At 46.4% G+C, this 71,893-nt stretch overlaps 1 protein-coding gene and 1 non-coding gene across 3 annotated transcripts; both read left to right on the top strand.

Moving 5' to 3' along the window:
- The first annotated feature begins 29,582 nt into the window (after nucleotides 1-29,582).
- On the top strand, nucleotides 29,583-29,719 carry LOC114813514. Its single transcript, XR_003761231.1, has one exon. It is a non-coding gene; the product is annotated as a small nucleolar RNA SNORA7 (small nucleolar RNA).
- Nucleotides 29,720-43,689: 13,970 nt separating this feature from the next.
- On the top strand, nucleotides 43,690-67,956 carry ICOS (inducible T cell costimulator). Of its 2 annotated transcripts, none has more exons than XM_029069424.1 (6): nucleotides 43,690-43,776; nucleotides 56,155-56,193; nucleotides 59,292-59,633; nucleotides 63,374-63,480; nucleotides 66,064-66,154; nucleotides 67,735-67,956. In XM_029069424.1, exons 1-6 carry the CDS (start codon nucleotides 43,722-43,724, stop codon nucleotides 67,746-67,748), a joined length of 648 nt encoding a protein of 215 aa, XP_028925257.1. In that variant the 5' UTR covers nucleotides 43,690-43,721; the 3' UTR covers nucleotides 67,749-67,956. The 2 variants fall into 2 exon arrangements, with proteins under 2 accessions (XP_028925257.1, XP_028925256.1); XM_029069423.1 differs by having other exon boundaries at nucleotides 59,289-59,633.
- Nucleotides 67,957-71,893: the final 3,937 nt, after the last annotated feature.

Below are 71,893 nucleotides of genomic sequence, written 5' to 3'. Positions count from 1 at the left end.
AACAGGGACTGCGCCCAACCCTCTAGACTGTAAGCTCGTGGTGGGCAGGGAATGTGTCTGTTTATCGTCATGTTGTACTCTCCCAAGTGCTTAGTACAGTCCTCTGCGCGCAGTGAGCTCCCGACAAATCCCAGTGAATGAGCCTAATTAGCTTGTACCTTCCCCAGGGCTTAGAAAAGAGTTTGACACATATAGCAGATATCATAAAAAAAAATCCATCTCCTCACTCATCAGCCCCGGGTTCTGGAGCGGCAGCCAGAGCGGGGAAAGCAAGAAAGCACCTGTGATGCCTAGCTAGACTCCAGACTTCCTAGCCTTGGCCCCGGGGTAGACGGAGGAGATGACGCGAGAAAGCTCGGGTTTGTTTTGCCTGGACCGGGGAGCGCTGTGACCACTGCCTGACTTCTCTCACTACTGAGAATCAGCATGGCATAGTAGACCACGGGCCTGGGAGGCAGAAGGTCATGGGTTCTAATCCCGCCCTGCCCCAAGACTGCTGCGTGACCTCAGGCAAGTCACTTGACTCCCCTGCGTCTTATTTACCTCATCTGTAAAATGGAGATTGAGACCGTGAGCCTCATTTGGGACGGGGACGGTGTCCAGCCTGATTTGCTTGTATCCACCTCAACACTTAGTACGGTGTCTGGCACATAGCGAGCGCTTAACAAATACCACGATTATTAATCATTATTATTACTGCCGCACAGATGAATGCACAGAGCAGATGCCAGGTGGGCATCAGATAATATCATGTAGAAGAAGCGGTTTCATGTTGGAGCGAAGTTGAACCCCTTCTATTAAGGATTGGTAGGTTTTAAGGATGTCCAGAAAATCTGTAATCCAACCAAATGATAATAATGTTGGTATTTGTTAAGCGCTTACTATGTGCAGAGCGCTATTCTAAGCGCTGGGGGAGATACAGGGGAATCAGGTTGTCCCACGTGGGGCTGACAGTCTTCATCCCCATTTTCCAGATGAGGGAACTGAGGCCCAGAGAAGCCAACTGACTCGCCCACAGTCACACAGCTGACAAGTGGCCGAGTTGGGATTCGAACTCGCGACCTCTGACTCCCAAGCCCGGGCTCTTTCCACTGAGCCACGCTGCTTCTCTAACGCCTGCTTCCCAAATGCCTCCTGTGCAAACTGGACACCCATCACAGACCCTTTTCTCTTACCTCTGTCGTACATTTTCCATTGCCTAGTTCGGTTCTTAGCTCTCGGTGAGAGCTCAATAAATACCACTAATTGAGCGTCGGAAAGGGAGCGCTCATATCACCCCACGTGAGCGAGAAAGTGATTAAATCACAAGAGGAAATAGTAAAGATAAAGTTTCTTTTAAGAATAGATTGTTTTTCTCTCATATGACTTACCCCACAAAGTCAAAGGAGCATATCTCTGTCCTAGGATTTGTGCTGCCGAAGCTAAAATGGCAGTCACGTCGAAGAATATACGATTCCCTTAATAGTAACGGGAGAAGCAGCGTGGCTCAGGGGAAAGAGCCGGGGCTTGGGAGTCCGAGGCCATGAGTTCGAATCCCAACTAGGCCACTTGTCAGCTGTGTGACTGTGGGCGAGTCACTTCACTTCTCTGTGCCTCATTTACCTCCTCTGTAAAATGGGGATTAAGTGGGAGCCTCTCGTGGGACAACCCCATGATGCCGTATCTCCCCCAGCGCTTAGAACAGTGCTCTGCACATAGTAAGCGCTTAACAGATACCGGCGTTAGTGGCAATTGTGTTAAGCCCTTAGTATGTGCCAGGAACCGTACTAAGTGTTTAGGATATTTACTCATTCAATCGTACTTATTGAGCGCTTACTATGTGCAGAGCACTATACTAAGCGCTCGCAACGTACAGATCGGCGACAGATAATAGATACGAGCTAATCAGGTTGGACACAGTCCCCGTCCCACATGGGGCTCATAGTCTTAATTCCCATTTTACAGGTGAGGTGATTTAACAGAGAAGTCGATCCGTTCGATCGTATCTATTGAGCGCTCGCCGTGTGCAGAGCACCGAACGTGGCAGAGCCGGGATTAAAACCCAGATCCCGAGGAGCCGAGAAGCGGCGTGGCTCGGCGGAAGGGGCCCGCGCTTGGGAGTCCGAGGTCACGGGTTCGAATCCCGACTCTGCCCCTGTGTGACCGTGGGCAAGTCACTTCACCTCTCTGTGCCTCAGTTCCCTCATCTGTAAAATGGGGATGAAGACTGGGAGCCTCACGCGGGACAACCCCACTCCTCTGCATCTCCCCCAGCGCTTAGAACAGTGCTCTGCACGTAGTAAGCGCTTAACAAATACCAACATTATTATCCTCTGCCTCTCAGGCCCGTGCTCTGCCACTAGTCCACGCTGCTTCTCCTAATATTTACTGAGCGCCCACTGAACTAAGAGACGCATTGCATAAAAGCGCTTTGGAAGTACAAAGCAACAGAGCGGCAGGTTTTCCGCTCCTTCGGAGTTTACCCTCTATGGGGAGATAGACATAGAAGTATTTACAAATCGAGCGCGCGCGTGCGGTAAATATCCGGCAAAAGCGGGAGGGAGGTTTGATAAGAATAATCCTAATAATGTTGGTATTTGTTAAGCGCTTACTATGTGCCAAGAGCCGTTCTAAACGCTGGGTAGAAACAAGGTAAACGGGTTGTCCCACGTGGGGCTCACAGTTTTAATCCGCGTTTTCCAGATGAGGTACCTGAGGCACGGAGAAGCGAAGTGACTTGCCCCAAGTCGCACAGCTGATAGGTGGCGGAGCCGGGATTAGAACCCACCACCCCTGACTCCCAAGCCTGGGATCTTTCCACTGAGCCACACACCGCTTCTGTGTTTACAGTCCTCCATGGCGGTGAGCGTGGAGCAGAGAGACGGAGGGAAGGAGTGCCGAGGAGGGAAGGTGGGTTATTTTAGGAGCAGTGATTGTTTAACACTGAACGTTGTCCAACGGCAGTCCACCGTCTTCAGCGTGGCCTAATGGAGAGAGCACGGGCCTGGGAGTCATGGGTTCTAATCCCGACTCTGCCACTAGTCTGCTGCGTGACCTTGGGCAAGTCACTTCACTTCTCCGTGCCTCAGTGAGCTCCACGTGGAACAAGCAGCGTGGCTCAGTGGAAGGAGCCCGGGCGTGGGAGTCAGGGGTCAGGGGTTCGAATCCCGCCTCTGCCACTCGTCAGCTGTGTGACTGCGGGCGAGTCGCTTCACTTCTCTGTGCCTCAGTCACCTCATCTGCGGGGATTGAGCCTGTGAGCCTCATGTGGGACAACCTGATGACCCTGTAGCTACCCCAGCGCTTAGAACAGTGCTCTGCACCTAGTAAGCGCTTAACAAACACCCACATTATTATTATTAACAAGGGACTGTGTCTAATCTGATTTTCTTTGATTAATAAATGTCTCCAATCCCCTTTCCTTCACGGTAGTACCTCCACACCTTGACTGCTGCTCTCAGTAGAACTGACGTGGGGGACTAAGTGGTTGGTCTGGGGGAAGCATGTCAGCCCACGGCAAATTCACCTTTTTTTTGAAAAAAAATGGTGTCTGTTACCACATGCCTGACACTATTCTAAGCACCGGGGTCTTGTCTTATGCTGTCGAGTCATCTCCGAACCAGAGCGACGCCGATGGACGCATCTCTCCCAGAACGCCCCGCCTACACCTGCAATCGTTCCGGTAGTGGATCCATACAGGCTGAGTAGGATGGACACAGTCCCTGTCCTACTTGGGGCTCGCGTTCTGAATCCCCATTTTGCAGATGAGGTGACTGAGGCACAGAGAAGTTAAGCGGCTTGCCCAAAGTCTCCCGGCAGACAAGTGGCCGAGCCGGGATAAAACCCAGGTCCCGAGGCCCGTGCTCTATCCACTAGACCCTACTGAGAAGACCCTACCGGAGAAGCAGCGTGGCTCAGTGGAAAGGGCACGGATTTAGGAGTCGGAGGTCAAGGGTTCTAATCCCGGCTCCACCACCTGTCAGCTCTGTGACTTTGGGCAAGTCTCGGTGCCTCAGTTACCTCATCTGAAAAATGGGGTTTAAGACTGTGAGCCTCACGTGGGACAACCTGATTATCCTGTATCTCCCCCGGCGCTTAGAAGAGTGCTCGGCACATAGTAAGCGCTTAACAAATGCCGACGTTATTATTTATTCGGTTAATGAGGTGTACATCCCCTTGATTCTATTTATTGTGATTAAGTCGCCTCGTTCTCGTCCGTCCGTCTCCCCCGATTAGACTGTGAGCCCGTCAGTGGGCAGGGACTGTCTCTGTCTGTGGCCGAATCGTCCATTCCAAGCGCTTAGTACAGTGCTCTGCACAAAGTAAGCGCTCAATAAATACTATTGAACGACTGAATGAATGATTATCACTGCATCACTGAAGTCCCCAGCCTAGAAGGGCCCATTATAATAATGGCAGTGTACCTGGAATATTAGTACGGTCATATTTAACACCCGGGACCGGGAGTACGGGGGGTGCCGTTGCTCTCGAGTCTATTTATTTGCCCTCGATTCTATTTATTTGTTCTCGATTCTATTCGTTTGCTATTGTTTCAATGAGATGTTCATCCCCTCGATTCTATTTATTGCCACGGTTCTTGCCTGTCCGTCTCCCCCGATTAGACCGTGCGCCCATCAGAGGGCAGGGGCTGTCTCTGTTACCGACTTGTCCATTCCAAGCGCTTAGTCCAGTGCTCTGCACATAGTAAGCGCTCAATAAATACTATTGAATGAATGATGGGGAGTTATTTCATCATAAATTAATTGGTCTGGGAACACTCGCCTGGAATTCCTTCGGCTTCCTAACGTGTCATTAGTAGCTGGAAATAATAATAACCACTCAGGCCCTCACTGCCTCCTGCTGGACATCCGATGAATTGCCACCAGCCTTGTCCACTTTGGCCAGGACGCGCAGAAGGCCCGAGAGGAGCAGAAGCAATAAAAAAGGCAGAAATAATAATAATAATAATAATAATAATTATGTTGGTATTTGTTAAGCGCCTACTATGTGCAGAGCACTGTTCTAAGCGCTGGGGTAGACACAGGGGAATCAGGTTGTCCCACGTGGGGGGTCACGGTCTTTATCCCCATTTTACGGATGAGGTAACTGAGGCCCAGAGAAGTGAAGTGACGCGCCCACAGTCACACAGCTGACAAGTGGCAGAGCTGGGATTCGAATTCATGACCCCTGACTCCAAAGCCCGGGCTCTTTCCACTGAGCCACACAAATGAGAAGCCCATCTGGGCCACCAGTTGCTCTTTGACCCCTAACTGGTTTCCTCCCCACATTCAAAACCCTTCAGAGAGCTTTCTAAAATCATACCTCCTCTAAGAGACTCTCTCCGATTAATCTCTCACCTCCCACGCTATTTCCCTTCTTAATGATAATAATGATGGCATTTATTAAGCACTAACTATGGGCCAAGTACTGTTCTAAGCACATGTCTGCTGTGAGATCTTGGGCAAGCCCTTCCCTTCCCTGTGTCTCAGTCACCTCATCTGTTCAATGGGGATCAGAAACGTGAGCCCCAAGTGGACTCTGTCCACTCTGATTAACTCGCATCTAAGTTGTAAGACAAGCAGCGTGGCTCAGTGGAAAGAGCCCGGGCTTGGGAGGCAGAGGTCACGGGTTCGAGTGCCGGCTCCGCCACTCGTCAGCTGTGTGACTGTGGGCGAGTCACTTCGCTTCTCTGGGCCTCAGTGACCTCATCTGGAAAATGGGGATGAAGACTGTGAGCCTCACGTGGGACGACCTGATGACCCTGTATCTACCCCAGCGCTTAGCACAGTGCTCTGCACATAGTAAGCGCTTAACAAATACCAACATTATTATTATCTACCCCAGTGCTTAGAACAATACTTGGGACATAATAAGTGCTCAACAGGTATCATTATTATTATTATTATTATTATTATTATGACTTTTTCCCATCTTCCCTAAGGGATGTGGACAGCCTGATGAGCTTCTCCTGGACACTCGGGAGCTGGTGGATGAATTTGTCCCTCTCAGAGTTACAACCGGTGCTCTCATCCTTGTCTGGCAGATGGGAATTGGCCAGGTTGGACGTGGATCAGAATCCCAGAAAGCTCACTGCCTAGGGCGTGGAGACTTGTCCTCATCATCAGTGGTATTTACTGAGTGCTTACCGGTGTTGGGAGCACTATTCCAGGCACTCGGGAGAGTCCAACACAACAGAGTTGGTAGACACGTTCCCCGCCCACGGTGAGCCTACAGTCTCGCGATCCTTGAGGTCATCCTTGTCCTCTGTCACTCTTGAGTGGTGGCAGACCCACTGTGGGGAAAAAGAATGTGCCAAATTTTTGTAAATCAGAAGTGCTTTCTCAAGGATTCTCCCCTGCAGAACTGCTCATGGTTTTTCTCGGGACGGAAACTGCCTTTCCTTTCAAACCTGCCCTACCACAGCTGTTTTTCAGTCCTTCTGGACCCGAACTCCTCCGGGATCCCTTCCCAGATTAATTTCCACCATCCCTGCTCCTATCATTCCCAACACCACCCTTGTCTTATCATCATTATGCCGTCAAGTCGCCTTTGACCCATAGCGGCACCATGGACACATCTCTCCCACAGCGCCCCGCCTCCGTCTGCAATCGTTCCGGAATTGGATCCGTAGAGTTTTCTCGGTGCAAATATGGAAGTCATTTACCGTTGCCGCCTTCCGCGCAGTAAATTTGAGTCTTCCCCCTTGATTCTCTCTCAAGCTGCTGCTGCCCGGTACAGGGGAGTTTCGACTTGTAGCCGACTGCCTCCCACCCGCTACCCACCGGCCAAGCTAGCAATGGAATGGGTCTGCCTGACTCTCTCTCCTGCGGTCGAGAGTGGTAGAGTAATAAGAAGAATAATGTCGGTATTTGTTAAGCGGTTACTACGTACAGAGCGCTGTTCTAAGCGCTGGGGGAGATACAGGGTAATGAGGTTGTCCCACGTGAGGCTCACAGTCTTAATCCCCCTTTTACAGATGAGGGAATCGAGGCCCAGAGAAGTGAAGTGACTTGGCCACGGTCACACAGCTGCCAAGTGGCAGAGCCGGGATTCGAGCCCATGGCCTCCGACCCCCAAGCCCGGGCTCTTTCCACTTGGCCACATTAGAGTACTGGGAATTCTCCAGGTGTGACCCCGAGAGGAACACCACCCTTAGCATTCACGTGTGTGGTGATTTCAGCACTCCACCGGTTTCTTCCTTTCTCTTTCTCTCGCTGTTACCGACTGCATTTTGGTTACCATTATCTTACGATGCCGGTCGTCTCTCTGTAGCAGGAATGCCACCGTCATCCTCATCTTCAAGAAAAAAGATACAAGACGAGGTAGCGGAAATTATCTAGCCATCTCCTTCTCCACTAGACTGTAAGGTCCCCGAGGGCAGGGATCAAGTTGAGAAGCAGCGTGGCTCAGCGGAAAGCACCCGGGCTTGGGAGTCAGAGGTCGTGAGTTCTAATCCCGGCTCCGCCACTTGTCTGCTGTGCGACCCTGGGCAAGTCACTTCACTTCTCTACGCCTCAGTTCCCTCATCTGGAAAATGGGGATGAAGGCTGGGAGCCCCACGTGGGACAACCTGATCACCCTGTATCTCCCCCAGCGCTTAGAACAGTGCTCGGCACATAGTAGGCGCTTAACAAACACCGGCGTTCTCATTAAGTCTACCAACTCTATCGTACTATTCTTGCCCAAGCGCTTAGTACAGAGCTCTGCACAGAGTAAGCCGCTGACTTACTTACGAGATCACAGCGCGACAGGCTGGACCTCCTCTTAAAGAGTAAGTCAGATGCAGAAATGGTGCAGGGATCAGAGCCAAAACCTTTAGGGGCTTCTGTTGACTCTGGGAAAGGATTTGACACCACTGGTAGATCTGGACAACAGTAAATCTGGCTGAAAAGTTCAAAACCATCACGTCATCACTAAAATCCACCGTTTCTTCTCCGTCTAAAGGGCTACCCCCTTAAGCCAAGCAGTTATCCTATGCTGCCTTGATTACCGCCCCAGCCTCCTTGCTGACCAAAAGTGGTTTCTCAGGGATTCTCCCCTGCAGAATCGCTCATGGTTATTCTCATGGAGACATGGCCCCCGTCTCTCCCAACGCCAGTCCAAACAACAGCTTCACACTGCTGCCCAGACCATGTTTCTATAAAAACGTTCAGTTCATGTTTGCCCACTCCTCAAGAACCTCCATCGGTTCATTCATTCATTCAACAGTATCTATTGAGCGCTTACTATGGGCAGAGCACCGTACTAAGCGCTTGGAATGGAGAAATCGGTAACAGATAGAGACGGTCCCTGCCCTTTGACCGGCTTACAGTCTAATCATCCACTTCCAGTTCAGATAGAAACTCTTTACCGTCTGCTCGAAAGGCTTCTACCTTCCCTCCCTGATTTCCTTCTCCAAACCAGCCCGCCCACTTGGCTCCTCTAATCCCGGCCCGATCACCGCCGACCTCTTGCCCACGTCCTTCCTCACTCCTGGAACAACCTCCCTTTTAATATTCATTCAATAGTATTTATTGAGCGCTTACTATGTGCAGAGCACTGTACTAAGCGCTTGGGATGAACAAGTCGGCAACAGATAGAGACAGTCCCTGCCGTTTGACGGGCTTACAGTCTAATCGGGGGAGACGGACAGACAAGAACGATGGCACTAAACAGCGTCAAGAGGAAGAACATCTCGTAAAAACAATGGCGACTAAATAGAATCGAGGCGATGTACAATTCATTAACAAAATAAATAGGGTAACGAAAATATATACAGTTGAGCGGACGAGTACGGTGCTGTGGGGATGGGAAGGGAGAGGTGGAGGAGCAGAGGGAAAAGGGGAAAATGAGGCTTTAGCTGCGGAGAGGTAAAGGGGGGATGGCAGAGGGAGTAGAGGGGGAAGAGGAGCTCAGTCTGGGAACGCCTCTTGGAGGAGGTGATTTTTAAGTAAGGTTTTGAAGAGGGAAAGAGAATCAGTTTGGCGGAGGTGAGGAGGGAGGGCGTTCCGGGACCGCGGGAGGACGTGACCCGGGGGTCGACGGCGGGATGGGCGAGACCGAGGGACGGCGAGGAGGTGGGCGGCGGAAGAGCGGAGCGTGCGGGGTGGGCGGTAGAAAGAGAGAAGGGAGGAGAGGTAGGAAGGGGCAAGGTGATGGAGAGCCTTGAAGCCTAGAGTGAGGAGTTTATCTGACAGACTCTGACTCTGACAGACTGACAGACTCTCACTCTGTATGTCGTTTAGACTGTGAGCCCGTTATTGGGCAGGGCTTGTCTCTATCTGTTGCTGAACTGTCCATTCCAAGTGCTCAGTACAGTGCTCTGCACCTAGTAAGCGCTCAATTAATACTATTGAACGAATGAATATGGCAGGCACTAAGTGCTGGGGTAGATTCGGACGCAGTCCCCGTCCCACTTGGGGCTCACAGTCTTAATCCGTATTTTACAGATGAGGCGACTGAAGCACAGAGACTTCCCCAAAGTCACCCAGCAGAGGCGGAATTAGAACCCCGGTCCTTCTGACTTGCATGCCCACGCTCTATCCATGAGGCCCTCCTGCTTCTCCATCCTCCTTTGTCCTAGAGAAGCAGCGTGGCTCAGTGGAAAGAGCGCGGGCTTTGGAGGCAGAGGTCACGGGTTCGAAACCCGGCTCGGCCACTTGTCGGTTGTGTGACTCTGGGCAAGTCACTTAACTTCTCGGTGCCTCAGTTTCCTCTTCTGTAAAATGGGGATCAAGACTGTGAGCCCCACGTGGGACAACCTGATTCCCCTGGCACATAGTAAGCACTTAACAAATACCAACGTTATTACTAGTAACAGTTGAGATTGGGGTGTCCTGTCTGATTGTATATATTATTTATTACCCTATTTATTTTGTTAATGAGGTGCATATCTCCTTGATTCTATTTATCTCGATAATGTTGTCTTCTTTTGTTCTGCCGACCGTCTCCCCCGATTAGACCGTGAGCCCGTCCCTGGGCGGGGATCGTCTCTACCCGTTGTCGAATTGTCCATTCCAAGCGCTTAGTCCAGTGCTCTGCACATAGTAAGCGCTCAATAAATACTACTGAATGAAGGAATGAATTCATCTTTCGTACTAAGGAGGAAGTAGGCTAGAACCTGTTAAATTTATCCCATGCAACTGTGCTGGAGATTTAAGGAGAGACTTGGATACGGGTAATAGAGTACGCTTCTGCTCCTCTGGGAAACTTTCAGCTCACTGCACTTCAGGAGTCACGCGAAGTCCTAGACGCAGTCCTTCAAGAGTTGCTGTATGTAGCTGCCCAAACCCTACAGGGAAACAGCTTTTCAGACACGGGCTGAAACTGGGAAACTGAAAGCAAGGAGGGCAGAAAAATGTTTTAAGGATACAGAGAAACAAAGCCTCAGATAATCCGCATCGCCGCTGAAAACTGGAAGTCCGTTAGCATAGCGGAATGTCACCCTGCAATCCAGTTACGAGCAGCTCTTTTCCAGCAGAAGCCTGAGACGCGTCGAGGGAGCCGAAACACAAAAATAGTTAGACGCTGTGAACAACGAACACGTCAAGTGCAACTTAGCCTGGTGGAAAGCGCAGGGGATTGAGTCTCAGGAAACCTAGGTTCCGGTCCCAGATCTTCTGCCGGCCTCAGTTTCCTCATCTGTAAAACAGGGCTAAGAAGGTGAAGAGTGCGGGCCAGGGATAGCGCCTGATCTGATAGTTTTGTATCTCCCTCACAGCATTTAAAAGTGATGGCTTTTATTGAGAGTTCACCAGGTGCTCGGCACGAATGATACTAGTCATGATAAAAATGACTGTGGTGCTTGCTAAGCACTTACTCTGTGCCAAGCACTGTTGTAAGCATTGGAGTAGATTCAAGGTAATTGAGTTGTGCCACGTGGGGGAATCACAGTCTCTATCCCCATTCTACGGATGAGGTAACTGAGGCCAGAGAAGTTAGGTAGCTTGCCCAAGACCACACAACAGGCAAGTGGTGGGGCCGGGATTAGAACCCACGTCCTCTGACTCCCAAGCCCCTGCTCTTGCCACTAAGCCGTGCTGCTCCTCACTAAGACACGCCGTTTCGCTCTAGGGAAGCTGCGCGTCATGGTGGACAGAGCATAAGCCTGGGAGTCAGAAAGTCATGGGTTCTAATCCTGGCTCCACCCCTTGTCTGCTGTGTGACCTTGGGCAAGTCAATTGACTTCTCTGGGCCTCAGTTACCTCATCTGTAAAATGGGGATTGAGACTGTGAGCTCCACATGGGACAGGGACTGTGTCCCACCCGATTGGCTTGCACCCATCCCAGCGCTTAGGACAGTGCCCGGCACAAGAAGCAGCGTGGCTCAGTGGAAAGAGCCCGGGCTTGGGAGTCGAAGGTCACGGCTGCGAATCCCCACTCCGCCACTTGTCAGCTGTGTGACTGTGGGCAAGTCACTTAACTTCTCTGTGCCTCAGTTACCTCATCTGTCAAATGGGGACGAAGACTGTGAGCCTCACGTGGGACAACCCGATTCCCCTGTATCTCCCCCAGCGCTTAGAACAGTGCTCTGCACACAGTAAGCGCTTAACAACTACCAGCATTATTGACCGATAGTCATTCATTCATTCATTCGATAGCATTTATTGAGCGCTTACTATGTGCAGAGCAGCTATTTCAAATGAAAATCCCTAAAAACTAAACTTCCAATTTCCATTTCGTAATAATATATATACTTCCCAAGGGGTTGGTCGGTGGCCATGAAGGTGAAGTGAGAAAGTAAAGGTGGGCGAGGGGGGAGGGAGAGAGAAAAAGAGAGAGCGAGAGAGAGTCTCTCTGCTGTCAGGAGCTTCCTTCAACAGCCCTGCGCTCTCTTTTTTTAAAAAACCGGTATTTAACTGCTTACTACATGCTTGATGCTAAACTAGGCGCTGGGGCAGATATCGCAGTTATTATTATTAAGTGCTGTGGTTGATGCAAGATCATCAAATTGGACCCAGCATTGAATACATGTTTAATAAATACCATAATTGATGGATGATTTTTGTGGTAAGCAATACAGTCAGAACTGTGGATCACACATTGGCTTTTTCAGCCACATAAACAACCACAGATGAATTTCATCATCAAAAGTGTCGTCTTGGAGCATTCGTTCATTCCAGTTGTATTTACTGAGCGCTTATTGTGTGCAGGGCGCTGGACTAAGCACTTGGGAGAGGACAGTATACCTACGAGCTCACAGTCTAGAGGGATGAAGGATGACTATGAAGAGACATGCTATGGGAAGAAAATTTCTTGCGATTCAGAGGGAATTAATGTGTTAGTGGAAAGAGCACGGGCTTGGGAGTCAGAGGTTGTGGGTTCTAATTCCCGTTTCACCACCTATCAGCTGTGTGACTTTGGGCAAGTCACTTCACTTCTCTGTACCTCAGTTACCTCATCTGTAAAATGGGGATTAAGACTGTGAGCCCCATGTGGGGCTTGGACTGGGTCCAATCTGATTTGCTTGTATCCACCCCAGTGCTTAGTACAGTGCCTGGCACGTAGCAAGCGCTTAACAAATACCATAGAATGCCACAAAGAGCGTACAGGCTAAAAACACCTCGCTGTCTCTCTTTCCTCCTCACCCCTCTGCTTGTCCTGCTTCTAAGCTTTCTAGAAGAACTTGGGTGTGTCATTTTGCTTCCTCTGGAAACCGAGTCTTTCAGTCATTCCCGTTTCCCAGGCATCTGGGAAGAGTCCCCTGGGGTCAGTTAAGCATTTCACCATTCATCAGTGCCCAAGGCTCAGAGGTGGTTGTTTTTATTGCTCTCTCCTCTCTTCTGGAACTCTGTATTTCAAATAAGGAAATCATATGTTTGTTAGGCTAAATTTAGTTGCAGCTTGAACTGCCGCGCAGAGAAATACTCTCATCGGACACCAGGAAACATTTTCAAGATATTCTCTCGCAGAGCAGAGTAAACAACTTGGCCCAAGGAAAATTATATCATTTCCTCCCCTCTCCCCAAAGCCCCCCCCAAACAAGGAAAAAAGAAAGACCCGGGGCAATTTTCATGGATGGAGCTGGGTAATAAGCAGAGGTAGCGTGGCCTTGTGGAGAGACCATGGGCTTATAAATCAGAGGACCTGGGTTCTAATCCTAGCTCTGCCACTTGCCATCTGTGAAATGGGGCTTAAATCCTCCTCCCTCCAATTTAGACCGCGAGCCTGGTGAAGACGGGGACTAATATTCAAGCGGATGCTCATTTGTATATATAATAATAATGTTGGTATTTGTTGAGCGCTTACTATGTGCAGAGCACTGTTCTAAGCGCTGGGGTAGACACAGGGGAGTCAGGTTGTCCCACGTGGGGCTCACAGTCTTCATCCCCACTTTTCAGATGAGGGAACTGAGGCACAGAGAAGCGAAGCGACTCGCCCACGGTCACACAGCTGACAAGTGGCAGAGCTGGGATTTGAACTCATGACCTCTGACTCCAAAGCCCATGCTCTTTCCACTGAGCCACGCTGCTTCTCTATCTCACCTGCTCATTTGTACATATTTTTATTACCCTATTTATTTTGTTCATGAGATGTACATCCCCTCGATTCTATTTATCGCTATTGTTCTTGTCTGTCCGTCTCCCCCGATTAGACTGTGAGCCCGTCAGTGGGCAGGGACTGTCTCTATCTGTTGCCGAATTGTGCATTACAAGCGCTTAGTACAGTGCTCTGCACATAGTAAGCGCTCAATAAATACTACTGAATGAATTATCTTCTATCTACGTGCAGTGTATGGCACATAGTAAGCATGTAAGAAGCACCTGAAAAAAGGGTACACACATTTTTTTTTAAATTGTATTTGTTCAGTGCTTATTATATGCCAGGCACTGTACTACTACTACTAATAATGTTGGTATTTGTTAAGCGCTTACTATGTGCAGAGCACTGTTCTAAGCGCTGGGGGAGACACAGGGGAATCAGGTTGTCCCACCTGGGGCTCACGGTCTTCATCCCCATTTTACAGATGAGGGAACTGAGGCACAGAGAAGCGAAGCGACTCGCCCACAGTCACCCAGCTGACAAGTGGCCGAGCCGGGATTCGAACCCACGCCCTCTGACTCCCAAGCCCGGGCTCTTTCCACTGAGCCACGCTGCTTCTCTACTAGGCACTGGGGTAGATACAGGATAATCAGGTTGGACACGGTGCATGTCTCACATCAATCAACTGTATTTATTGAGGGCATACTGTGTGCAGAACACTTTACTGAGCATTTGGGAGAGTACAATATAGCCGAGTTGGTAGACACGTTCCCTGCCCACAAGAAGCTTACAGTCTAGAGGACAAGCCGGGGCTCACGGTCTTAATCCCCATTTGAAAGATGAGGTGATTGAGGCATAGAGAAATTAAATGACTTGCCGCAGACCGGCGGCTGTGCCGGGATTAGAACCCAGGTCCTTCTGACTCCCAGGCCTGTGCTTCTTCTTTTGGGCCACGCTGCTTCCCGTGTCATTCTATTATTCTGTTATCACTCGGGTTTGCACTGCACAGTCTGGATAGAACGCGGTGGAAGAATTGGGGAACCTCCTTCCCCGAATGCAGGTGGTTCTGATATAACACGATCCACGAACAGGCGCAGGTAGAGTTGGTTTCTAAAGAAACGGTCACGCCCAGATGTGACATCTCAATCAAGCGCTGGAGAAGATCTTCAATCTAGAGAGGCAGCGGGGCTCAGTGGAAAGAGCCCGGGCTTGGGAGGCAGAGGTCACGGGTTCGAATCCCGGCTCCGCCACTCGTCAGCTGTGTGACTGTGGGCAAGTCACTTCACTTCTCTGGGCCTCAGTTATCTCATCTGTAATATGGGGATTAAGTCGGTGAGCCTCACGTGGGACTACCTGATTACGCTGTTATCTACCCCAGCGCTTAGAACAGTGCTCTGCACATAGTACTCGCTTAACAGACACCAACATTATTATTATTAAGATGTGATGTTGTTACTCTTCCTTGCGTAGAAGTCCAGCACCTTACGGGACACTGTGTTTCTCTTTTTGATACCGTTTTCTATTTAATACAGTAAAATTGTCGGGAATGGAGAAGGTGAAAAACATCTGCCTAGTGGGGGACATAATAATAATCTAGGAATTTATAACGACAAAGTAGAATTGTTGAACTACCTACCCCCTAGATCATAGTTCCCATTAAATTGGTGGTTCTTCTATTGTAATTTTCCCATAAAATGACGCTCTCAGCGAACAGAGCCTCTCTTTTACAGAGGAATAAGGTTTCTCTAATCTGAAAGACTCGTTACTTGCAGATGAAGAAAGGTGGTGCTTTGGAGAAAAAAAAAAGTATTTGTTAAGCGCTCACTATGTGCAGAGCACTGTTCTAAGCGCTGGGGTAGATACAGGGTAATCAGGTTGTCCCACGTGAGGCTCCCAGTCTTAATCCCCCTTTTACAGATGAGGTAACTGAGGTTCAGAGAAGTTAAATGACTTGCCCACAGTCACACAGCTGACAAGCGGAGGAGCTGGGATTCGAACCCCTGACCTCTGACTCTCAAGCCCGGGCTCTTTCCACTGAGCCATGCTGCTTCTCTGGAAAGAGCACGGGCCTGAGAGTCAGAGAACCTGGGTACTAGTCCTGGCCCTGCCACTTGTCTGCCGGGTGACTTTGGACAAGTCATTTGACTTCTCTGGGCCTCAGTTTACTCATCTGTAAAATGGGGGGGGGCGGGGTTCAACAATTGTTCCTCCTCCTGCTTAGACTGTGAGCCCCATGAGGGACAGGGACTGTTTCGAAACTGATTATCTTGTATCTACCCAGGTGCTTAGTATAGTGCTTGGCACAAAGTAAGCATTTTACAGACACCCTTCAAAAAAGCACTGTTGTGCCCACGAAACCAGTGTTCAGTCTTTTTCTGGATTCTGGAAACACTGCCTTTTCTCCGCATTGACTTGTCACATGTCATCATCTCATTGTAAAGCCAGGGAGAGCAGAATAAACAACATTATATCCTGCTACACATAGTATCTTCAAATATCATTGTTCTTCCTCCTAATCTGTAAATATTTCTTGTAGATAAATGCTCCCGCGCCTTCTAAATCATTTTTTTTTCCTCCCCTTAGATTGTATACTTGAGAGCGGGCAACATGTTCCTTTATTTTTACCGTATTCTTCCAAGCTTTTACTTGGTACGGTGTTTAGCGCTCAGTAGGTGATCAATAATACCGGTGATGGTTATTATTATCACTATGGTGTTAATGATATTATTAATAATATTGATAATTATAGTTAATGATAATGATGATCACAGGTATCATTGATCACCTACTGAGCTATCAATAATAATGATTATGGTATTTCTTAAATGCCCACTATGTGCCGAGGACTGTTCTAAGCACTTGGATAGACACGAGGGAATCAGATTGTCCCACATGGGGCTCACAGTCTTAATCCCCATTTTACAGATGAGGTAACGGAGGTACAGAGAAGTGAAGTGACTTGCCCCAGGTCACACAGCAGACAAGTGGTGGAACAGGGATCAGAACCCAAGTCCTCTGACTCCCAAACCCGTGCTCTTCCCACTAAGTCACGCTGCTTATCACTACTGTTAGGGGAAAGAGTGCGGGCTTGGGAGGCAGAGGTTAATAATAATGTTGGTATTTGTTTAGCGCTTACCATGTACAGAGCACTGTTCTAAGCACTGGGGGAGATACAGGGGAATCAGGTTGTCCCACGTGAGGCTCACAGTTAATCCCCATTTAGGTTGTGGGTTCTAATTCTGCTTCTGCCACTTGTCTGTCGTGTGACCTCGGGCAACTCACTTAACTTCCCCGGGCCCAGTTACCTCATCCATAAAATGGGGATTAAGTCTGTGAGTCCCTCGTGGGACAACCTGATTACCTTGTATCCCATAGTAAGCGCTTAACAAATACCATCATCATCATTATTATTGTTGTTATTATCATCTCATTATTATTACGTCATTATTATTATTATTATTATCGTCGTTATCACTTTGGTTTCTGAAATAGCGACTGTTATGCTTTCAGGGTAATGAAACACAGACCTGACACTTGGCCATGGAAATCATGGAAGAGATCATCTCTGTCCTTTTCTCTATCTCCCCATCATTTATTTTCGGAAGGTGGAGGGTGTCACCTACAGCTTGGACCAGCAGTCCAGGAATCCCCACGTCCCAGGGCCAGGAATTCTAATTCATTCATTCATTCATTCATTCATTCATTCAATAGTATCTATTGAGCGCTTACTATGTGCAGAGCACTGGACTAAGCGCTTGGAACGTACAGGTCGGCAACAGATAGAGACGGTCCCCGCCCTTTGACGGGCTCACGGTCTAATCGGGGGAGACGGACAGACGAGAACGATGGCGATAAATAGAGTCGAGGGGAAGAACGTCTCGTAAAAACAATGGCAAATAAATAGAATCAGGGTGATGTACATCTCATTAAACAAAATAAACAAAATAAATAGGGTGATGAAGATATATACAGTCGAGCGGACGAGTACGGTGCCGAGGGGGTGTGACGGGAGAGGGGGAGGAGGAGAGGGAAAGGGGGGAGAAGAGGGTTTAGCTGCGGAGAGGTGAAGGGGGGGTACAGGGAGCAGAGGGAAAGGGGGAGCTCAGTGTGGGAAGGCCTCTCGGAGGAGGTGAGCTTTAAGTAGGGATTTGAAGAGGGGAAGAGAATTAGATTGACGGAGGTGAGGAGGGAGGGCGTTGCAGGACCGCGGGAGGACGTGGCCCGGGGGTCGACGATGAGAGCCCGATGTGACTTACAAGACCAGATGGCTAAGAAGACCCATGAGTAACATCCTGAAGGATTTGGTTCATTCTCCCCCGGAAGAGAAAGGGGTGGCCGGGACAGAGACCAGTCAGCTGCCCTTAATCTATTCCCCTTAATCTATTTCCACAACCCCTCCACAACCCCGGGCTCCGCCTATCAAAATTAAGACAGACTGTTGCTGACCTGGCCTTTTAATGACCACGGATTTGCATCCAGTATCATGTCTCAACAACTTTCCTCATAGAATTGCTCCTTTCTGTTTGCTCAGCACTGGGACTGCAGTCAGCACTTTATTTGGAGACATTCATTCTTTTATTTGGAGAAATTTAGGCTCAAATTCCTTTTCACGGGAGTTGGAATGTCCCGCGGCTTTTTGGATGGCTACTTCGGCCCCGCGCGAGGTCTTCACATTGATCATTATCTCTCTCGGGATCCTCTCGGATCTCCCATAACATGGGTTTTCGCTGCACGTTTTGGAAGGAATGCAGGAAAACAAATTAAGGAATACGATCGGCAGAGTGCATCTATTGGACAGAACGGGACGTGCCGTTGGAAGAGACGTGCAAATGCGCATTTTGCTGCTAGTAATGCAGCGTGGCTCAGTGGAAAGAGCCCGGGCTTAGGAGTCAGAGGTCAGGAGTTCGAATCCCGGCTCTGCCCCTCGTCCGCTGCGTGACTATGGGCAAGTCACTTCACTTCTCTGTGCCTCAGTCACCTCATCTGTAAAATGGGGATGAACTGTGAGCCTCACGTGGGACAACCCGATGACCCTGTATCTACCCCAGCGCTTAGAACGGTGCTCTGCACATAGTAAGCGCTTAACAGATACCAACATTATTATTAGTTAGCCTCTCAGTGGGTGTAATGCACAGTTCTAAGTGTGTGGGAAAGCATAACAGGAGCAGCATGGCAATCGATCAATTGTATTTTTTGAGCGCTTACTGTGTTCAGCGGACTGTACTAAGCACACGGGAAAGTAATGATAATAATAATAATAATGTTGGTATTTGTTAAGCGCTGACTATGTGCAGAGCACTGTTCTAAGCGCTGGGGTAGATACAGGGAATCAGGTTGTCCCACGTGGGGCTCACAGTCTTCATCCCCATTTTACAGATGAGGGAACTGAGGCACAGAGAAGCGAAGTGACTTGCCCACAGTCACACAGCGGACATGTGGCAGAGGCGGGAGTCGAACCCACGACCTCTGACTCCGAAGCCCAGGCACTTTCCACTGAGCCACGCTGCTTCAATATAGCACAATATGGCCGCTTTGGTAGATGAGTTCCCAGGCCACAACGAGCTTCCAATCTAGAGGGGGAGACAGACGTTAATAAAAATACACCTTGGCTAGGTACACAGGTGCTGGACTAGTGGAAAGCGTGCAGGCCTGGTAGTCAGAGGACCTGGGTTCTAATCCTGACTCCGCCACCCGTCCGCTGCATGACCTTGGGCAAGTCACCGTGTGATGTTGAGCAAGTCTTCCACCACTGCGAAAGTGGGACACAGACTAGTAGTCAACGGTATTTATTGAGTCCTTGCTGTGTGCAGAGCACTGTACTAAGCGCTTGTACAATAAAACAATAAACAGACAAATTCCCTGCCCACAGCATTTACTAAGTGGTTGGGAAAGCACAACAGAGTTAATGGATCTGATCCCTGCCCTCAAGGATCTTCAAACCAAGCAGAAGAGTCACATTAAAAGAAATCACAGGTAGGAAGAAGCACCGGTTTAAAATCTGTATGGAAAAATCTGCACGTAAGGGCTCTGTGGGGAAGGAAGGAGACTAATCAACCGATCAGTGATATTTAGTGAGCGGTTAACGTGCGATGACCCAAGGGCTCAAGAAATGCGCAAGTGCTGAAGAAGCAGTATGAGGGGAAACAGATGAGGGGGTTTAGAGAGTAAGCAGGGAAGACCTCCTGGAGGAGATGCGATTTCATTCATTTATTCAATCAGATTTCCTGAGCGTTAACTATTTGCAAAGCACTGTACTAAGCCCTTGGGAGAGTACAACATAACGATAAACAATAATAACAATGACGATAATGTCCGATTTGTACATTCCAAGCGCTTAGTACAGTGCTCCGCACATAGTGAGCGCTCAATAGATACTATCGAATGAATGAACTGACACAGTCCCTGCCCACAAGGAACTTACAGTCTAGTAGGGGAGACAGGCATTAATGTATTAATAAATAAACAAATTACAGGTATGTACATTGAGTGTTGTGGGGCTGGGGGTGGGGATGGATAATGGGAGCAAGTCGGGGAGATGCAGAAGGGAGTGGGAGAAGAGGAAAGGAGGGTTTAGTCAGGGAAAGGTTTGAAGTCTTGGAAGTAGGGAGAGCAAAGGTCTTCTGGTTATGAAAGGAGAGGGAGTTCCAAGTGAGAGGGAAGACAGGAGCAAGAGCTCGATCATAATAATACTAATAATACCGATGATGGCATTTGTTAAGCGCTTACTATGTGCCAAGCACTGTTCTAAGCGCTGGGGTATTCATTCCTTCAACAGTATTTATTGAGCCCTTACTATGTGCAGAGCACTGTACTAAGCACTTGGAATGAACAAGTCGGCACCGGAGACAGTCCCTGCCCTTTGACGGGCTTAATGTCTAATCGGGAGATACAAGGTAATCAGGTTGTCCCATGTGGGGCTCCCAGTCTTCATCCCCATTGTACAGATGAGGTAACTGAGGCACTGAGAAGTCAAGTTTCATTCAATGGTATTTACTGAGCACTTACTACGTGCAGAGCACCGTACTAAGCGCTTGGAATGGACAAATCGGCAACAGATAGAGACGGTCCCTGCCCACCGACGGGCTCACAGTCTCGACTTGCCCAAAGTCACACAGCTAAGCGGCGGAGGGGGAATCGAACCCACGACCTCTGAATCCCAAGCCCGTGCTCTTGCCACTAAGCCACACTGCTTCTCATGGCAAGAGAGGGAAAAATGAGGCTCGGTGAGTAGTTCGACTGGAGAGGAGAAAGGTGTGTGAGCTGGGGTGTGGTGAGAGGAACTAGGATAAGTAGTGGAAAGAGGATTGATTACGTGCATTAATGTCAGATATCAATATAGCTTTTGGTTATATGTATGTCTTCCCTGGTGCCGGGAAGACGAACCCTCTCTGTTTTACTGTACTCTCCCAAGCTTCTCGTACAGCGCTCTGATTACAGTAAGCGCTCAATAAATACCTTCGATTGATTATAGTCAATGGATTAGACAGGGCTCCTCCAGATCTGACACATTAGCCTTGCCACCCAGAGGTAATCTCAGGGCTTCAATTAATTTTTCAGGGTAGTCAAAATTACTGAAGGGGTCAAATGCTTTCAGAAGATCAGAGAAAACTCGGTCCAAGACGATGAATAAAAATACTCAGCTGCCGTTCTCTCTCTCTCACTAGGCAATATTCCCCTTGGAGGTACTTTCATTTTATCTCATCGTTTTTATTATTCTTATCATTGATGGTAAGAATAATAATAGTGTGCCAGGCACAGTACACTAAATGCTGGGACAAATATACGCAAATGGGGTTGGACACAGTCTCCGTCCCACATGGGGCTCGCAGTCTCAATCCATATTTTCCAGGTGAGGTAACTGAGGCACAGAGAAGTGAAGTGACTTGCCCAAGATCACACAGCAGACAAGTGGCAGAGCTGGGATTAGAACCCTTGATCTTCTGACTCCCAGGTGGGTGCTCTAACCACGACACCATGCTGCTTCTACGTGATTTGGGTCTTACAAAATTGGTATAAATGCCCAATTCCCCTCCATCGTCTTCTGTCCTCCAATGGAAATCTGCTCCTCTTAGCAATAAATTCCTTTTCCTTACGATACAAAGGAGGCTTTAGGACTGGACCAGGATTTCCAACGTGCCGCTGAGTAAGAATTTGCACAAGAGGACATTTTTGCATCCTTACAAGAATCATTATAACCACTAACAGCCCTCACCTAAGAACTTTGATTATTTTGCAAACACTGCTCTGTGGTCGCTGGCGACTTTTGTTCTTCATTTTTTTTTTTTTTTTTTTTTCTGCAGAAGCAGGGGCCCGTTTCCTGTGGTGTCAGCTCAGTTTCCCCTTTGCTCCACCGGCTAGAAAAAATTCTAAATCTGTAGCATCCTCTAGGGATGGAACTGATAATTGCAGAGAAACCCAGGCTGAGAACTTGGCTGAGGTATTTTTTGGCTGATCAACTCGCAGAGGCAAAATGCATGTCACAGGGCAATTCTCGAGATGACATAACAATAATAATGTTGATATTTGTTAAGCGCTTACGATGTAAAGAGCAGTGTTCTAAGCCCTGAGGTAGACCCAGGGTAGTCAGGTTGTCCCACGTGAGGCTCATAGCCTTCGTCCCCCTTTTACAGATGAGGGAACTGAGGCACAGAGAATGATAATGATACTGTTGGTATTTGTTAAGAGCTTACTATGTGCCGAGCACTGTTCTAAGCGCTGGGGTCATCAGGTTGTCCCACGTGAGGCTCACAGTTAATCCCCATTTTACAGATGAGGGAACTGAGGCACAGAGAAGTTAAATGACTTGCCCACAGTCACACAGCGGCCGAGTGGCCAAGCTGGGATTCGAACCCATGACCGCCGACTCCCAAACCCGGGCTCTTTCCACTGAGCTACGCTGCTTCTCTATAGTATTATTATTCTCTATAGTATGGCCATTAGCATTGAAACAGCGTGGCTCAGTGGAAAGAGCCCGGGCCTGGGAGTCAGAGGTCGTGGGTTCTAATCCCGGCTCTGCCGCTTGTCAGCTGTGTGACTGTGGGCAAGTCACTTCACTTCTCCGGGCCTCAGTTACCTCCTCTGTAAAATGGGGATGAAGACCGGGAGCCCCATGAGGGACAACCTGATCACCTTGTATCCCCCCAGCGCTTACAACAGTGCTTAGCACATAGTAAGCGCTTAATAAATACCAACATTATTATTATTATTATTGCCATAATACCTAAGAAGGTAAAATGACCAACTCTTCCGGTACAACTCCCTTCTTCTTTTCCATCTAAGTTCCATTAGTGAGGCAGCCTGATTTGGGTTATTGAATATTTTCAATGGCACTGGACTCCCAGCCCCACAGCACTTCTTTTATTTATCTTAATGTCTGTCTCCCCGCCTCAGACTGTAAGCTCACTGCGGGCAAGGGATGTGTCTGTTATCGTTGTATAATACTCTCCCAAGCGCTTAGTACAGTGCTCTGCACATGGTAAGCACTCTCTAAACCTATAAAAGAGTGGTAACCGAGAGGAATTTTTTTTGGTGGCGGGGAGTCCTTTAATAACTTCTGGGAAACTCAGAGTTACATAGCTTGGATTGGACTGTTCTTAAAATTTGAAATACGAATTTGTGATCCCCTTGATTCTGTTCATCCGCTTGATTCTATTTATTGCTATTGTTCTCGTCCGTCCGTCTCCCCCGATTAGACCGTAAGCCCGTCAGACGGCAGGGACTGTCTCTATCGGTTACCGATTTGTACATTCCAAGCGCTTAGTACAGTGCTCTGCACATAGTAAGCGCTCAATAAATACGATTGAATGAATGAATAAATACTATTGAATGAATGAATGAATAAATGATCTTAATAATTATTATCTGTGGTATTTGTGAAGCGCTTATTCTGTGCCAGGCATTGTTCTAAGCGCTGGGGTAGATTCAAGCAAATTGGTTGGACATAGTCCCTCTCTCATATGGAGCTCACAGTCTTCATCCCCATTGTACAGATGACGTAACTGAGGCACAGAGAAGTCAAGTGACGGCTGGGATTAGAACTCAGATGCTTTTTGACTCCCAGGCCTGTGTTCTATCCATTAGGCCACGCTGCTTCTCTGAGTTTCTACCCTTAGTCCCGAGTGGGGGAATGTTCCTTTTCGTGTCCTGAATGATTATCTCTACCCCAGGCTCTCCTTTTACTCCTGGAAAGTGAGAAACTGTATCAGAACTTGGAATCCGGGCCTGATTGCAGGGATGAAAGTTTTTGTTATTAGTGGAGTGGGTGTTGGTTGACATTGTTGGCTCCAGATTGAATCAAACCCAGCCTCATTTCAATATCATTTTACACGCTATTCATTCCAAGCACTTGCTAAATTGTAAAACAAATAACTCAGTGAGTTATAAACACACCAACACAAACAAACAGAAGATATCTGCAGTGTTTCTAAAATTAAAACAAACACCCAAAAACCTCCAATGAAAAGACGACGCAAAGAACCAAGTTTGATCACACGGGTTCGTACATTGGACCCACTTTTTCATTCGGTCACTCGGTCGGTAGTATTTACGGGTACCTACTGTAGCACTCTCCGTCCTCTACATACACCAGTGGATGGAGAGAAGTTTGAAATAGTTGACAATTTTTCTCTCCTGGGATCGGTAATGAATGATAAAGGAACTGGTAGTCAAGAAAGACGCTGAAGATTAATGTGAGGAAGACTTCCTATGAAGAGCCTGGAAAAAGTCGCGTAATGTGCCGAAGTAACAATTGCCACAAAAATAGAAATTGTCAATTCTATGGTATTTCCAGGGACAATGTATGTGTCCTAAAGCTGGCCAGTGGAAAAACAGGCTAGAAAGAGCATCGAGTCTTCTGAAACGTGGTCTTGGAAAAGGCTTTTGCTAACGCCATGGCCTGCCGGGAAAACAAACAAATGGATCTTGGAACCAAATAAGCTCCAAATGACTCAACTTAGATTAGCGTATTTTGGACACATAATCAGGAGGACTAATTCTCTAGAGAAAATACTAATGTTAGGAAAAGCCCAGGAAAAACACGGAAGAGGCAGTCTAGTAGCTAGATGAATAGAGAACATAACGATAATGGAAGAACTGTTAGAAAGTTTACGGATTATGGCAGAAGACAGGACATCTATGGAGAAAATATATCCACAGAGCCGCTCTGAACAGGAAACGACTCGACGGCAGTTGGTAATGATAATAACAATAACGTTGGTATTTGTTAAGCGCTTACTACGTGCAGAGCACTTTTCTAAGCGCTAGGGTAGATACAGGGTCATCAGGTTGTTCCACGTGAGGCTCACAGTTAATCCCCATTTTACAGATGAGGTAACTGAGGCACAGAGAAGTGAAGTGACTTGCCCACAGTCACACAGCTGACGAGTGGCAGATCTGGGAATCGAACCCACGACCTCCCACTCCGAAGCCCAGGCTCTTTCCACTGAGCCACGCCGCTTCCCCAATAATAATAATAATTGTTGCACCGTATAAAAGCCCACTGAAGACTTCTGTAGAGGTAAAAGATAGAATTTTTGTTTCAGGGAACTTACACTCTAAAGACCGTAATCCCCATATGGGATAGTTACTGTTTCTGACCTGATTATCTTGTAACTACTCCAGCGCTTAGTACCGTGCTTGTCACAGTGTAAACCCTTAAGGAATACCATTATAAAAAGGGGAGGTTAGTCAACCAGAAGAGAATTTATAGCTATAAGACAAAAGAGAATGGAAAGATGGATAGGTGAATATATAAGTGCTTAAATAGCACAGTTAGAGAAGCAGCGTGGCTCAGTGGAAAGAGCCCGGGCTTTGGAGTCAGAGGTCATGGGTTCGAATCCCGACTCTGCCACTTGTCAGCTGTGGGACCGTGGGCAAGTCGCTTCACTTCTCTGCGCCTCCGTTACCTCATCTGTAAAATGGGGATTGAGACTGTGAGCCCCACGTACACCTGCTTGCCTCCTTTGAACTGGGAATAGCGTGCAATCCTCTGAATGAGTTAAAGATGGAGGAGACAGTCAGGCTTTTTAGTGAAATGGCCCATTTTACGATTGAAAGGTCAGAAAACAAAAGTGCCTTTAGCTCTGAAAGCAATGTCTCTCCTCATTCAACCCAATACTTCACGAATTCTTGCAGCCTTCCTGAAAAACTCAGTATCAATCGATATATCAATCATTTAATCAATCAATCTTCATTATTTATTGAACACCTGTTATGGGCAGAGCAGCGTAGTAAGCTCTTTGGAGAGCACAACAGAGTTGGTGAACGCGATCCCTGCCCACAAGCCTCTAGACTGTAAATTCACTGTGGGCGGGGAACGCGTCTACCAACTCTGCCGTACTGTACTCTCAGAGATTGCCTCTATTTGTTGCTGAACTGTACTTTCCAAGCGCTTAGTACAGTGGTCTGGACACAGTAAGTGCTCAATAAATACAACGAGGAAGGAGCTTGCGGTCTTCAGGGAGAGACAGGCATTAAATAGCAAATGCTTGCTTTTCATTTTCAACTTTATCACTGTAACAGACTGCCCTTGGAGGTGAGAGAAGGGATAGCAAAAAAGCCACCTAAAATCCTTCAAACCGCCCCCACTGAGATAACTCCCACCACAAAGCTTAACCACGACCACAGCCCAACACCCAGCCCCTACACTGAAAGGAGGCAGCTGACCAGCTAACCACAAGCTGAGCGATCGACTCTTTACGAGACGCTTTCGAAGATTTCTCCGTGGGGGGGGGGGTTGGTTCTTCGAGCTTTTCTCGTCTTGTCTTACGCTGCCAAGTCATCTCCGACTCATTGCGACTCCATGGACCCGTCTCTCCCAGGACGCCCCAACTCCGTCGCCAATCATCCCGGTAGTGGATCCGTAGAGTCTTCTTAGTAAATATACGGAGTTGTTCACCGTCGCCTTCTTCCACGCTGTCAACCTGAGTCTCCGGCCTCAACTCCCTCTGCCGCTGCTGCCCAGCATGGGTGAGTCTTGACTTGTCGCCGATTGCCTTCCACTCGCTAGCCACGGCCCAAGCTAGGAATGGAATGGGCAGGCTTCCGCTTGACTCTCCCTCCCGTAGCTGAGATTGTAGTGTACTGGAAACCCTCCAGGTGCGATCCCGAGAGGGGAAGAAATGTTTTACTTCAGCTTTTTTCCCTCTGTTCTACTCCTGGAGGTAGGATTCAAACTAGGCCTGTTGGCCTTTGATCTCAGAGTCATTCCTATTCTTTGGTGGGCCCAGTGAGAAGGGCCTGAGAGAGAGTGAGGTCACCCAGGTTTCACACTGCTTAGTGCTAAAGCTACCGAGGCTGTTTTGGCCAGGTCATCAGAATGGGGTTTTTTGGTTTTGTTTTGTTTCGTTTTGGTATTTGTTCAGCGCTTACTATGTGCAGAGCACTGTTCTAAGCGCTGGGGTAATCAGGTTGTCCTCCGTGAGGCTCACAGTCTTAATCCCCATTTTTCAGATGAGGTAACTGAGGCACCGAGAAGTTAAGTGACTTGCCCACAGTCACGCAGCTGACATGTGGCAGAGGTCCGAATTTGAACCCATGACCTCTGACTCCCAAGCCCGTGCTCTTTCCACTGAGCCACGCTGCTTCTCGTTTGGTTTGGGCTAGACCTTCCCACCTTCATTCTGGGGTTCCTGGGAATATTCTGGAAAAGACTGGCTATTAGCCAATGGGAGGGGAATCTCCCTCCCCGCCCGACCCCCGCCGCCAAAACCCACCTCTTGGGATGAAGCTAAACATTGGTGGGCACCGGGAGGAGCTGAGCCCTCTTGGGGTTGGCAGAAAGTGGTTACCTATCCACCTCCATATCGAACAATAACTCCTCACAATTTGCTTTAAAGCTTTCCATCACCTTGCCCCCTCCTACCTCATCTCCATTCTTTCCTACCACAGCCCAGCCCCACACTCCACTTCTCTGGCGTTGCTAACCTCCCCACTGGGCCTCCATCTCGCCTGTCTCACAGCCGACCCCTGGCCCACGGCCTACCTCTGGCCTGGAACGCCCTCTCTCCTCAAATCTGCCGGATAATCACTCTCCCGCCCTTCAAAGCCCTACTGAAGGCTCACTTCCTCCAAAAGGCCTTCCCAGACTAAGCCCCACTTTTTCTCAGCTCCACTCCCTTCCGTGTCACCCTGACTCAATCCTTTTGCTCTTCCCCTCCCCACCCCACAGAACTATGTTTATATGTATATATCTGTAATTTCATTTATTTATATTGATGCCTGTTTACTTGTATTGATGTCTGTCCCCTCCCCGCTAGAATGTGAACCCATCATGGGCGAGGATTGTCTCTCTTTATTGCTGTATTGTGCTTTCCAAGTGCTTAGTACAGTAATAATAATAATGTTGGTATTTGTTAAGCGCTTACTATGTGCAGAGCACTGTTCTAAGCGCAGGGGGAGATACAGGGGAATGAGGTTGTCCCAAGGGAGGCTCACAGTCTTCATCCCCGTTTTCCAGATGAGGGAACTGAGGCCCAGAGAAGTGAAATGACTTGCCCACAGTCACACAGCTGACAAGAGGCAGAGCCGGGGTTCAAACCCATGACTTCTGATTCCCAAGCCCGGGCTCTTTCCACTGAGCCACGTGCTCTGCACACAGTTAAGTGCTCAATAAATACAAATGAGTGAATGAATGGAACCCAACCAGAAGAATTTGCATGTGGTAAATTATGAAATTGTTTCTCTCTCTTTCAGATACACCTGGGATAAAATTGATGGGTAGGGTGAGTTAATCGACTAATCTGAGCATGGGCATAATTTATGGATAATTTCAGCCTAAACTCAGAATCTCAGAAGAAAAAGAAGAAACAACTTGGCCTAGTGGGCAGTTGGAGAAGAAGCATGGCCTAGGAGAAAAAGTTGGGGCCTGAGAGTCAGAGGACTTGGGTTCTAATCCCGGATCCACCGCTTGCGGTGTGATCTTGGGCAAGTCATTTAACTTTTCGGTGCCTAAGTTTCCTTATCTGCAAATTGGTGATAAAACAGCCTCCCCCTTAAACTGAACCCCATGGGGGCCAGGGAGTGTGTCCAATCTGACATATTATACAGTGCTTGGCATATGATAAGTGCTTAACAAACAACACAATCACTATTATTATCTCACAGCTTTGCCGAACAAGTCATGCCTGGCTGACAGGATGGTTGAATAATTAGTTGTTAAAACCTTCAGAATTGTAACTAGCTACCTTGGAAACCTTTCTTGGAGTATTCTGGTTTGTGGACTCTTTGCATATTACTAATTAAATCCCGATTGCTTATGCTGCCTGTTTGGGGGAAGCAGCATGGCACGGGCCTGGGAGTCAGAAGGAGCTGAATTCGAATCCCACTTCTGTCACTTGTCGGCTGTGTGGCTTTGGACAAGCCATTCCACTTCTCTGTGGCACAGCTATCTCATCTGTAAAATGGGGATTAAGACTGTGAGCCCCACGTGGGACAGGGATTGTGCATCCCAGTTTGCTTGTATCTACCCCCGTGTTTAGTACAGTGCCTGGCACATAATAATAATGTTGGTATTTGTTAAGTGCTTACTACGTGCAGAGCACTGTTCTAAGCGCTGGGGGAGATACAGGGTCATCAGGTTGTCCCATGTGAGACTCACAGTTAATCCCCATTTTACAGATGAGGTAACTGAGGCACAGAGAAGTGAAGTGACTTGCCCACAGTCACACAGCTGACAAGTGGCAGAGCCGGGAGTCGAACCCATGACCTCTAACTCCGAAGCCCAGGCTCTTTCCACTGAGCTGCTTCTCTATGCTTATTAAGCACATAGTAAGTGCCATAATTATTAATTAGTATTATTATTACCTCTGCCTTGCGTGATGCTGAATTAGGGTGGCCAGTAGTTTTAGCCCTAGGTGGTGAGCTCATCTTTGGCAGGAAACGTCTACCAACTCTGTTACACTGTACTCTCCCAAGCACGGTGCTCTACACACAGTAAGTACCGTCTCTATCTGTTGCCGACTTGTACATTCCAAGCGCTTAGTACAGTGCTCTGCACATAGTAAGCGCTCAATAAATACTATTGAATGAAATACTATTGAATAAGTATTCAAGAAATACAACTGATGATATACAGCTACCAACCCCAAATTCAATCTGGGGAGGAGATTTCTCTTTTGGATTTTAGCAGGCCCTGCTGTTGGTTTCCCGTCTCAGGGTCATACCTGGAGAGTTTCCAGTACTCTACCAGTCTCAACTACGGGAGGGAGAGTCGAGCAGATGCAAACCATTCCATTCCTAGCTTGGCCAGTGGCTAGCGAGTGGAAGGCAATCGGCTACAAGTCAAAACTCCCTATTGCCGGGCAGCAGCGGCATGAGAGAGAGGCGAGGGTGGAAACTCAAGTTTATTGTGCGGAAGACCGTCGTGGTAAACCACTTCCATATTTTTACAAGGAAAACTCTATGGTTGCACTACCAGAACGATTGCAGATGAAGAGCGGGACATTCTGGGAGAGATGTGTCCACGGTGCCGTTATGGGTCGGAAAAGACTCGACAGCATAAGACAAACTGTTGGTTTAGTGGAAGGGGCACAGCTCTAGGCATCAAGAGTCTTGGGTTCTAATCCCAATTCCTCCTGCTGGGACTATGTTATCCAAATGGAAGTTCTCTGAACCAAGAAGCACCCAAAGTGTTCCCGAGAGTTAGACGGACCCATTGGGAATCCTGAAAAATAGTTGCGTTTTGTGGGTGGTGAATGCAGCAGCAGCTCCCGAGTTTTGGACTGAGATTTGTCAATTGTTCCCGATGGGAAACTCCATCACCCTGAACATCATCATCATTATTATTATTGTGGCATTTGTTAAGCGCTTACTAGTGCCAGGCACTGTTCTAAGCGCTGGGGGGGATACAAGGTCATCAGGTTGTCCTACGTGGGGCTCACAGTCTTAATCTCCATTTTACGGATGAGGTAAATGAGGCACAAAGAAGTGAAGAGACTTGCCCAAAGTCACACAACTGACAAGTGGCGGAACCGGGATTAGAACCCATCTAATCCCAAACCCGGGCTCTTTCCACTGAGCCACGCAGCTTATTTTAAGTGCTGGAGGAGATCCAAGTTAATCAAGTTAGACACATTCACTGTTCCACATGGCCTCATAGTCTAAGACATCATGATCATCAACATGATTATCATCATCATCATCACCACCACCAAAGCTACTTCCTGAGGGGTCACAAGGGACTTGGTAACCCCAACTTTTAAAATAGGAATATTCATTCAATAGTATTTATTGAGCGCTTACTATGTGCAGAGCACTGAACTAAGCGCTTGGAATGAACAAGTCGGCAACAGATAGAGACGGTCCCTGCCGTTTGACGGGCTCACGGTCTAATCGGGGGAGACGGACAGATGAGAACGATGGCGATAAATAGAGTCGAGGGGAAGAACATCTCGTAAAAACAATGGCGACTAAATAGAATCGAGGCGATGTACATTTCATTGACAAAATAAATAGGGTAACGAAAATATATACAGTCGAGCGGACGAGTACGGTGCCGAGGGGATGGGAAGGGAGAGGGGGAGGAGCGGAGGGAAATGGGGGGAAAAGAGGGTTAAGCTGCGGAGAGGTGAAGGGGGGTGGTAGAGGGAGTAGAGGGAGAAGAGGAGCTCAGTCTGGGAAGGCCTCTCGGAGGAGGTGAGTTTTAAGTAGGGTTTCGAAGAGGGGAAGAGAATCGGTTTGGCGGAGGTGAGGAGGGAGGGCGTTCCAGGACCGCGGGAGGACGCGGCCCGGGGGTCGACGGCGGGACGGGCGAGACCGAGGGACGGCGAGGAGGTGGGCGGCGGAGGAGCGGAGCGTGCGGGGTGGGCGGTAGAAAGAGAGAAGGGAGGAGAGGTAGGAAGGGGCGAGGTGACGTAGAGCCTCGAAGCCTAGAGTGAGGAGTTTTTGTTTGGAGCGGAGGTCGACAGGCAACCACTGGAGTTGTTTAAGAAGGGGAGTGACAGGCCCAGATCGTTTCTGCGGGAAGATGAGCCGGGCGGTGGAGTGAAGAATAGACCGGAGCGGGGCGAGAGAGGAGGAAGGGAGGTCAGAGAGAAGGCCGACACAGTAGTCTAGACGGGATATAACGAGAGCCCGTAGCGGTATGGTAGCCGTCTAGGTGGAGAGGAAAGGGCGGATCTCGGTGATATCGTAAAGGTGAGACCGGCGGGTCTCGGTAACGGATAGGATGCGTGGGGTGAACGAGAGAGACGAGTCGAGGATGACACCGAGATCGCGGGCCCGAGAGACGGGAAGGATGGTCGTGCCGTCCACGGTGACAGGGAAGTCTGGGAGAGGACCGGGTTTGGGAGGGAAGATGAGGAGCTCAGTCTCGCTCGTGTTGAGTTTTAGGTGGCGGGCCGACATCCAGGTGGAGACGTCCCGGAGGCGGGAGGAGATGCGAGCCTGAAGGGAGGGGGAGAGGACGGGGGCGGAGATGTAGATCTGCATGTCATCTGCGTAGAGATGGTAGTCGAAGCCGTGAGAGCGGATGAGTTCACCGAGGGAGTGAGTGTAAATGGAGAACAGAAGAGGGCCGAGAACTGACCCTCGAGGAACTCCAACGGTTAAAGGATGGGAGGGGGAGGAGGCGCCGGCGAAGGAGACCGAGAATGACCGGCCAGAGAGGTGAGAGGAGAACCGGGAGAGGACGGAGTCCGTGAAGCCGAGGTGAGATAAGGTATGGAGGAGGAGGGGATGGTCGACGGTGTCAAAGGCAGCAGAGAGGTCGAGGAGGATCAGAATGGAGTAGGAGCCGTCGGATTTGGCAAGAAGGAGGTCACGGGTGACCTTAGAGAGAGCAGTCTCGGTAGAGCGGAGGGGACGGAAGCCAGATCGGAGAGGGTCTAGGAGAGAATGGGAGTTAAGGAATTCTAAGCATCGATTGTAGACGACTCGTTCTAGGATTTTGGAAAGGAAGGGTAGTAGGGAGATAAGGCGATAACTGGAGGGGGAAGTGGGGTCGAGAGCGGGTTTTTTTAGGATGGGGGAGACGTGGGCATGTTTGAAGGCAGAGGGGAAGGAGCCATTGGAGATTGAGTGGTTAAAAATAGAAGTTAAGGAAGGGAGGAGGGCAGGGGCGATGGTTTTAATAAGGTGAGTCCGAGGCGCAGGTGGAGGGGGTGGCACTTGCGAGGAGGGAGGAGAGCTCCTCTGAGGATACTGCAGGGAAGGATGGGAAAGTAGGGGAGAGGGTTGGTGGGATAGTAGTAATAGTATTTATTAAGCACTTATTGTTTGCAGAGCACTTGTCCTGACGTCTGGAAGAAAGTACCATAGACTGTAAGCTCCTTGTGGGCAGGGAACGTGTCTACCAACTTTATTATAGTGTTCTCTCCCCCAAGTACTTTGTGCGGTTCTAATCCCGGCTCCACCACTTGCCTGCTGTGTGACCTCAGGCAAGGCACTTCACTTCTCTAGGAAGCAGCGTGGCTCAGTGGAAAGAGCCTGGGCTTTGGAGTCGGAGGTCATGGGTTCGACTCCCGGCTCTGCTTCTTGTCAGCTGTGTGACTGTGGGCAAGTCACTTCACTTCTCTGTGCCTCAGTTACCTCATCTGTAAAAGGGGGATTAACGTGACGTGGGACAACCTGATTACCCTGTATCTACCCCAGCGCTTAGAACAGTGCTCTGCACCTAGTAAGCGCTTAACAAATACCAACTTCTTTTTCTCTGTGCCTCAGTTCCTTCCTCTGTAAAATGGGGATTGAGACGGCGATCCCCACATAAGGACAGGGACTATGTCCAACTCGATTTGCTTGTATCCGCCCCAGCGTTTTGTACAGGGCCTGACAGTAAGCGCGTAACGAATACCATAATTATTATTATTATTACAGTTCTCTGCGCACAGTAAGCGTTCGGTAAGTACGACTGATTAGTTGAGTACACGGGAGGGATTTAGACATGATTCCTGTCCCTTGAGGGGGGTTCTCAATTTAACAGTTGAAATACCTCATCTCTTTCAGTCTTTATATTGGTTACTTTCATTCTGAGCAACATCCACATCGCTCTACAAAAGGTGTGCAAATACGGGAGTTGAACATTTCGCTTCTGAAAAAGAAGCTAAATTAATGATTAGACCAGTAGGTGTCAGTAACTTCCAAAATAACAGAGGAAACATAACGCATATCTAGCATGTTAAGCAAAAATGCTTCCTATGAGTTGTGTTATTTCTATCAGTTTCCAATATTAATCACAAGTACAGATGGGGGCAAGCCCTGGTTAGACTCTAACCCAGATTTAGAGAAGCTTAAACAAGTAGTCGTCTCCAAATGGCTCGCCTGCAATTAGTAACTGAAAATTACTAATTCAGCAGCATCTGAAACGGTAATAACTATAAATATTTTACAAATTTAAAACTTGCTGGGGGAGTGGTTGTTCAAATTTAGCCTTGGTAATTGTAAAAGGAGTTCCAGAACCATTCTGTTGATCCTTCTCACTGTGTCTTGTTCTTCACTCCCCCTTCTTCAGTCTCCTGCTCACACCCTCCCCTCAGCCTGGAATTCCTTCTCAATTCAAATCTGTCAGGCCACAGCATTGGCCATTCTCAAAGCCTTCATAAATCGCATCTTCCTCAGGAGGCTTCCCTATTAAGTTCCATTTTCTCAGGTTGTGTTCATCTAACAGTTACACAGCGTTTGCATTCATTCACCTACAATCTATCAATTTATGGCATTTATTGAGCACCTACTCAATTTTAAGCACTGAACTAAGTGCTTGGGAGAACATAGAAGTGGCAAGACACAAGCTTCTCACCCTCTAGGATTTACAATGCCATGTGGGAGGTGGGGAGAGACAGAACTGCCTTTAGCACTTACGTACAGTCTCAGCATACAACCACTGAATTTAATTTATCTACTTAGCCTATTTGATTGTTTTTTTTTTCTCCTCAAACTACTTGTGAATGGTTCGTGCATCAGTCTCTACCAGTAGACTGGAAGCTTTTTGATCAGTCAATCAATCAGTGGTATTTCTTGAGTACTTATTGTGGGTAGTGCATTGTTCTAAGAGCTTGGGAGAGCACACCAGAGTAATTAGACTCATCCCTGTCCTTGAGGAGCACACGGTCTAGAGAGAAGGCTGGCAGCGTGTCCCTGTTTCCATGCCTATGGCCGCCAGCAAGGACTGGGGTAATTGGGGTATAAACGAGAAAATGAGATGTGATGGAGAAGAGAGGGAGAGGGGCAGTGGTGGCTAGTCAGTCAGACAATTGTTTTTATTGAGTGCTTACTGTGTGCAGAGGCATGCTTCCCCACTCCTCAAGAACGTCCAGTGGCTGCCCATTCACCTCCATGTTAAACAGAAACTCCTCACCATTGGCTTTAAAGCACTCAATCACCTTGTCCCCTCCTACCTCACCTCGCTACTTTCCTAGTCGATACATTTCGTTCCTCAAACGCTAACCTTCTCACTGTACCTCAGTCTGGGCCATCTTGCAGCCGACCTCTCGCCCGCATCCTGACTCTGGCCTGGAACGCCCTCCCTCCTCATATCTGACAGACAATTACTCTCCTCTTCTTCAAAGTCTTATTGAAGGCACATCTCCTCCAAGAGGCCTTCCCTGACTAAGCCGTTTTTTTCTTTTCTTCAACTCCCTTCGCCACTGCTCTGACTTTCTCCCTTTATTCATCCTCCATCCCAGCCCCACAGAACTTATATCTGTCTTGTCTTGTCTTTTGCTATCGAGTCATCTCTGACCCATAACGACGCCATGGACACATCTCTCCCAGAACGTCCTCCATCTGCAATCATTCTGGTAGTGCATCCATTGTGTTTTCTTGGAAAAATACAGTAGTGGTTTACCGTTTCCTCCTTCCATTCAGTAAGCTTCAGTCTCCACCCTTGACTCTCTCCCATGCCACTGCTGCCCAGCATAGGTGAGTTTTGACTTGTGGCAGATTGCCTTCCACTTGCTAGCCACTGCCCAACCTAGGAATGGAATGCTCCTGTACTCTCCCTCCCGTCGTCGAGACTGGTAGAGTACTGGAAACTCTCCAAGTGTGATCCTTTATTATTTATGTTAATGACTGTCTCCCCTCTAAATTGTAACCTCATTGTGGGCAGGGCTGTATCCGTTCTATTATTATATTGTACTCTCCCATGTGCTCAATATAGTGCTCTGCACAGAGTTAGCACTAGGTAAATACCATGACTGATTGACTACTAAGGGTCAAGGAAAAAATTGAAAGAGAGAAACCTGAAACAGCCGGTGTAGGTAACTTACTGAAGGAATTTGGAGAGGAATAGGGAGATAATTGGAAGGAGCCATGAGGTCAAGGGAGGTTTTTTTGTTTTCTTAGCACAGGGGATACATGGACATGTTTGAAAACAGTGGGAAAGAAGTCATTGGAGACAACACAAATGAAGGTGACAGGGAGGGAAGAGGAGAGGGAGTGTTTCGATAAGGTACGAAGGAATGGTGTCAGATGGGCGGGTGGAGGGGCTGGATTTTGAGAGAAGGCAGGAGATCTCCTCCAGAGATACTGTTGGGAAAGGTGGGAGAGTTGAAGAAGGGGAAGGAGCAGAGAGGGAGATCACACCAGATAGTATCAATTTTCTTAATAAAGTAGGTGGCCAGGTCATTAGGGGAAAAGGGAATTTCATTAGGGAATTTCAGAGATGGTGAGAGTAGAGATTGTTAAGTGGCTAGAGATGATGAGATCGAGTGTGTGTCCAAGTTGGTGAGTGGGTGAGGCGGCATGGATCAGGAGCAGGAGTTGAAGAGTGACAGAAAGCGGGCAGCAGAAGGGTCGTCAGAAACATCTATGTAGATACTGAAGGCTCCAGGGATCAATGTAGGTATGGAGAAAGAGAGAGAGAATGTGAGAAAGGGAACAAAATAGTTAAAAAAAGCTGGAGGTGGGCCCTGGAGGGCAGTAGATGACCATTGCGAGGATCTGGAGTGGGTGGGAGAGTGGAACGAGATGGGCTTCGAAGTTAGGGAAAGAAAGGGATGGGGGAGGTGGACCGGTTTGAAAGCGGCACTGGGGTGTGAGAAGGAAGCCAACACCTCCCAGTGAGTCTGGGGGAGTGGGTGAATATTAAGGCCCCTCTGGAGAGAGCAGCAGTGGTGACTCTTGTCTGGGTAGCGCCAGGTTTCAATGATGGCGAGGAGGAGTGATTGAGTCAGGAACAGGTCAATAATGAAGGGAGCTTCCCCATGATGGAGCGGACGTTCCACAGGCCGTACTTGGTTGAGGCTATCGGGGGTGGGCTTTGGGGGAGGAGACAGCATGAGGAGTAGGGATGGGTTGGATGAAAGTGAGTTGACTGGGGCCGGGGCCGGGGCGGGACGGGGGCGGGAATGAGTGGGGGCTCGGGACAGGATGACGGGGATGGGGTCGGGAAGCGGAGTGGCCCAAGGGGTGGGGAGAAATTGGGCTGAGGCGGCAGGGTGGTAAGGTGGGAGGAGAGGACTGTGATGGGCCGACTGGAGGCTGGGGATTTAGAAGTCATGGTCTGGTGGGGTCAGGGAAGTTTAAATTTTGTATGTGAGGTAATCCACAACAATAATTACTTAATCGAATCTGGTGATTCCCTGAGGAGTTGGTTGAACTGTGTCCTTGGGTCCTTGAAAGCGAAGAGGCCAGTGTTTAGGAGAAAACAGAGGCTGGGTTGGTGTGAAAGCAGGCAAAGGATGATATGTAAAAATGTAAAGAAATGAGTCAGTGTCACCTGAGGGGTTAGGCAGCCACACCCTCATCTGTGTTCTCCTCTGAGGAATCAGGCCCCACTGCATTTTGTTTATTTTGTTTAATGAGATGTACATCACCCTGATTCTATTTATTTGCCACTGTTTTTATGAGATGTTCTTCCCCTTGACTGTATTTATTGCAATTGTTCTTGTCTGCCCGTCTCCCTCGATTAGACTGTAAGCCCGTCAAAGGACAGGGACTGTCTCTGTTGCCGATTTGTACATTCCGAGCGCTTAGTACAGTGCTCTGCACATAGTAAGCGCTCAATAAATACTATTAAATGAATGAATGAATGAATGGAAAGGGGGAAGATGAAGAAATGGCCGCTTCTCGGCTGCCGCGGATCAGGAACGAAATATTAGAGTCCTAACGGGCAGGCAGTGCTAAAAAGAGAATAAAAACATTTTATCACAGAGCACAGCCCAGCTTATGGAGGGAGTTATGGGAGTTATGGGAGGAGGGAGCAGGAAGGGAATTGGTTTACCTGTAGTGATTGGACTGAATATTTATTGAAAGTTAATTTACAAATCCTGGATTGGGTCTGCAAACACAGTTGCCTATAACTCCAGATTGTATCTACTACAGGGTGCAGTATGCCTGAATCTTAAATTTTCGTCAATTAGTTCATCAATCGATCAGTGGTATTTATTGAGCGTTTGCTTCCTGCGAAGTGCCTCCTATTTCTAAACCACTGTAGTGTTCAGTAAATATTATTGCTTCTGGGCTGAATCTGGTAACATTCCACTAAGAAAAAAAGCCTTTGCTAGTGATCCTGGTTTCAAGTTATTTCTATCTTAGGATGGCCCACCTTGGCAGATCTCTTCCTCTATATTCTAGGCTCACTGTGGGCAAGGAACCGGTCTACTAACTCTATAGTTCTCTCCCAAGAGCTTTAGTACAGTGCTCTGCACACAGTACGTTCTCAATAAATACCACTGATCGATTGTTCAGGAAGCTTCAATAACTCTGGGTTAATGAGCTAAATGTCATAATGTTTCTCCGTAGCAGATCTCAGCTTGGCTCAGTGGAAAGAGCCCGGGCTTGGGAGTCGGAGGTCGTGGGTTCTAATCCCGGCTCTGACACTTGCCAGCTGTGTGACTTTGGGCAAGTCACTTCACTTCTCTGCGCCTCAGTTACCTCATCTGTGAAATGGGGATGAAGACTGTGAGCCCAGCGTGGGACAACCTGATCACTTTGTATCCCCAAGCGCTTAGAACAGTGCTTTGCACATAGTAAGCGCTGAACAAATACCTCCATTTATTTTATTTATCTCAGCTTTCAGGTGGGGCAGATAAACTTTATGGTATAAAAAAAAATGCCCGATAATCGACTTGGAAACCACCAGACAAAAAAGAAACAGATATGTTCACCTGTGAAAGACAGGAGCATACAGTATAATGGAACTCACGTGCCTTCGAGGCAAGAACTAATAAAAATTCCACTCCCAGTTCTTACTGAAGCCAATTTCCCTGCTGCTCACCCTCTTGAGGCACCTGCATATACAAATCAAAACTCTTAAATCGTGGAAAGAAAAACAAAACCAAAAGGCCTTCCTGTACAGCAAATGGAAAAAAATATGCTGGGTTTATTTTCCATTTGTACATTTCAAATTTCTGAAATTCAAAACCACGAGCAGTTTAACAATGGAGGGTCTGAGATTTGTGGGCTAAGAAGATGGCGCAAGAAGTTCAAAGCCAAGTTTGTCTAAATCTAGGCTGGGTTTGAAACAGCTCTGGGATCATTTTAGTCTATGGGTAAACTGAGCCAGTCAGAGGCTTCTGCAAGCTGAGAAGGATGATTACTGAGAAAAGGCAAAATAAGGTTTGGATGAAATAAAAGCCAACAAACTTCCTTTTTCCTCCTCCCCTCTTGAATTGAATCCACTTGCAATAGACATGACTTTATATCTTTTTTCTTCAGGTTGGAACTAATCCACTTAAACCTCACTCTAATTTGCTTATTTGTTCATGTCCACATGCCTAGCAGTTTTGGAGTTCATACAGTACCCAAGGAAATTATCAAAGTATGAAGAGAAAGAGTGAACTTGAAATAATTTCTGAAAAATGACTCTTACTGGGTGAGTACATAACGTGTATGGTCCTTTTTTTTGGTATTTGTTGATCACTTACACAGTACTAAGTGCTGGGGTAGACACAAGCTGATCAGGTTCTTTTTAGTTTGTACTTTTATGGTGTTTATTAAACACTTACTCTCTGCCAGGTCCTGTACTGAGCGCTGGGGTAGATACAAGATAATTAGGTTAGGCACAGTCAGTCAATCAATCATTCAGTGGCATTTATTGAGGGTTTTCTATGTGCCGAACCCTGTACTCAGCAGTAGGGAGAGTAGAGCCCAGGCTTGGAAGTCAGAGGTTATGGGTTCGAACCCCGGCTCTGCCCCTTGTCAGCTGTGTGACTGTGGGCAAGTCACTTAACTTCTCTGTGCCTCAGTTACCTCATCTGTAAAATGGGGATTAACTGTGAGCCTCACGTGGGACAACCTGATGACCCTGTATCTCCCCCAGCGCTTAGAACAGTGCTCTGCACGTAGTGAGCGCTTAACAAATACCAACATTATTATAAAATACAACACAATTAACAGACACATTCCCTGCCCATCTTAGGGTCCATGTCCCACATAAGGCTCGCAGGCTCAATCCCCATTGTACAGATGAGGTAACTGAGGCACAGAGAAACTAAGTGACTTGCCCAAGGTCACACAGGAGACAATTGGCGGAGCTGGGATTAGAACCCAGCTCCTCTGACTCCCAGGTCTGTGCTCTTTCCACTAGGTCACGCTCCTTCCAGTGTATATGTGTATATGCAGTATACCTATGTATAATTGTGATTTCCATTTTCCAGAGCTGATACAATAGGGGTGAGATCCTAGTTTTGCTTGTGATTGAGGCCGAAAAGACCGATCCGTGACTGATACCTACTCCTGCACTGTTTCCACATTAGGAGAAGTGGCATGGCCTAGTGGATAGAGTTCAGCCCTGGGAGTCCTGGCTCTGCCACTTGTCCGCTGAGTGACCTTGGGTAAGTCACTTAACGTCTCTGTACCTCAATTACTTCATCTGTAAAATGGAGAGTAAGGCTGTGAGCCACGTGGGACTTGGACTGAGTCCAACCTTATTAGCCTTATTAGCTTGTATCTACCCAACATTTAGACCACTGCCTGGCACATAGTAAGAGCTTAACAAATGGCATAAAAAAAGGAGAGATCCCGACTGTCCTGATGGATCTATCCCAGATTGAAACTTTCTCTTTTCCTCTTTGTATCCTTATCTCTGAGAGCCTTTGCTCAAAAAGGGCGACCTTTGTCCTGACTGCTGCCTGCCCGGAGGGTGGGTGGTAGGAGAAAGGGGAAAGGAAAAGGGAGAGAGAGAGAAGGAAAAGTAAGGGGGGAGAGGAAGAAAGAGCAGAGAGGAGGGAGCGGGAGAGGAGGAGAGAGAAGAAGAAGAGGAAAAGAGAGAGGGAGGGGAAAAGGGAGAGTGACTGGACTCTAACTAGAGCTAGGCCTGAAGGAAAGAAGAGGATGAATTGGGGTGTTAAAGGAGAAGAGAATGGTTAGGTAGGAGGGAGAGAGCTGATTGAGCACCTTAGAAGCAGTGTGGCTCAGTGGAAAGAGCACGGGCTTGGGAGTCAGGACATGGGTTCTAATCCTGGCTCTGTCGCTCATCAGCTGTGTGACTTGGGGCAAGTCAATTCACTTCTCTGTGCCGCAGCTACCTCATCTGTAAAGTGGGGATTAAGACTGGGAGCCCCACGTGGGACAACCTGATTACCTTGGATCTCCTCCAGTGCTTAGAACGGCGCTTGGCCCATAGTAAGTGCTTAGTAAATACCATTATTATAATAGTTATTATTATTAGGTGGAGAGTAAGGGGTGACTATTAGAGGTTTTTGAAGGGTGGAGAGACAGCTGCTGAAGGATGCTTTAGACAAATGATCCGGGCAGCAGAGCGAAATATGGACTGGAGAGGAGAGAGATTGGAGGCAGGAAGACCAGGGAAGAAGAAGATGGGGAAGACAAGCAGACATAAATCGACAAGAAATAGGTTCCCAAGCATCCCTGCTCCAATCTAAACTATATGCCTCTCTGTTAGACTGTAAGCTCCTTGAGAACAGGGGTCATGTCTAACAACTGTAATTTCCTTTCACAAGCACTCAATACAGCATTCGGCATAACGTCAGCACTCGAGTAATACCATTTACTGCTACATGGAACATCTTCCTGAAGTATCGCTCTGCACATCTCTTTCCATTGACTTCTCATGTCCCTCCACATCAAGCAGACACTCCTCCACTTGACTTCATGGTTCTTTACCGACTTGCCCCAATTTACATATCTATCTACTCGCTTCACCTGCCGCTGTCCAGTTCACGCTCTTTACTCTTCCCAAGTTAACTATCTAACTGTACCTCATTCTTTCTACTTCCTTCTCTTTCCCTCACAGTTTTCGGCCCACCTGGAGCTCCCTCTCTCTCCAAATCTGACAGATCAAAGCTCACCCAACATTTAACCCCCTCCCCAAATCCCACCCTTCCAAGAAGCCTTCCCAGATTAGTTCCCAGCATCCCAAGTCGGACAAACCCACCGGCCATCTCCAGCAATTAAGCAATTATTATTGCTTCTGGCCTCCTGGTCTTTTTATGATATTTGTTAAGCACTCACTATGTGCCAGGCACTGTACTAAGTGCTGAGGTAGATACAAGCTAACCAGGTTGAACACAGTCCCTACCCCATAGTCCAGATCCCACATGGGCTTCACAGTGTTCATCCCTATTTTGCTGATGAGGTAACTGGGGCACAGAGAAGTTAAGGGACGTGCTCAAGGTCATACAGCCGGCAAGTGGCCGAGTCAGGATTAGAACTCGGGTCCTTCTGACTTCCAGGCCTATGTCCTATCCACTAAGCCATGCAAGTCAAAACCTCCCTGACCTCAATCTCCTCCTTTGGAAAATGGGGATAAGACACCGGTTTTCCTTACATTTTAGATTTTGTGAACCCCGTGTGAGATAGGAGCTGTGTCCAAATTGATTATCTTGTAACTGCTCCAGAGCTTAGTACGGATGAGTTTTTAATTCATTCAGCCGTTCAATCATATTTATTGAGCACTTACTGTGTGCAGAGCACTGTACTAAGCACTTGAAAAGTACAATTCCGCAATAAAGAGAGATGATCCCTGCCCACACCGGGTTTACAATCTAGAAGGGGGGAGACCGACATCAAAATAAGTAAACAGGTATCAATATATGTACATATTTATTATTCTATTTTATTAATGATGTGCTTTAGAACAGTGCTTGGCACTCAGTAAGCACTTAACAAATACCATTATTATTTTATATCTATAATTCTATCTATAATAATAATAATGTTGGTATTTGTTAAGTGCTTACTATGTGCAGAGCACTGTTCTAAGCGCTGGGTAGATACAGGGTAATCAGGTTGTCCCACGTGGGGCTCACAGTCTTCACCCCCATTGTACAGATGAGGTAACTGAGGCCCAGAGAAGTTAAGTGACTTGCCCACAGTCACCCAGCTGACAAGTGGCAGAGCCAGGATTTGAACTCGTGACCTCTGACTCCCAAGCCCGGGCTCTTTCCATTGAGCCACGCTGCTTCCCGTAGATAAATACGATAGATAGATAGCTATATTGATGCTATTGATGCCTACTTGTTTTGTTGTCTGTCTCCCCCCCTTCTAGACTGTGAGTCCATTGCTGGGTAGGGATTGTCTCTATTTGTTGCCAAATTGTACTTTCCAAGTGCTTAGTACAGTGCTCTGCACAGAATAAGCGCTCAATAAATACGATTGAATGAATGAATGAAATAGAATTATAGATATATACACATCAAAACAAGTAAAAAGGCATCAATATAAACAGAATTGTAGATAGAGATATATACATAAGTGCTGTGGAGTGGGGCGGGGGGAAGGGCAAAGGGAGCCAGTCGAGTTGATGTGGAAGGGAGAGGAAGCTGAGGAAAAGGGGGGTTTCATCTGGGAAGGCCTCTTGGAGGAGGTGACCCTTCAGTTGGGCTTCAGGGGGAAAGAGGGATTGTTTGGTGGATTTGAGGAGGGAGGCCGTTCCAGGCCAGAAGTAGGACATGGATCAGGGGTCGAGGGGGGGACGGGTGAGAACGGGATACATTGAGAAGGTTAGCGGCACCAGAGGAGCGGAGTGTGTGGGCTGGGATGAGGAATGAGACAGAGGAGTGAGGTAAGAAGGGGCAAGGTGACGGAGAGCTTTGAAGCCAGTAGTGAAGAGAACTAATAAATGCTCTTCAATGGAGATGCTTATTATTTCCAAATGGGAATAAGGAGGGTTTGTCTAATAAAAGAAGATTCATGAGGGAGGGTGCCTGTGGCATCTAAACTGTGATAAGAACACTTTTTTCAAGTATTCAACACTATCAATAATTGATCGAAACGTATGTCTTTTGTTTACTCATCACCTTACCCTTTGGCTTGCTAATGAGTATGACTTCATTCAACCCCCACATAAGCCACTTCCTCTCTTCCAGGTACAAAACAGCTGAAAATATGAATCTTCTTCAGCTTTGAAACATACAGACTAAGCGTGGTATCACCCATTTCGGGCAAATATGAAGTCGGGCATCTTAGCTTGTTTGATTTTCTTCCAGTTTGAAGCACTATCAGGTAAGTGTTGTTTTAGACTTTATTTATTTAGGAAAAGATCCTGATAGTTATGTCAAAAATGGGTGGAAATGGCAGAACGGAATAGCCTTTTTCAAGTTCTATCAGTAGAATTCACTATGAGCATAGCACTAGAATTTCTGGTGAAGAATTGTATTCTCCTCTAGCTATTTTCAATGTTATTTGTCATTTGGGAAGGGGGAACTACTGGGCTTTGCGGATTGAATTTTTAAATCCGTTTTGCTTCGAATTTCCTTTCGAATGCACATAGTAGAGCCTGGCCTAGTCCCTCTAACAAAGATAGGGACGTAAGGATGAGTGGGAAGCAGTGGGGCTGAGTTATTGAACCGAAAAAGCATTTACTATTGGGAAGAGAATGTTTTTTGTTGGGGGAAAAAGGGTGATTTTTTTGAGACTCTCAGATTTTAATCTTCAGAAGACTGATAGTGGGAGTACCCAGTGAGCCAGATAATTGTCATTCGCACTGTGTTGACCTGGTGTCTAGCAATACTAATACAATGAAAAAGCAATGAAAATTAATGGAGTTGAAATTGTACCCCCCCCCCCCCCCCATGGACATTTTGGTCATTTTGAAGCCCCCTTCGCCTTTCTCCCTTCCTCATATCTTATACTATTCTAAGGAAAGTAAAAAAGAGACAACAACAACTTTTAAAGATTGGTTATTTTTGTGTATGATTTGTGTCCACATGGCCTGTAAACTGAATTAGCTTTCCCAAAGTCCATAACACCCTCTGAAGGGACTTACAGTTAAACTTTGCCTTTTACACAGTGACTGTTGCATTTTATCATCACTTTTCTTACTTTTCCAGGAGGTTTATTTCACATTTTTGATTTTTAAAAAAAATTGGCTTAGAAGGAAGTTTTGTAATAAGCAGGAGGAAAGCAACAATCTTAAAGGAATTCCCAAGTATATTAAACAAAGTGTTGTCTCAGTTTTATATCTACGCATATACATATTCCATATTGTTATAGATGCATGTAGACTTATATTACGGTTATATGGTTATGTTATATAAATTGTGCCATCTAGCAATTACATAAAATTATATGTAATAAAAAGGTAGTAAAACTTCTCTTTAAAGTTATCAGACAACTCCATATTGATGTTCATAGGCCTGAGCCTACCCTTATCAACTCAGAATCAGTAATTCTACTCTTGTAATGAACTGCTCACCTGGCGAGAAAAATAAGCAAGATAGTATGTTGGTACCCTATGAATGCATTTTGATGGACTTCTGGATCATTAGTGTCACTGCAGTAGTTTCTGAAGAGCATCATATATTGAGTTTCTCTAAGTTTTCACTGGCATTTGGAAAGAAATGCCATATTCATGAAAGGGTACCCATGAAATACCCATGAAAAGATATTAAACTAATTCAGATTACATAGAAGATGCTCTGAGGGACACCTATAGCGAGACTGGGGTGGGCATGGATTAACCCTGGCACTATCTTTCTGACCAGCCTTGGAAGATTTCATCTACCACATGTGGGTAAGAACTGGAATCTTGGAACACAGTTGACTCTAGGTTACCAGTGAACCAAGACTAAGGTCATTGCTAGTCCTTTTAATAATTTATATTTGCAGAGTATGATTTAAATTAAGAACTCTGGGAATATGCCAACACTAACTCATTCATTTTCAAGCCAGAGATCATGACAGGGAGACTTGCAAGGAGCCAGGTCTGGTTCAAGGGTCTTGGCTTGGCCAGGTGATTGACAAGGTGGACTGATAGAGGTTATTTGATGACTAGAATTGGGGACGGGGGGTGGGGGGGGGGCGCGGAGAATGCTTCTCAGTTGAGGCCTCCTTTTGTCTTGTAGATGCTAGATGGGCTACTAGAGGCAATTATGTCTTCCTTACTATCTGCTCCATAAGCGAAACTGGGGCTGGTTTGGTTAGGCCAATGAGATTTAACTGATGCAGGATTCTAGCAGGTAGGATATCTTAGGATATCCGGGGAAGCGGCGTGGCTCAGTGGAAAGAGCCTGGGCTTCGGAGTCAGAGGTCATGGGTTCGACTCCCGGCTCTGCCACTTGTCAGCTGTGTGACCGTGGGCAAGTCACTTCACTTCTCTGTGCCTCAGTTACCTCATCTGTAAAATGGAGATTAACTGTGAGCCTCACGTGGGACAACCTGATTACCCTGTATCTACCCCAGCGCTTAGAACAGTGCTCTGCACATAGTAAGCACTTAACCAATACTAACATTATTATTATTATTATTATTTGTTACAAACAAAACTGCACTCAGTGCTCTAACAGTGTCTTACCAGTGGAAAAATAACTTGGCAATTTTCATCCATCATACCGCTCTTAATATATCCTGGCAATATGCAGCCATTTTAAAAATAACGTCGACATAAGGGTTTTTCTTCTGCCCTTGGGACCCACCATTCTACTCCTCTCTGTATTGGTTTCACTGATTTTTCATCCAATGTATATGAATGTATATCAGATCAATCAGTAGTATTTACTGAGTGCTTACTGTGTGCAGAGCACTGAACTAAGCGCTTGGAGAGTACAATTGTGCGGGTAGACATGATCCCTGCCTTCAAAGAGCCTACTGTTACTCTTTCTGTCTTGGTGGCAGAACTAGGCAAACCTGAATGGTCTGTTTTCTCTAGCTCTTTTTTAACCTACCATGAATTTTACAAGTTTTGATGGGTCTAGTTTACCCTAAGAAAGTCATTGGCAATGGGTAACTTTTATCAACGTTTTTGGCCAACAGAACCACCACAAATCTTCTAAAATAAAGTTACAAAATGAAATAGTTTTGTCAACCACGGTTCCTGAAAAATACTGACCAACAAAACAATATGACTTTTCATCATATCTTCCATGACATTTAAGCAACTGACTTTTTTTTTAAGTTTTGATTTCTGGAGTCGTCGAGGATTTCTGTCTCAAGACTATTTTACTCTGGTGGTTTTCTTTTGGGCACTTTGTTGTCAGCTTAGGTCTAACCTGTTTTAACCTTGCCTGATTCTTGCCCATGAAAGCACAGACCTCTTGTGCTCCAGGCCCCAAGTTTAAGATAACAAAATGCATTCTGTAAAAAAAAAATAGCCTATGTTTAGTCAACAAATGACATAAATAATTTGTACACCTGCTTTCACACTTTAGCTGGTTGAGAGATATTTCCAATGTAATGGACGCACGGTACTTTCAAATCTGCAGTATCGACTGAATTCTTCTGTCACACTGTCTGCCACAATGCCCATAAAAACTCCCGGTGTTAGACAATGTCTGGTGTTTTTGCTAATGAGCTGAAACAGTGGAGAACTTGGTTCTTTCAAGGTTGGGCTATTTCTTGCTCCAAAAGTATGATTGAGAATGAGAGCCCTATGTGGCTCAGGGACTGAGCTGATTATCTGGTACTTACCCCAGTGCTTAGTACAGGGCCTGGCACGTAGTAAGCGCTTAACCCCTGGCCCACATCCTACCTCTGACCTGGAATGCCCTCCTCACCTCCACCAAACTAACTCTCTTCCCCTCTTCAAAGCCCTAATGAGAGCTCACCTCCTCCAGGAGGCCTTCCCAGACTGAGTCCTCCCTTCCCTCTGCGCCTCCTCCCCTTCCCATTGCCCCTACTCCCTCCCTCTGCTCTACCCCCTCCCCGTCCCCACAGCATTTTTGACATGCAGAATTTCAATGGACTAAAAGAGTCCATCCCTGCCCTCTTGTAATTTGCCATCTAGTCAAGGAGCCAGATGCTAAAATGAATTAGATAGGAAGAAGTAATGGAAACTAAAGATAAATAGATACGTGGTATGAGGAGTTCTGTGTACCTAAGTGCTACAGAGGCACAGAATAGTTGAACAGATCACTGGGGATATAAAATGGGGAGATTAGAGATTTTTATAGTGTTGCATCATGTTGATTTCCATATTTATCTTTTTGCCAAAGTCACATACACAGATGTACTTGTTTCTGGTTTACAATTGCGTGATCTGGAAGGGTTACAGTTCCTCACGATTCTTAATCCCAGCCCCCAAATGGAACAAGTTGAAGGGGCCAGAACCCTATTTCCTACTTAGGGGCCCCAGCGAGTAAATAAACGATGGTGACTCAGTAGAAAGGGGATTCTGAAGAAAGGAAGATAGGGTGACTGGGAAAACCAGAAAGAGGTAGCTTGGCAGTATTGCTGATTGACAGAGAGGGAGGAAGGGAGAGAGAGAGAGACTGAGTTAGAACAAGAGAATCAGAAAGAGACAGAGAATACCTGAAAGAAGCAGTCAGAGAGAGAAACACATAAAGAGTCAGAGACAAAGTCAGAAAGGGATAGCTGGAAAGAGACAGAGAATGAGAAAGAGAAGAAGTCAGAAAGAGGTAAATCAGAAAGAGATAAGGAGAATCAGTAAGAGATAGAGGAAATTAGTAAGAGACAGAGAGAATCAGAGACAGCCAGAAAGAGGCAATCAATCAATGGTATTTATTGAGTGCTTACTGTGTACACAGGCACTCTATTAAACCCTTGGGAGAGTACATCGTAATAGAGTTTCTAGACACATTCCCTGCTCTAAAGGAGTTTACAGTCCAGAGGGGTAGACAAATATTAAAATAAATTTCAGTCAGTAGAATAGGAAGCTACTCAATCAATAGTATTTATTGAGCGCTTACTATATGCAGAGCACGGAACTAAGTACTTGTGAGAATAAAACAGAGTTAGCAGACACATTCCCTGTCAGAACAAGCTTACCAAAAGAATAAGGATATGTACGTAACACTTTAGCACTTAGTTATGTGCTGAAAAGGAACATGTGCTTAAAAGGAACAGGTCCAAGTGCGTAGGTGATGCAGAAGGGAGGGCAAATAGGGAAAATGAGAGCTTAGTCAGAGATGTGCTCTGAAGGAAGGGAGAATGATCGCTTGTCATCTATGAAGGAAGAGGGAGTTTGAAGCCAGAGGGAGGACGTGGGAAAGGGGTCCGTGGCAAGACAGACGAGCTAGAGGTACAGTGAGTCGGTTGGTGTTAGAGGAGCAGAGAGTACGTCTGGGTTGTAGTAGGAGAAATGTGAGGTAAAGTAGGAGGGAGAGAGCTGATCGAGTGCCTTAATGCCGACGTAAAGGCGATTTTTTAAAGTTGGAGATGGGTGGACGTTTTTGAGGACTGAGGAGACGTGGACTGAACTTTTTTTTAGAACACTGATCCAGCCAGAGTCAGAATGAGATAATATCAGAGACGATTGGAAAGAGACGGTCACAAAGACTACTTAAAACTCACCTCCTCCAAGAGGCCTTCCCAGACTGAGCTCCCCTTCTCCCTCTACTTCCTCTACCGCCCCCCTTCACCTCTCCGCAGCTTAACCCTCTTTTCCCCCCATCTCCCTCTGCTCCTCCCCCTCTACCTTCCCATCCCCTCAGCACTGTACTCATCCACTCAACTGTATATATTTTCATCACCCTATTCATTTTGTTAATGAAATGTACATCGCCTCGATTCTATTTAGTTGCCATTGTTTTTACGAGATGTTCTTCCCCTCGACTCTATTTATCGCCATTGTTCTCGTCTGTCCGTCTCCCCCGATTACACTGTGAGCCCGTCAAACGGCAGGGACTGTCTCCATCTGTTGCCGACTTGTTCATTCCAAGCGCTTAGTACAGTGCTCTGCACATAGTAAGCGCTCGATAAATACTATTGAATGAATGAATGAATGAATGAGTATCAGAAAGAGAGTCAGTCAGAAAGAGAAGCAGTATGGCCTAATGGATAGAGCACAGGCCTGGGAGTCAGAAGGACCTGAGTTCTAATGCTGGCTCTGCCACTTGTCTGCTGCATCACCTTGAGCAAACCATTTAATTTCTCTGTGCCTCAGTGACCCTATCTGGAAAGTAGGGATTAAGACTGTGAGCCTCGGGTGGGACATGGACTGTGTCCAACATGATTAGGTGGTACCTACCCCAGCACTTAGTAGAGAGTCTGGCAAATAGTAAGCATTTAAAAATTCCAATTTTAAAAAAGAGGTAAGTATAATCAGAAAGAGACAGAGTTACTTGGAGACAGAGAGTCAGAAAGAGACAGAGAACCAGTGAGACAGTCAGGAAGGGATAGTCAGAGACAGAGAGAGTCAGAAAGACACAGAAAGGAAAAGAGGGGGAGTGGAAAGAGAGAAATAGAAAAGCAATAACGGAGAAGCAGCATGACACAGTGGATAGAGCACCGGCCTGGGAGTCAGATATCATGGGTTATAATTCTAGGTCCCCCACTTGCCTGCTCTGTGATCTCGGGCAACTCACTTCACTTCTCTGAGCCTCAGTTTTCTCATCTGTAAAATGGGATTGAGACTGTGAACCCCAAGTGGGACAGGAACTGTGCCCTACCCCATTTGCTTGTAACCACCCAAGTGCCTGTGCCTGGCACAAAATAAGTGCTTAAAAAATACCAATATCATCATCATCATCAAGAGAGACACACTTAGCCAGGCAGTGAGACTCACAAAGAGAGGAAGAGAGATAAAGAGAGATAAGGCTAAAAGAACTAGATAAACACAGACAGAAAACCAGAGGGAGGGAGGGAGGAAGGGGGAGAGAGAGACTGAAAGAAGTCAGGCACACATCCCAAAACAAAGGGAGATCCTCAGAGAGAAAAACAGAAAAAGAGTACATTTGAGAGAACGACATACACACAGCACCAGACATTTACAGCCACTGAGGGGCAGAGAACTAATAATAGTAATAATTGTGGTATTTGTTAAGTACTTACTATGTGGCAGGCACTGCATTCATTCATTCAATCAATCGTATCCTAGGCGCTGGGGTGGATACAAGTAAATCAGGTTGGACACAGACTCTGTCCCACTGGGGGCTCATAGTCTCAATCCCCATTTTACGGATGAGAAAACTGAGGCTCAGAGAAGTGAAGTGACTTGCTCAAGATCACACAGCAGACAAGTGGCAGAGTCGGAATTAGAACCCAAGACCTTCTGATTCCCAGGCCCGTGCTCTATCCACTACGCCACTCTGCTTCCCTGCGGGAACAGAGAGAAAGGCCCAGGCAGGACAAAACTACACCAACACAAGGACAAACAAATGGAAACAGACCCGTCACACCAATACTCAACCATCTCACACCATGGACAGCAGAAGAAGGTAAATGGAAAATCTCAAACGGATGGCTCGCCTTTGCTGGGAAACAGACTTAACATCCAAAGTAAAATCTGCATGACTTGAGGCAGAATTCAAATACTGTATTTTCATGCATACTGGGGCTTCTGTTGTATTAGATTAAACCGTAAACTCCTAAGGACTAGGATTGGGTGTTTAGCTTCAGTTGTACTCTCCCAAGTACTTAGTTCAAGTGCCTACTGGAAAAAAGTATCAGCCTGGAAGCCTGAGGTCCTGAGTTCTAAGCCCAGCTCCTCCATTTGTCTGTTGTGTGACCGTGGGCAAGTCACTTAACTGCTCTGCAACTCAGTTTCCAAGTCTGTAAAACGGAGACTAAATCGTACTCCTTCCTACTTAGACTCTGAGGCCCACACGTCAAAACGGATTATCTCGTATCAACCCCAGCACTTAGTACAATGCTCGACGTAGTCAAAATTTAGCAAATACCATAAAAACATAAATATCGATTCATTTGGTTGCACTACTGGAAATAAATAGGCAAACACTAGAGTTTTCAGATCAGGACCGGGGATGAGAACTCTAAATTTTCTCATCCTTAAATGGACCAGCAACGCTGGCCATGCCCTTTGGGGAAAACTGTATAGGATCCAACAGTACCAGGTTAGTGGCCAAGAGAGGGGTTTAAAAGAAGCAGCGTGGCTCAGTGGAAAGAGCCCGGGCTTAGGAGTCAGAGGTCACGGGTTCAAACCCTGGTTCAGCCACTTGTCGGCTGTGTGACTTTGGGCAAGTCACCTAACTTCTCTGTGCCTCAGTAACCTCCTCTGTAAAATGGGGATGAAGACTGTGAGCCCTACCTGGGACAACCTGATCATCTTGTATCCTCCCCAGCGCTTAGAACAGTGTTTTGCACATAGTAAGCGCTTAACAAATGCCATTATTATTATTTAAAAGCTCTGAACTGAGCATGCCCAGAATTCAGCCTGCTCACAATAGGTGAGTTCTTCAAACCAGGGTCATCTACTTCCTATATCTACATTCCTCTCTAGCCTCTCTTTACGATAACCACTGCTAGTCAGAGTTGTCCCTAATGGTAGACCTTTTGGCTTTCAGTTTTCAAATGTAGCACTTGCAACTCTCTTGCAGGGCAATCGCCAACCCATTCTCCCTACCAACCACTATGCAATAAGAGCCCCTAGGACAGGGGAACCAGGGGAGAGTGTGGATGCTCAGTGCAAACCCTCATGACTAAGGCTAGGCCAACTCAAGTGCACGTCTTGCTGGAGGTAGGAGAGGGTTTTCCCCTCAACTGCTGGTATCTGAGCAGTGATCACCCCAAATAGCCAAGGAACTGAAAATATACGCATGGCTGTATTTTCCTCGGCCCAGAGTGCAAGAGATCGACAATCACACACCATAGGGTTACCACCATTCATCCATTCATTCATTCAATCGAATTTATTGAGCACTTACTGTGTGCAGAGCACTGTACTGAGCTCTTAGAAAGTAGGATTTGGCAACAAATCGAGACAATCCCTACCCAACAACGGGCTCACAGTCTAGAAAGGAGAGATGACAACAAAACAAAGCAAGTAGACAGGCATCGATAGCATCAAAATAGATAAATAGAAGTATAGGTATATACACATCGTTGATAAAATAAATAGAATAATAAATAGGTACATAAGGGGGTAGAGTAGAGGGAAGGGGTTGGGGCAATGGGGAGGGGAGGAGGAGCAGAGGAAAATGGGGGCTCACTCTGGGCCCCATATTACTACCACATAATTCAGCAGCACTGTCTTCAAACCGGAGGCCATCTCTATACAGGACAATCCCAAATCAACGAGGGTCTGGGACGGAATCTGGCCCCCCTGTTCTGTAAATGACTCAGCCTGTACATTTCAGTGTATCATTTCACAACCCCCCGTGGGGGGGGTTTTCCATCTTCATTTTCATGGGAAGAAAAAGAGCCTTTCATGTTTCTTCTGACGCCCACGGTGAAACTGAATGTTTTTCAGAGACGTGAACTCCCACAGTCAAACAACATATTCACAAGTTTCACTTTAGTTGAAGAGATAAGCATCAGGGAAGTTGGGCAGGACCTTACAGTATCCTCTTTCCGCCTCCTCCTCTTCCTGCTCTTCATTCTAGCACCTTCTCCCCTTCCAGTCCAACTCTGCCCCCTTTCATGGCTTGTCCTACACAATTTACAGTTTTCTCCATTCCTGGCTCCTTTCAGGCCTTGCCTGTTCTGAAGTTCAGTTCTTTCAAATTCCGGGGACTTCTTTGAACCCTACTCAATTCTTAGGATTGTGACCGTCCAAGAATTGTGACATTTATAACTTACTATAAACACAGACAAAAGATCGGTGCCAGTCTAGCGACCCCTATCATTAGTATTCTGCAGCTTTTAGTTTGTATGCCGATAAAGGATATTATTTTCATGTCAGAATTATTTAGTAACCGGATAGCTCTAGAGCTAAAACTCAAAACCACCAATAAAATTATAGCCCTTAAAAGTTGACATGTTAAGTATCCCTTGGCTCAGGTATACTAAACTTTATTTCTTATTTGCTTACAGAAACTAAATGGGAGACTAGTAGTTAAATAAATAGCACCAGAAAACTCACTATGTACAGGGGTCTCGTCATTTCTCTTTAATAATAATGGCATTTATGAAGTGCTTTCTATGGGCATTGTATTGGAGTAGATTCAAATTTTTAAACTGGTTGCAGGGATTCCCTGACCTGGGGAGAAAAATTATTAATCAGGAAAGGCCTCTTGGTGGAGATTGACTTTCAGAAGGGTTTTGGAGGTGGTGAGAGCTGTGATTTGACAGAAATGAAAGGGGAAAAATTTCCAGGTGAGGAGAAGGGAATGAATAAGGGGTTGAAGGTGGGAGTTTTAAGAACAAGGATTAGTGAGAAGGTGAGCTTGAAAGGGACAGAGAGTGTGAACTGGGTTGGAGGAGGAGAAGTAGGAGGGGTTGTTACAAGGGTTCCCAATATAGTTGAACCCCACTTTACAAGTTAGGAAAAGTAGAAAAGCAGCATGGTCTAGTGGGTAGAGCTCCATGAGCAGTGGGAGACAGAAGGACCTGGGTTCCAATTCTGGATCTGCCCTTCGCTATGTGTACTTGGGCAGGTCATTTCATTTCTCCGTGCCTCAGTTTCCCCATCTGTAAAATGAGAATTGAAACTGTGAGCCCCATGAGGGACAGGGACTGTATTCAACTTTCATTCATTCAATCGTATTTACTGAGCACTTACTGTGTGTAGAGCACTGTGCTAAGCGCTTGGAAAGTACGATCGGCAACAAATAGAGACAATCCCTACTCAACAACGGGCTCACAGTCTAAGAGCTGGGGGGCAGACAACCAAACAAAACAAGTAGACAGGCATCCATAACATTCTAGACTGTGAACCCGTTGTTGGGTAGGGATTGTCTCTATCTGTTGCCGAATTGTACTTTCCAAGCGCTGGTAATAATGTTGGTATTTGTTAAGTGCTTACTATGTGCTGAGCACTATTCTAAGTGCTGGGGTAGACACAGGGGAATCAGGTTGTCCCAAGTGGGGCTCACAGTCTTAATCCCCATTTTACAGATGAGGTAACTGAGGCACTGAGAAGTGAAGTGACTCGCCCAAAGTCACACAGCTGACAAGTGGCAGAGCCAGAGTTCGAACCCATGACCTCTGACTCCAAAGTCCGTGCTCTTTCCAGTGAGCCACGCTACTTCTCTAGTACAGTGCTCTGCACACAGTAAGCGCTCAATAAATACAATTGAATGAATGAATCAGTATAAATGGAATTATAGATATATACTCGTCATTAATAAAATAAATAGAATAATTGATATGTACATATATACACAAATACTGTGGGGCGGGGAGAGGGGTAGAGTAGAGGGAGGGAGTTGGGGCGATGGGGAGGGGAGGAGGAGCAGAGGAAAAAGCAGGGTCAGTCCGCAAACCCGATTTTCTTGAAAAATAATGCGTATGGGAGTGTTCCAGGTGGTGGGTGAGGAAGTGGAAAGCGCTGCAGTGGTAATTGACAGGATACGACCTGGGGAGAAAAAATATTAATCAGGAAAGGCCTCTTGGTGGAGATTGACTTTCAGAAGGGTTTTTGGAGGTGGTGAGAGCTGTGATTTGGCAGAATTGAAAGGGGAGAAATTTTCAGGTGAGGAGAAGGGAATGAATAAGGGGTTGAAGGTGGGAGTTTTAAGAACAAGGATTAGTGAGAAGGTGAGCTTGAAAGGGACAGAGAGTGTGAGCTGGGTTGGAGTAGGAGAAGAGAGTGTGTAAGTATGGATGAGAGAGTTTATGGCAAGGCTTAAACCAATGGTCAGGAATTTCTGTTTGAGACAGGTAGGAATGAGCAACCCTGGTGCTGCAAGTTTCATGACTCAGATCTTGTGGTTAACGCAATCTCACTTAAGCAAGATTGCGCTCATATGGTTGGTGATATCTTCTTCAGACACAAAGATAATCTGTTTCTTCATAGCTAGGTATGTGCATAGTAAGTGATTGAACTTCCACAGCTAAGCTTTTTCTGGTCCGCCTGTCTTGAGCTTGAGGGCCATAATTGGTGATTAATTAGTCTTAGGAAAGGAGCCAGGACTCCAAATGCCATCACCTTTGTCTTGGGCTTGGTAGACCCTCTACCAAGTCAGGGTATGAGGAGGGTGTGAGAGCCGGGTAAGAAGAGAAAAGATTGGGTGAAAGAGCCGGAAGACCATACCTCCGAACATTAACCCTTCTCATCCTAGGCTAGAGGTACTAGGGGTACTGCCTTATAATAATAATAATAATAATGGCGGTATTTGTTAAGCGCTTACTATGTGCAAAGCACTGTTCTAAGCGCTGGAGGGGGCGGGGGTACGAGGTGATCAGGTTGCCTCACGTGGAGCTCACAGTTTTAATTCCCATTTTACAGATGAGGTAATTGACTTGAACTGGGCTCTGGGAAGTTCTTGCCTAGATTAGACCCTGACGGTGAAGAATTTACATTTACATTAAAGTTTCTGAAAGGGATTGAGCATCAACATATCTATTTCTTTCTCCAGAAAAAAATACACACAGACACACAGACACAATCAGGCAAGGGAACAGTCCCCAGCCAGACCTTGTCACGAACCAAAGGACATCCTTAACCTTGCTCAAACACGGCCAACTCTTCCTCCTTCTTGTCCTCCTCTTCTCATATGCCCATTATAAAAAACAAATACTTTCTCCTCCTCCTCTCATACGCCCAGTATAAATAACTAATGCTCTTTCATTCCATTTATTTTTCAGAAACAAAGCCATGTGAAGAAAAACTAGGCCAAACTATAGGTAAGAACCATCTATTGAGAGCCCTCTTTTTCCAGATCCTATCCAATCAACGACATGGAAATTTCGATTCTCCCTTAGCAGGAAGGGGTTGCGTGGCTTAGTGAACAGACTTCCAACTATGTTGGGGTTGGAAATCACATCCAAACCAAACAAGCAAAGTTTCTGTGGCAGGCTTCGTGTTTCTTTGCTCCCCAGGCTTTGGGTCCCGTGGCCAGGGAAATGTTGTGACCCCTTTCTTTGGCTTCCCTGGTGTCTGGCTTGCCGTGACTCTAGTTAATTCGTAATTTGGGGAGGGGACACAAAGCCTGACAGTGGACAGGTCGTTCACGGTTCCGTGGTCTTCGAGGGGCCTTGCCATAGGGATTGTTGCAGCCCCTGTTTGTCGTAGTGATAATAATGGTATTTATTGACCAATAAGCTATTTGTGGGCAAGGAACATGTCTACCAACTCTGTTATATTGTTAATATTGTACTCCCCTCAGTGCTTAGTACTGTGCTCTGCACACGGTAAGTGTCCAATAAATACTATGGATTGATTGACCCTCTGGGTACAAAGACCACTAAGCACGAGGGAAAGTGCAACAGAAGCCCAAAGCACATTTCCTGCCCAAAAGGAGCTTACGTTTGACTGTCAGGATTTCCACCTCATGTTCCTACTTCCCCGCCCCAGGGACAGAACCTTCCCAGCCCAGGTTAGGGTGACTTTTGGGAGAAGTGGTGGAAGCTTGACGTTGGGAACTGGACTTAACCCCTGGCCTGCCCTACCTCTGCCATCCTGGGGGATGGAGAGGAAAGAGACTGGGATCTGGCTGATGTAGGGCCATTTTGATCATTACTTCTCTTGAAGTTGGGCTTTTTGGTTTCCTCACAGAATTATATAAAAAGTAGTACACTGTTCAGCAGACTATGTCACATGGTTCTCCGCCATTTCAAAGAGGGTTTCCCAAGCTAAGAGCCACAAGGAAGTTGGACCAGATTCCGCTCTCATTTCGATTTTGATTTCCCAGGACACCGAAGTTTCCAATAACCCGGAGGATGTATTCCCGAAGAAATTCGTGTTGCAGAAAGCTTGAGTTAGAGTATTCACCCTGTGTCTGATGTTGCGTGCCATGCTATTTTTTTCAACACCGCACTGGGTTATATCCAGAGAGATGGGATGACTCTTGACTAGTTTCCCAATAGTGACCTTGCACCCTCCTACCTCACTTCCCTTCTCTCTTTCTACTGCCCTCTCCGTACACTCCGCTCCTCTGCCTCTCACCTCCTCACTGTCCCCTGTTCATGCCTATCCCACCATCGACTCCTGGCCCACGTCCTACCGCCGTCCCGGAATGCCCTCCCTCCTCCCCTCTGCCAAACTAACTTTCTTCCCCTCTTCAAAGCCCTACTGAGAGCTCACCTCCTCCAAGAGGCCTTCCCAGACTGAGCTACCTTTTCCCTCTGCTCTCCCTCCACCCTCTGCTCCTCCCCCTCCCCCCTTCACCTCCCCTCAGCTGAGCCCCCTTTCCCTCTGCTCCTCCCCCCCCGCCTTTCTCCTCCCCTCAGCACTGTTCTCATTTGTATATATTATTTATTACCCTATTTATTTTGATAATGAGCTCTACATTCCCTTGATTCTATTTATTGTGATAATGTTGTCTTGTTTTGTTGTCTTTTTGTCTTGCTAGACTACTGTGTCAGCCTTCTCTCCGATCTCCCTTCCTCCTCTCTCACCCCGCTCCAGTCTATTCTTCACTCCGCCGCCCGGCTCATCTTCCCGCAGAAACTCTCTGGGCCTGTCACTCCCCTTCTTAAACACCTCCAGTGGTTGCCTATCGACCTCCGCTCCAAACAAAAACTCCTCACTCTAGGCTTCGAGGCTCTCCGTCACCTTGCCCCTTCCTACCTCTCCTCCCTTCTCTCTTTCTTCCGCCCACCCCGCACGCTCCACTCCTCCGCCGCCCACCTCCTCGCCGTCCCTCGGTCTCGCCCGTCCCGCCGTCGACCCCCGAGCCACATCCTCCCGCGGTCCCGGAACGCCCTCCCTCCTCACCTCCGCCAAACTGATTCTCTTCCCCTCTTCGAAACCCTACTTAAAACTCACCTCCTCCGAGAGGCCTTCCCAGACTGAGCTCCTCTTCTCCCTCTACTCCCTCTACCACCCCCCTTCACCTCTCCGCAGCTTAACCCTCTTTTCCCCCCATCTCCCTCTGCTCCTCCCCCTCTCCCTTCCCATCCCCGCAGCACTGTACTCGTCCGCTCGACTATATATTTTCATTACCCTATTTATTTTGTTAATGAAATGTACATCGCCTCGATTCTATTTAGTTGCCATTGTTTTACGAGATGTTCTTCCCCTTGACTCTATTTATTGCCATCGTTCTCGTCTGTCCGTCTCCCCCGATTACACTGTGAGCCCGTCAAACGGCAGGGACCGTCTCTATCTGTTGCCGACTTGTTCATTCCAAGCACTTAGTCCAGTGCTGTGCACATAGTAAGCGCTCAATAAATACTATTGAATGAATGTTTTTGTTTCATTCTGTTTTGCTCTGCCGTCTGTCTCCCCTGATCATTCATTCATTCATTCAATAGTATTTATTGAGCGCTTACTATGTGCAGAGCACTGTACTAAGCGCTTGGAATGAACAATTCGACAACAGATAGAGACAGTCCCTGCCGTTTGACGGGCTCACAGTCTAATCGGGGGAAACGGACAGACGAGAACGATGGCAATAAATAGAGTCAAGGGGAAGAACATCTCGTAAAAACAATGGCAACTAAATAGATTAGACTGTGAGCCCATCACTGGGCAGGGATTGTCTCTATCTGTTGCCAAACTGTCCATTCCAAGCGCTTAGTACAGTGCTCTGCACATAGTAAGTGCTCAATAAATACTGTTGAATGAATGAATGAACACATGTAATGAAAACACACATTAAGGCAGAACTGACTACATTATCATTTTCTTTCTGTGTGTCTGTGGGTTGGTGTGTGCGTCTGTGTGTGTCTGCATGTATTTATGCGTGTGCACAGCCTTAATCTTTCCCCAGATCTTTTCTCATAAAGTATTGCTCTGTAACGACATTCACAAAATGGTACTTGTCTTCTTTCGCCAGAAGAAAGCAACGCCACTGCCCATCAGAAGATGATGGCATTTCACAATGGAGTTGTAAAAGTGACCTGCCACTACCCCAGGTCTGCCCGGGACTTTACCATGCAGTTGCTGAAAGGAACCATGAGGCAGAAAGTCTGTGAACTCATAAGAGACAAAGACATTACTAACACAACCACCCAGAAGGAGCTGATATATTGTCAGCCAGACCTCTCCAACGACAGTGTGATTTTCACCTTGTCTAATTTAGACATCCGCCACGCTGACTACTACTTCTGCAGTCTAGAAGTCTCTTTTCCTCCTCCTTACCAGAACTGTACCCCAGATGAAGCCTACCTATATGTTTATGGTAAAATATGTTCATTCTTTAAAACACTTCTTGGCGTATAAGTCCTCTAGTCCGAGGGGAAGAAGGATTACAGGCATGGTAACACTGGGCTGAATTTCTGCAAGGGTTTAGTCTTCAGAATTTAGCCCCTAGACCGTAAGCTCCCTGAGGGCAGGGATCGTGTCTACTAATTCTATTGCACTGTACTGTTTCAAGCATTTAGTACAGTGCCGTTCACCTAGGTAAGCACTCTATAAATACCATTGAGTGATTGAGTGACTGAGTGATAGAACTTCTGGGCTTGACAGTTCAGAGCCCCGGCACCTCTGGTCTTGCTGTTTCATATTTCATATCTGGGGGCCTGGCACGGCTTTTCAGTGAGCCTATTACATAATAGAGTAGGCACAGTGCATAAACAATAATAATAATAATAATAATAATGTTGGTATTTGTTAAGCGCTTACTATGTGCCGAGCACTGTTCTAAGTGCTGGGGTAGATACAGGTAATCAGGTTGTCCCACGTGAGGCTCACAGTTAATCCCCATTTTATAGATGAGGTAACTGAGGCACAGAGAAGTTAAGTGACTCGCCCAAAGTCACACAGCTGACAAGTGGCAGAGCTGGGATTCGAACTCATGACCGCTGACTCCCAAGCCCGTGCTCTTTCCACTGAGCCACGCTGCTTCTCGTGGAGCAAGAGTACCTAACTCTTCAGGTCAACAGTTCTCTAACTGGTGAAAAAGAACTGTACAGTACATAAAATTTCATTCAATCATTCAATCGTATTTCCTGAGCGCTTACTGTGTGCAGAGCACTGTACTAAGCGCTTGGAAAGTACAATTCAGCAACAGAGAGAGACAATCCCCGCCTACAGTGTTTGCATAGGTGGCTTTTCTCTGATTTACCAAGTAGTTCTTGATGGTCTTCTCACTGGAGGAAGTGTGAAGTTTCTACTGAATCCCAGAGAAGAATTCAGGGACTCTTTTTCCCATCTGATCTCAGCTAAGAAACTCCAACCCTGCTCTTTGTAACCTTGAAGACAGGCTGTTAAAAATAAGCATAGCCTAGTGGAAAGGACATGGACATGGGAATCAGGGGACCTGGGTTCTAAACCTGGCTCTGCCAGTTGCCTCCTGTGTAACCTTGGGAAAGTCAGTTTCTTCATCTGTAAAATGGAGATTCAAAACCTGGCCTCCCTCTTACTTAAAATATGAACCCCAAGTAAAATAAGAACTGTGCCCGGCCTGATAATCTTGTATCTACTTCAGCGCTTCTTAATACAGTACTTGACACAGTTAAAGGCATAACAAGTTCACCAACTACCATGAAATCTTCCCAAACAAGGGGTTAAAGTGGTGCTGAAGGAACTCTAGATAAAGTTTAAGGTAAGGGGTTGATGACACCTTGTCTAAACAGGTCCATATGATCCCCTTGTTGGATGGAGATGGATGGATAGAGTCAGGGGACGGAGATCTATTTTGAGCTTCGCTGTCTGGCACAGATGACAACTGACACATACATTTTTCTGAAAGGTTCACTAGAATATTCCAATTTCACTTTTCAGAAAGTACTGACAGGGCCCAAAGTAGAGTCCTTGGAATGTGTGTGTTTGTGTGTGTGACTGGAAGGTGGGAGGGAGGAGGAGGGGGGTGCATTTTTATGCCATGTTGAAGATCAGAATTTCATTTTTTAAAAAATGTGTCTTGTCATATCCAGTATATGAGACTGTTTTGACAAAATCGACACCATTTGATGTTGGAGTTCATTGATTTTTTTAAATGGTATTTGTTAAGTCCTTACTATGTGCCGAGCACTGTACTAAAAACTGGGATAGATCCAATTAGGTTGGATACAGTCCATGCCCCACAGGGGGCTCACAGTATTAGTCCACATTATACGGATGAGGTAACTGAGGCACAGAAAAGTTAAGCAACTTTTCCAAGGTCAAGCAGCCAACAAGTGGTGGAGATGGAATTAGAACCCAGGTTCTTCTTCTGACTCCCAGGCCCGTGCTCTATCCAGGAGTCCATGCTGCTTCTCTAAGACCAAAGACAAATTAAATTTCTTTTCTATTGAAAAAAGTATAGGAGGTACTTAATAAAAGAGTGTGGTGACTCTCAAATCATTCACAAAACATTTTAGTCAATGATAGTTGAGAATCATAAATAGAACAGCATCTTAACCTTTGAAGTACTTGTGCATTAGGAGTCAACTGACAACTACTGAGAAAAATCAGTGATCCCAATAACGTGGCCACTTAGCCAACTTTGAATACAGAAGCTACCAAAATTGTTAACCAAATTTACTCTAGTTTGGTATTTAATGCAAAAGGAGGCACATGGAGTGAATTAAAAAGACTTCATTCTATATGTGTGTCTCACCTTTTTATTTCCTCTCCTCTCCCTGATAGGGAGGGCTTTCTCACCATTCATTAAACTGAGCCGCAGAAAAGGAAATGGAAAAAGTCATAAAGAAAGTGCTTTTGGGTTACGCTGTAAATCCTTTAGATGGTGAATTACACATGTTTTAAAGGTACATTGTGGCCAGAAAACTGTTAGGAATTAGAAAAGTTCACCCAACAACATGAACCTGCTTGGGTCCAGTGAGCCATGTTTTTTTGGAGAAACTATTTTTTAATTATTTTTTTGATGGTATTTGTTTAGTGCTATGTGCCAGGTGATGGTGAAAATACAGGTTTATCAGGTTGAACACAGTCCATGTCTTAGATGGGGCTCACATCTTTAATCCTCCTTTTATAGATGAGGTAACTGAGGCACAGAGAAGTTAAGTGACTTGCCCAAGGTCAGACAGCAAATGGCAAGGTCAGGACTAGAACCCAGAGCCTTTTGACTCCCAAGCCAGTGCTTTTCCCACTAGACCACACTGCTTATATGTATGCATGAGGCTTTGGAGCCAGTGATTCCTCTGCTATAAGTTTAACTTAGCAAGAGGTTTTGCAAGAATGCATCCCTTGTGCTGGAGGATAACTGGGTATTTGAGGAGTTTATTTCCAATTTATGAATGCCATAAATTTGGGGATCTTCTTTCCTTTTCATGAACGCCATCAATAGAAATATGTTAGAAAATGTTGGGGAAACTTCAAAAAACGGACAGTCATATAATGATAATAATAATGGTATTTGTTAACTGCTTACTATGTGCAAAGCACTGTTCTAAGCGCTGGGGGATACAAGGTGATCAGGTTGTCCCACGTGGGGCTCACAGTTTTAATCCCCATTTTACAGATGAAGTAACTGAGGCACAGAGAAGTGAAGTGACTTGCCCAAAGTCACACAGCTGGCCAGCGGCGGACCCGGGATTAGAACCCATGACCTCTGACTCCCAAGCATGTGCTCTTTCCACTGAGCCACGCTGCTTCTCTATAGCAAGAAAAGTATCAATTAATTGTATTTATTGAGTGCTTTTACTGTGTGCAGAGCACTGTTCTAAACACTTGGGAGAGTGCAATATTATTAGAAACGAATTGTACTACTAAGTACAAAGTACTTAGTAAGGTACACCAGAATGGTGGGATAGATTCCTTGTCTTTAGGAGCTTATTTTCTGAAATCAATCAATCAGTGGTATTTATTGATCTCTTACTATGTGCAGAACACCATATTAAGTGTTTGTAAGAGTACAGTAGGGTTAGTAGACATGATCCCTACCCACAAGGAACATACAACCTATTTCAAAAAAAGAGAGTGGTGTTTTAAAGCTGGGTCCTAGACATTGACTTTTACTTTTGTTTTCTACCCTAGAATCCAAATTCTGTTCCAAACTCACATTCTGGCTACCTGTTGGGCTAGCAGTGTTTTCCATGCTGTCCTGTATCTGCTGCATCTTAGCCTTTTGGCTGAGAAACAAGGTGAGCCATTAGAAAAGTTTGTAATAGCACCCTTCCCCTTCAAGATGACTGCTTTGGCCCCAACTTCCTGTCATCGCGAGAAAAGGTTGCGATAATGGAGTCACTCCTTTTCTATGACTTTAGGACACTATTGTGGAGCCATTTAAGAATGTGTAAATGGAGGGCAGAAGTTTTCATTTGAGTCATCCACAATTTTCAAGAGAGAAACCTGCCGGTTTGTTCCTATCAGAATTGTTTGGCTCTAAACCTAAATCATATTAAGAGATAATAGTAATAACTGTGTAAGTGCTTACTGTGTGCCAATCACGATACTAAGCTCTGGGGTTGATATAATAATGTTGGTATTTGTTAAGCGCTTACTATGTGCCCAGCACTGTTCTAAGCACTGGGGTAGACACAGGGGAATCAGGATGTCCCACGTGGGGCTCACAGTCTCAATCCCCATATTACAGATGAGGCAACTGAGGCACAGAGAAGTTAAGTGACTTGCCCACAGTCACACAGCTGACAAGTGGCAGAGCCGGCAACGATACATGAAATTGGACGTAGTCCCTGTTACTCATGGGGCTCGTTGTCTAAGTAGGAGGGAGAATGTGGATCTCATTCTCATTTCTCAGATGAGGAAACAGAGGCAAAGAGAAATTAGGTGACTTGCCCCAAGTTACACAGCAGCCAAGTGGCAGAGCTGAGATTGGACCCCAGGTCATTTGACTTGTAGGCCTGCGCTCTTTTCCATTTACCATGCTGCTCCAGAGAATAAGGAACAATGAATCGGTATTGCCTTTTTAGGGCTCACGTATTTTTTTCGTTTCTCATTTCAAAAATGTGTGCTCCTAATTCAAGTGGAAACGTTCTATAGGACAATCTCTATCACCCTTCCAGAAGCCCATAGAGAAGGCCTCTATAAGCCAGTGCCTCTTCTCAATCAGTGGTATTTACTGAGGGCTTGCTGAGCACTGTAATAAGCAATTGGGAGAGTACAATATAACAGAGTTGGTAGACATGTTCCATGCCCATAAGGTTCTTACAGTGTTGAGGAAGAGCTTACAGTCTAGAATTTGTGGTATTTATTGAAAGCCTGCTGTGCACTGCGGACTGTACTGAGCAAGTGAGATTGTATAATAGAGATAGAAAACATGATCCTGGGCCACGAGGATCTTGCAATCTAATGGATACTTAGACAGAGAACCCTTCAACAGTTTTCAGGAGGCTTCAGGGAGGAGGTTATGACAGTAGACAGAATAATCTCAAGTCAAAATATCTCTCTGTGGCAAAAAAGGAAGGAACAAGGACGCTCAGTTATGGTTCCCCTTCTATTCTCTGTTTACATCTCCTACTTTGGAGAACTCATTAGTTCCCATGAATTCAACTACCATTTTCATGCAGACGATTCCCAGATTTACATCTCCAGCCCTCATCTTTCTCCACCTCTGCAGTCTGTCATTATTTCCTGCCTTCAAAACATCACTATTTGGATGTCCCACCGACTCCTCCAACTTATCATGTTCAAAAGAGAACTCTTCATCTTCCCATCCCAACCCTGTCCTCCCTCTGACTTCCCCATCCCTGTAGACAGCGCCACCATCCCCTCTGTCACACGAGCCTATAACCTTGGCATTATCCTTGACTCATATCTCTCATTCAATCTACAAATTTGATCTGTCACCAAATCCTGTTAGTTCTACCTTCACTACATTACTAAAAGCTGCCCTTTCCTTTCCAACCAAGCTGCTACTTCTCTGATCCAAGCATTTATCATATCATGCTTTGACTACTGCATCAGCCTCCTTGTTTACCACGCTGGGACTTGTCTCTTCCGACTCCAGTATGTACTTCACTCTGCTGCCCGGGTCATTTTTCTAAAAACAGTTAAGTCTGTGTTTCCTTACTCCTCTAGAGCTTCCAATAGTTGCCATCAAACAGAAACTCCTTACCATTGGCTTTAAAACACTCATTCACCTCCTATCTTACCTCACTGATTTACTATTACGACCTAGCCCGCTCACTTCGCTCCTCTAACTCGAACCTACTCACTGTATCTCAATCTCATCTATTTCACCCCTGACCTCTTGCCCACATCCTCCCGCTGGCCAGGAACTCCCTCCCCCTTCATATCCTATAGCTCACCACTCTCCCCACCTTTGAAACCTTATTAAAATCACATCTCTTCCTTCGGTGGGGCTTCCCCGACCAAGTCCTCATTTCTTCTTCTCCCTCTCCTTTCTGTGTCACCCTTGCACTTGGATTTATACCCTTTTAAGCACTTGATCCCACCCTCAGCCCCCCATCACTTATGAACAGATCCATAATCTATTTTAATGTCTCTTCCCCTCTAGACTGTAAGCTTTTTGTGGACGAGGAAAGTCTAGCGACTCCGTTGTACTGTACTCTCCCAAATGCTTAGTTACAGTGCTCCGCACACAGGAAGCACTCAATAAATACCACTGATCAGTTGATTGATTTATTGATTCGGAACTCTTGGTTACACCTTCCTTAATAGCTGGCAGGGGAAAATGAGCATGAAGTACAGAAGGGGAGAAATTTACAACTTATGTTCATTTCTTCTTTTTTTTTTTTTTACAGAGCAACCAATGCCCATCCAGCTTACACGAGCCCAACAGTGAATACATGCCCATGGCAGCAGTGACAGCAGCTAAGAAGTCAGGATTTAGAGGTGGAACCCTTTATCCATGATTATTCAGCAAGGATAATCCTACTCAGGGCTCCCTTTCTCTTTAGGAGCTCACCAGAATTGAGTTCCAGTGCCTAGGGGTAAGGTAGAGGCGATAAACACAAAAGAGGCCCACAGAACAGTCAACAGCAAGTGATTCATCCCTGAAACTAGAAAAAGGAAAGTAGAGGGATAGATTACAACATCATCTTGCCCCCTTCATCACCAAGGAGCCGAATAGAGGTTCCTCAAGGATTGATATTGCCGAACAATCTTCTTCCCACTCCCCTAGTCTCTCAGCATGGTCTAATTTACCTCTTGGGGGAGGTGGATTGAGGAGGTAGGATTGAGGTGGGTATAAGGGGAACAGGATTGGGTACAAGGACAGTTCTGATTCATTTTGAGGCTCATATTTGCTTGACTGGATTTTTAAGAAGCCCAAATTCTTACGGTCACTACTTAGGGGTCTTCTGAAAAGTAGAAGCTTATATTTACCATCAGATCTCTGGATTAGGTATAATTGGTTACAAGTTGTAAAACAACCCATCGGGAAGCTAGATTTGAATAATAATAATAATAATAATGATGGCATTTGTTAAGCGCTTACTATATGCAAAGCACTGTTCTGCGCTGGGGTAGATACAAGGTGATCAGGTTGTCCCACATGGGGCTCACAGTCTAAATCCCCATTTTACAGATGGGGTAACTGAGGCCCAGAGAAGTTAAGTGACTTGCCCAAAGTCACACAGCTGGCAAGTGGCTGAGCCGGGATTTGAACCCATGATCTCTGACTCCCAAGCCCGGGCTCTTTCCACTGAGCCAAACATGGCCATGAGAGTACCTTTTCTCCAAGGCTAAAGGGAGATACAACCAGAGATAAACTGAACTTGAATGGCCCTTAGTCTGTGGAATTGTATGATGCACATAAAACATCACAAAATTTGTATTTATGGCATCTTCACCCCACAACAGCCCAAATACCAAAATTTCCCTTATCATCAAAGTTGGGGCAGATTAAGCTCTCTACCTCTCCTGACCATGTGATTTAGAAAATTTATTTTCAGAGCAACTTTACTGGCTTGAAAAAGATGGCAGAGGAGATCTCCTCTGGGTCAAGGTGACACTGCCAACTGCTAAACTGCATCCATGAGTATGGGTATCTTAGAGACAGACATTCTTGACCATTTTGCCCATATAAGGCACCTCCCAAACTGCTTACAAAACTCCTAGGCACGCTCATTTGTTCATTCATTTGAGCTTGTTTGGGGCAGGAATATATCTCTTTGTTGTTATATTGTCCTCTCCCAAGCGATTGGTACAGGGCTCCGCACACAGTAAACACTCAATAAATATGACTGAGATTGAATCATATTTATTGAGCACCTACCATGTGCAGGGCACTGTACTAAGCCTTGGGAGAGTACAGTATGACAATAGAAAGACACATTCCCTGTCCAAATACAGTGCATTCACTTGCAAGGTTCTGTCACAGGAAGATACAAATGATAGATACATAGGGTCAGGAGTTGTAAGAAAGCTTGTTTGGGGGATATTTTGTGACTCATTCTAACTTCTGGTTTCAGTTCTATCCTCATAAGCTGAGGCACCGAAGCCTCAAGAACCCCGTTCTGAACGGCAAGGAGACACCCTGAAGGACTGAATCCCTCTCCACTCAAGGCCATGAATTAGAATTCATTTCATCGCGGTCACTTTTGATCTCTTCTTCAATCTATTTTTTTTATGGTAGTTGTTAAGCGCTTACTATATGTCCGGCACTGTACTAAGCACTGGGGAAGAGACAAGCACTGGGGAAGAGACATGGACACAGTACATGTACCACATGGGGTTCACAGTCTTAATCCCCATTTTACAGAAGAGGTAACTGAGGCACAGAGAAGTTAAGTGACTTGCCCAAGGTCACACAGCAGACAAGTGGAAGCACTAGGATTAGAACCCAGGTCCTTCTGACTCTTAGGCCCATTCTCTATCCATTAGGTCATGCTGCTTCTCTATTCTGTTAGATTTAGGGGGACTAAGATTTCCAAATTTTGCAGAGCTAAAGAAGCACTGAATCCTTTCGACAAAGGAAGTTTTTGCTACCCATAACTATATTTTTTAAGCACCTATAGAGTGTGGTGTAGAATACTAAGTGCTTTGCTAGTCTTCCTAGAAAAGAATCTCTTAGAAGCAGCCATGAGCCCTTCTAACAAACCTTGCATTTTTTGCCGGTCATAAAGGAAATGCTTTACTAGCCTTCCTAGAAAGAACCATCTGAGGCAGGTAGACTACGTGACACTTGTGAGAGTGTCTATCCATACCAATGCCTAGCAAAAATAACAGAAGCAAGCCATTACCATATTAAGTCTCCTCGGCCAGTGCTAGCCGAATGGCCATTGGTCGAACCCATTCCACTCCACGTGCTATTTCATCATTCTAAAAATATTAGCTGGCCCTCAAGCTATAAATTTCTAGAACATCTTTGGGAGCTAGAGGAGCCTAAAATCTGCTCCCCTAGCCACCGGACCCTATTGATTTTTGTTTATGTCTTTATTCTTAGTGTTTTACTTCATCTCTCCTTAGTGCCCACACCCCGTTTTTAGATTATTAGTTCCCCGAACGACATGGACCGTATCTAATTCCCCCCCTTGAATTCTTTCCCAGAGCTCTGCATACCGTAAGTGCTTAATAAATGCTATTACTCCTACTGCTTTTGAAAATGAAAAGACACTTGCTCTTAGTGTCAGGCAGACAAGCCAGCCACTTTTGATCCTCAGCTAACTCTGGTTTACAGGACCTTAAGTAGTAGTAGAAGCATTTAATTAAGCTCCCACAATGCAATGCACTATAGTAGGCACTTTGGATGACTTGATTATTTTATTCTTCTCAAGTGACATACTCCCTGCCCACAAAGAGCTTATGCTCTTTATGGAAGGAAAAACATAACAATATTTACAACTAGAGTGGTAAAAAATAAATCAAACAGGCATATACATATATTATATATAAAGATATGTCTGTGAGGGGGGTTCTAAGGAGGGCGTAAATATTCGCATGAACGCTAGAGTTGGCCGAAGGGATGATACGACTTGGGGTGCAGGAAAATTAATCAGGTAAAACTTACTGGGGAAGTGGGATTTAAAGAAGGATTTGCATGTGTGTGTGTGTGTGGTTGGGTGGGTAATAATAATAATAGTGATATTTGTTAAGCGCTTACTACGTGCCAAGCACTGTTCTAAGCATCTGTCTGATGTATGGAGAGGATTCCAAAACCGGAGGACAGCAAGGTAACGGGTGGAAGAGTTGAGAGTGAGGTACGGCCAGGAACTAGATTTGGGAGCTATCAAGACAGATAGTGGGGAATAGCTGTAAAAGAGAGCAGATAGATAAGGTCGGGCCCAGATGGTAGAGAGTCTTGAAGCTTATTGTGAAATATTTTTGTTTAACTTGAAGAGACACTGGAAGGTTTGGAGGATAGGAGAGATATGGGGCGAGTGATGCTTCAGAAAGATGATCCGTGCAGCAGCCTATGGTTTAGATTGGCGGATGGAGGACTGGTGGCTGGGAGATCAGCGAGAAGGCTATATAAAAGCCAAGCCGTGGCAAGACCAGTGCTTGCATCAGGATGGTAGCTGTTTGGGTGGAAAGGATGGCGTGGATCTGGTAAAAGGTGTGCAGGAAAAACTGATAAGATTGGCAGTAGACAGGATGGGAGAGCTTGAATGAGGATGAAGAGTGGAGGGGGACCGCAAGGTTCTTCTCTGGGAGAGGGAGGATGGTGATATGGTTGACTGATATTGCTAAAGTCAGGGGATAGAATGGATCCAGAAAGAAAGATGAGGAGTTTCTTTTTTGACAAGATGAGTTTGAGGGGCTGGCAGGACAACCACACGGACATGTCTTGGAGACAAGAGAAAATATGGGATTGCAGCTCAGACGAGACAGCCCTAGAATGTTACAACTGGGAGACAACTGAGTAGATATGTTAGCTGAAGTTATATGAGTAGATGAGCTTCTTGAGAGAGTAAGGCAAGAAGAGTAACTGACCCAGAACAGAGTCTTGGGGGATGACTGTGGTAAGAGATCAAGAGACAGAGGAGCTAGAAGCTAGAGGTTAGTCTCATATGACATGAGAATACTCTGATCCAGGTTTAAATTTTAGCCCGTGGAGCCCCTTCTGAGAGGAGAAGATGAAACTGCTCCTCTGCCCTGGAACTTTTATAATTTCCTCTCAAACCCCAGTTCTTCTCCATTCCCCATAAACGCCCCCCTGGTTCAATACATTGCCTCCATTCAGAGTGAAGGCAATCTTTTAAGCTTTATTCTTCTCAGCCCCCACATACTCCTCTTACTTTGGGATCCTAACTGCTTTCATTAACAGATGTTATCTGCCTCAGATGCTCACTCCCTCCTCTCCCCACCAAAAAATACCACATCACAGTTACCCTTCACCCCGTTTTCATGGTGCTGAGCAGTTAACTGCTCTCTGGTTTTCAGTTCATATTTGAACAGCCAAGTAGGTGGCTGTTTCTAGGTATGATAGGGCACAAGACTTCCTAGAGCCACCAGCTCTATTCTCTCCTCTCACCTCCACCGCCAGCTAAGATACTATAGGAGTAATAGTCTTTTTCAGGGATCAGGAATCTTTCACTTCCTTGCTAGAACCTAAGAGCATTTTCAGGTGTCTTAAAGGCTGAGAGCTCTCCCCCTCCCCCAGCTCGAGGCTCCTCAGTGAGAGGATTCTCCAGAGGTCATAGTGAACTCAGCTTAACCACTCAAACGTCCCTAGATTTGCTTAATTTTAAAAATGCACACCCTCCATTAGTTTGGTGTATTAAAGGAGCGTGCTCCTCCGAACCCTTTCTAAAATGTTTGCATATTTGATACATGTACGATGCTTGTCCGAAAAATAATTAACTATACAGGGACAAGTTGGCCTTTATCATTGTATCTTCTGCATACAGAGAATTGCTTAACACTGGGACCTAGAATACCACACCTAAGAGGGCAAGGAATTCTGAGCTGAAAAGACTCTTGCAAACGGTGTTTGGGGGTTCCGTCTCCTTTAAGTTGCTAAGTAGGATATTCTTCATCTTTTTTTAATGAAGATTTCAACTATCATTGTGCATACTGTAGGTTTGGAGTGTGCATGATATTTGATATGTACAGTACAATACTGAACACGTAATTTAAATTATGACATTCATTGGTTAACATGTGTAGATATTCTTGCTTGATCACAGAGATTGGTCAGGCATCTCAAGTAACTATAAATATAGGGGTTGGCCAGCTGTTGTACCGCTCAGCTGTTAAACTGTTCTGCATATAGATGTATTATTCATCTACCTCTCCTTCCGCAGGCACTGAACTTTTGCCGATGAATTGGGAAAGAATAAAGTTTGGGTGACTTGATTTGATTGTGTTGGTGTCAATCTCTCATGGCAAAGGAGTGTTGGACTACAGCTGACGTCTGGATAAAGATTGAGATACTGTATTGGTGACTTCTCTTCTCAGGGTCGCACCTGGAGAGTTTCCAGTACTCTACCAGTCCTGACTACAGGAGAGAAAGTCGAGCAGAGGCATACCCATTCTATTCCTTGCTTGGCCAGTGGCTAGCAATGGAAGGCAATCTGCTACAAGTCAAAAGTCACCTGTGCTGGGTAGCGGCGGCACGGGAGAAAGTCAAGGGCGGAGAGTCCAGTTTACTGTGCGGAAGGAGGCGACGGTAAACCGCTTGTGGATTTT

The sequence above is a fragment of the Ornithorhynchus anatinus genome, chromosome 7 (assembly GCF_004115215.2).
Source record: "Ornithorhynchus anatinus isolate Pmale09 chromosome 7, mOrnAna1.pri.v4, whole genome shotgun sequence".
NCBI lineage: Eukaryota > Metazoa > Chordata > Mammalia > Monotremata > Ornithorhynchidae > Ornithorhynchus > Ornithorhynchus anatinus.
This window is presented reverse-complemented; position numbering and strand designations above follow the sequence as displayed.

What these genes read in the sequence shown, in the direction of transcription:
- ICOS (XM_029069423.1), top strand. Translation starts at nt 43,722, where the DNA reads ATGAAGTCGGGCATCTTAGCTTGTTTGATTTTCTTCCAGTTTGAAGCA. An exon ending in AGCCTACCTATATGTTTATG is followed by an intron (nt 59,634 to 63,373) that starts GTAAAATATGTT and finishes TTTCTACCCTAG; the next exon opens with AATCCAAATTCTGTTCCAAA. An exon ending in CCTTTTGGCTGAGAAACAAG is followed by an intron (nt 63,481 to 66,063) that starts GTGAGCCATTAG and finishes TTTTTTTTACAG; the next exon opens with AGCAACCAATGCCCATCCAG.